The sequence below is a fragment of the Strongylocentrotus purpuratus genome, unplaced genomic scaffold (genome assembly GCF_000002235.5).
Source record: "Strongylocentrotus purpuratus isolate Spur 01 unplaced genomic scaffold, Spur_5.0 spur5_scaffold_19, whole genome shotgun sequence".
In the NCBI taxonomy this organism is placed as follows: Eukaryota; Metazoa; Echinodermata; class Echinoidea; order Camarodonta; family Strongylocentrotidae; genus Strongylocentrotus; species Strongylocentrotus purpuratus.
This window is the reverse complement of record NW_022145604.1, coordinates 29,481,929-29,549,356: the sequence shown is the minus strand read 5'-3', so window position 1 is coordinate 29,549,356 and position 67,428 is coordinate 29,481,929. Positions and strand designations below refer to the sequence as shown.

Below are 67,428 nucleotides of genomic sequence, written 5' to 3'. Positions count from 1 at the left end.
GAATGAACTTGAGGAAGAAATGAGGAGGAAGCAAGTAGTTTTCAAAATGTCCGAGCTGAAAAGACAACTAGAAGAGGAAAGACTACAAGGCAAGCTCAAGGCACAAGAAGCAATTATGAGAGTCTACGATGAAGAAGATGGAACCAGCACAGTCTCTTCTTCATCCTCGCGTGGAGGTAAAACTGTTGTCAAAAAGATCGAAGATCAGCCAAATCCAACTGATGTGATCCCAAGGGCATCTCCCAAGTTAGAAAGCAAATTGATTGATGAACCAGCCTCCATCGTGTCACAGCAAGCGCAAGTAGTGCTTGATCCCCAAGCTCCGATGTTCCAGCCAAGATCACCATTTTAGATCTCGCTGATGCCTTGGCTCAGAGTCGTCTACCCGTTCCGGAGCCGCCAATATTCACTGGAGACCCACTCCAATATCCAGATTGGGTGTCGGCTTTCACTACTCTGGTAGAGCGAAGAGGCATCCCTCCTGGTGAAAAATTCACTACTACTTCGAAGGTATCTTGGTGGTCCAGCAAAGGAGGCAGTCAGTGGCTACTTTCTCCTGAGGTCAGAAAATGCATTTGAGCAAGCAAAGAGCACCCTTCAAAAGAGGTTTGGCATCCATTTGCTATTGCTGAAGCCTTTCGGACAAAGTTGGATGTGTGGCCCAAGATAACCAGCAAGGATCACAATGGGCTGCAGCGGTTTGCAGACTTCCTTCAACAGTGTCTGGTAGCCAAGGCTGAGATTGTCGATCTCAACATTCTGGATGATATACGAGAGATCAACCGAATGGTTGCTCGACTACAGATCATATCGTCCATAGATGGAATCGCTCGGTGGCACAGACAAAAAGGGAGCGACTTTGTTATCCTAGGTTTGCTGACTTCGTTTCTTTCATTGGGAACGAAGCAGACATTGCTAATGATCCTCTGCTCACTGTGGATGTTGGCAAGACTAGAGAGAGAAAACAGGAAACCGCAGTCTCAAAACGGGTAACCCTCTCTACGTCTGGCTCAACTTCACAGAAGCAATGTCTGTTGTGCAAGAGACAAAATCATTCCCTGAATGACTGTCGGGAATTCCTTCGGAAAGACATGTCCCAGAGAAAGGATTTCATCAAAAATGAAAGACTTTGCTATGGCTGTCTTGAAAAAGGCCATATGTCTAAATATTGCCAAAGCAGACTGGTCTGCAAGAAGTGCAGTAAAAGGCATCCAAGCTGCCTTCATGAGGACCAAAGAGATTCGAACAAGGCCAACTTGGCATCAAGCCAACCGAAGGAAGCTCAAACCGCATCGACCTCAAATCCTCAAGCTGTAACGCACAAAGTACAAGGCGATGAACGTAGTGACCTTACATCAATGATTGTGCCTGTGTACCTTTCTAGTACAGATAGGCCTGACAAGGAGGTTCTAGTGTATGCACTACTAGACTCCATGTCAAACACCACCTTCCTTTCCGAAGATGTCGGCCAAGACCTGGATGTACAATCCCAGCCTGCCACATTGTCGTTGACAACTTTGACAGATGAGATATCGATCTCAACCTTCAAGTATGACAATCTTCGTGTCAGAGGTTTTTATTCCTCGGAGAAAATTCGTCCCTCCACATTTACTAGGCAGTCTATCCCTCTGGACGACAGTCATATCCCGACTCCAGAAACTGCCTCCAAGTGGCCTCATCTCGTGTGTGTGCAGGATATGATAGCGCCAAAACAAGACTGTCCTGTCGGTCTTCTGATTGGCTACAATTGTGCACAGGCCCTTGCTCCTCTGACGTCAGTCCGAGGCCAAAATGGTGAGCCGTATGCTGTCCAAACAGACCTTGGTTGGAGTATTGTTGGAGGTCAGTCTGACTTGTCCAACAGCTTCGATTCGTTTGGCCACACATACAGGACAGTCAGCATGAAGGTAGAGGCCCCGATCGATATCAAGAAGGTGACATTCGCTTACCAGTCTCCCTTAAAGGAAGCGACTGCATCGGATTTCCTTCAGCTCATGGAAAGGGACTTCCAAGAAGCTGAACAAGCTGATGCAATGTCACAAAATGACAAAAAATTCATTCAAGTTGTCACCGAAGGTTTACGCCAGAGAGAGGATGGGTTCTATGAGATGCCTCTTCCATTCAAGAAAGGACCGCCATCTCTTCCGAACAATCGACAGGCTGCTTTGGGTCGATTAGCAGGTCTCAAGAAACAGTTCCTGAAGAAACCTGAATATCACAGTCACTACAAGGTATTCATGAAGGAGATCTTGGCACGCGGTGATGCAGAGATGGTCGGTGATAGTAGTGACAAAGGCTTGTGGTATATTCCTCACCATGGGGTATATCACGCTAAGAAGCCTGGCAAGGTCAGGGTTGTATTCGATTGTAGCGCCAGGTATCTTGGGACAAGCCTCAATGACCATCTCCTGCAAGGCCCTGACTTGATTAATCCTCTCATCGGTGTCCTGTTGAGATTTCGCCAAGGTCCTGTGGCATTCATGTGCGATGTGGAGAAGATGTACCACCAGTTTAAGGTTGCAGATCCACATCAAAACTATCTGCGTTTCTTGTGGTGGGAGGATGGGGATCTCTCCAAGACCCCAGTAGATCATAGGATGAAGGTCCACCTCTTTGGGGCAACCTCATCTCCGGGCTGTGCCAACTTTGGCTTAAAACAGATTGCGAGGACCACAAGAAACTCGGTGACCGTGCAGCCAACTTCCTCAAGAGGAACTTTTATGTCGATGATGGCCTAAAAAGCATGTCTTCTGAACAGGAAGCAGCTGTGCTAATCAAGGACGCAACTCAAATGTGTGCTAAAGGCAATCTACGTCTGCACAAATTTGTGTGCAATAGCAAGGACGTAACCAGCACCATTCCAAAATCGGAACGTGCCACTGTCACGAATGCAAGTGTTCAGCTAGGTGAACAAACCTCACCAATCGAAAGAGCTCTTGGGCTTCAGTGGTGCGTCAGTTTCTGATGAGTTCTGCTTCCGACTTACTCTGAAGGATCAACCCCTCACTCGACGAGGTATTCTAGCTACAGTTGCGTCTGTATATGATCCCCTTGGTCTCATTGCACCAGTTGTCCTTGCTGGCAGAATGATTCTGCAGGAAATGTGCAAACAAAAGATGGATTGGGATCATCCCGTTCCTGACTATCTTCGGACAAGATGGGAAATATGGAGACAGGAGATCCTGAAGCTAGAAACTGCAAAGATTCCTCGCTGCTTCCAGCCCAAAGATTTCGGAGAGGCTGAGGAAGTGGAATTGCACCACTTCTCAGATGCCTCATTATCTGGATATGGACAATGTTCATATGTCAGATTACGAAATCAAAGGGGACAAGTCCACTGCTCTCTTGCCATGGCAAAGGCGAGAGTAGCACCGCTCAGCAGTCTACTACCGTCCCCAGACTGGAGCTTCAGGCAGCAACCTTATCTGCCAAGGTTGCAAAAATACTGAATAAGGAGCTAGACTACAGCTCAGTCAAGAATATCTTCTGGACCGACTCCAAGGTTGTTCTGGGTTACCTGTACAACCAGTCTAAGCGCTTCCACATGTTCGTTGCGAACAGAGTGGATTGTATTCTGAGAACCACAAGTTGTAGTCAGTGGAATTATGTTACTAGCGGTGATAATCCAGCTGACTACGCATCACGTGGACTGACAACAGAGGAACTTCTTTCGTCAAACTGGTTAGGAGGACCAGACTTCCTTTGGGAAAGTGAAGTTGCTAAGCAAGATGTCACACTAGAGGTTTCTCCTGACGACGTTGAAGTGAAGTCTTCGACAGTACATACAGTAATGTCAAAGACCAAGATTTCAACCTTTACGTCATTTGAAGATAGGTTGAACCGCTTCGCCATGTTGGACAGCGCTATTAGAGCGGTAGCTGTACTAGTGAGGTGTTGTTACAGGCGCAAGGGACATGACATAGATGATGTTGAGATCAAAAGAGTCGCTGAGAGAAATCTCCTGCATGCTGTCCAGAAAGAAGCCTTCTGTGATGAAAGACAGCAAATCAAATCTGACAAACATGCTGTGTCAAAATCTAGCCGCCTGAGTCAATTAGATCCATTTCTTGACAAACAAGACCTCCTACGGGTGGGAGGACGCATGAAGAGGTCTGAAATGGTGTATGGAGTTAAGCACCCTATTATCCTTCCGAAGGGTAGTAGACTTTCCATGCTTGTCGCACTTCACTATCATGCGAAGATTTCTCACCAAGGTAGAAATATGACCATCAACGCAATCAGATCAAGTGGATACTGGATCATCGGTTGCAGAAGCATTGTCTCATCTCTGATCGGCACATGCACCCATTGCATTAGACTAAGAGGCAAGTTGGGTGGACAGAAGATGGCTGACCTTCCATGTGAACGACTTGAGCCATCGCCCCCTTTCACTTATTGCGGTCTGGACTGTTTTGGTCCATTTGTAATCAAAGAAGGGCGCAAAGAGCTCAAGCGCTATGGCCTCATCCTGACATGCATGGCAATGAGAGCCATTCATGTGGAAGTATTGGATGACATGTCATCCGATGCATTCATCAACGGACTGAGATGTTTCATTGCTATTCGAGGAAACGTAAGGCGGATTCAGTGTGACCAGGGCTCCAATTTTGTTGGAGCCAAGCATGAACTGAAACAAGCTCTCCGTGAGATGGATGCGGACCATGTCGCCCGCAATCTTCTGGAGCAGAACTGTGAGTTCAAAATGAATCCTCCTTCCTCTAGCCATATGGGAGGTGTATGGGAGAGACAAATCAGAAATGTGCGCAATGTTCTCAATGGATTATTGGAACAGTGCGGAACGCAGTTGAATGTCTCCTCTCTACGGACATTTCTCTATGAGGCCATGGCTATCGTAAACAGCCGTCCATTGAGTGTGGATGACCTGGAAAGTCCTGATGGTCCTCTTCCGTTGACTCCCAATCATGTTCTGACCATGAAATCCGGTCTTATACTGCCTCCACCTGGAAGCTTTGAAAGGGAGGACATCTATCTCCGCAAAAGATGGCGTCGAGTCCAATACTTGACACAGTTGTTCTGGACACGATGGCAGAAGGAGTACCTGCACACGCTTCAACCAAGAAAACTTGGACTGAAAAGAAGACCAATGTGCACGTAGACGACATAGTACTCTTGAAAGATGAAGCCATTTGTCGGACAGATTGGAGAGTTGCGAGAGTCATGGAAACAATGTCCAGTGATGATGGTCTAGTCCGGAAGGTGCGACTTCTCATGGCGACCCCAGACTTGGACAAAAAAGGTAAGCCAGTAAATAAGAGGACAACTCTTGAAAGGCCAGTACACAAACTGGTAGTTTTGATCCGCAGCACCGACAAGGCGATTGAAGACTAAGCTTGACTTTAATAGCTGACATTCACTTTTACCCAGACAAATGGCTTTGACTAACCTGGACTTTCATCCTGCCCTGACATTCTAAGAAATATTTTCTCAATTGGGGAAGACCATTTGTATTTATAAATTTTGCAAGTCGGTCAATTCCTTGTTTTGTTTCAAATAGATAGTTTTGTTGTTTGAAAAATCAGTTAGATGATTTGGGTGGGAGTGTGGCTGCCGCCAGAATTTGTCATTAGTATTTTTAATTTTTGTTCATAGCACCACCTATTTTACATGTGCATCGCCCTTTAAGTAATTTCTCTTTGTTATTTAAGAAAGATTTACAGCGCATGCCTAGCGCGGGTCAATGTCAATAAAAGGCCTACAAACACATTTTTAGTACGCACGAGAAAATAGTTCCATACATTCAAGCATAAGAAATAAGTTATTATCATTAATTATGTACTGAAATGTAAAGTAATGTTCATTGAAATGCGAATAACATTAGTAAATTCTGTCAAAACTAAATCGTTGGTCGTTTTAAGTAAATTCCAGTTGGACAAATTATTTGATATCCGTGTGCCGATAAGTTCGGTGAACGCGTTGACCCTTGGCTTTTCTGAATTACGACCTGGCCCAAGCAATACGTGTTTTGTGGGGTCTTCAAAAAACGCCAAGTTTCAAGGTATATTTTGCTGCCCAAGGATGGAAAAGTCCTGCCAACGAGGTATGTTATGGCAGAAATGTATTTAGAACAATTTCATATTACTTACATGATCTATCAGTTTGTAATTTTGATACATTATAAGTGTTTTTTCATGTTGTGATTAGTAGCGTTCAGTGAGCTAGTTTTCCACACACGTGAGATTGTTTACATCTAACGCTAAATTATGGAAAGCCATTTGAATATTTCATGTTTGAGTAATTATTCATGAATAAGAATTCTCTGTAAATCAGTAGCATATAAAACTTGCTTTTATATTCATAGTCTTAACTAGTATGCTCTTAATGCATGTTTATCAAATTTCTCGTAAGAGACTTGTAGCTCATATCATAAATGTTTTATCATGAACCCTTTTTATACTCATTCTGACAAATCATATCTGTATGAACAACTCTCGTTAAGAACATCTATATGGTTTATCAACTCTTTAAATTGACAAGTAATCTGTATATTTACTTGTGTACATATATTTGTATCTTTCGCACGGTATTTATTATTCTGTGCTATTTTATACTTTTTATGTTCACAGTTTTCACGGCACTGTTCATCACTGTTACTTTGTTTTGACAATCGTTAAGTCAAATAAAGACATTCGTCACCAGAAAATGAACATCCGTTTCAACGTTGAGTTATTTTGATCCTGCGGCAGCAACAACTGATTCATTAACCAACTGGGCTATGATGTATAACAGTTAACTACCCGTTTAATGATAAAACTGTGACCAAGACGTGTCAAACCAGTTGACAGGTATCATCCAACAACTAAATAGTTCGTCTGTAATTCGGCTTCGAGTTCAAATGATTATTACAGCGTTGTGAGACTAAAAGGTTGTGAAAATGGCGGACATACTGAGCGCTGATCCTTTCGTGGAGAATCATACAAGTGTTTCTATTGATGGAGGATTCGAGCATGCATGGAGGTACATGACAGACAACTACACAAGATTCCAGATCGCAGCTTACGGATCCGCACTCCTTCATTGTGTAAGTTTGAAGATTGGACCAATTGAAACATGTAATTGTGCAAGATAAATTTGATATTTGCAGTGGACAATGAATGGTAGGCAAAAAAAGGACAAAATAATCACTGAGTATAGTCGCAATTTAAAAATCTATACATGAATACTGTCTTCATTAATTAGAATCAGGAAATTTTAATTTTGAAGAAAAAACGAATATAGTTAAAGAGTAAGCCAAGTTCAAATGAAATCTCTATATCAATAAAGCATTTCTTTTTTTATCTTCTTCTTTTGGTGATAAAGCAAATAACAAAATACAAACTAAAACAGTATACTAAGCAAGAGAAGGAGAACACATTTATAATATAATATGTATTTATTTCATGGTAATATTGAATTGATTTCAGAAGATTTTCATTTTTTGTTTTAAAATCTGGTTATTTAGATGGAATTATCATGTGTTAATCTGTACATATCATTCTGCAGGTATCGTACATTTTGATTTCTTCTCCATCGATCCTGTTCCGATACATTCCTTTCATGGATCGCTTCAAGATTCAACAAGTAAGTCAAAACTAATCCAAACTTTTGACTTGTGTACCTCATCATGAATGAATTGGCACCAATTTATCTGCAAGAACTAATCCAGGAATACAAACCCTCGCGCAATTTACGGTCATCTTCACAATTAAACCTCATGTCTACTTCTGTGTCAACTCTTTCTTATGGTAATCGCTCTTTTTGCAAAGCTTCTGCTGAACTTTGGAACAGACTACCTTTAAATGTCAAAAACTGTCAAACTGTTAACCTATTCAAAACTAGTCTTAAGACACATTTATTCGAAATTGCTTTCGCTGACTAATTAACTCTGTTCACTTGATGTGTATGTATTGTAATTTGTAATTGTTTATAAGTCTATTTTTGTTTGTTATAGCGCTTAGAGACTTCGGTGGTAAGTGCTTTATAAGTAACGTTTTTATTATTATTATTATTATTATCATATCTAGATTCCAATGTCAGACAAGAGTTTGTGTATTTACTGGACATTACATTGATGTCGAGGCTTTAAAAAAAGCCAAATGACGAATGTGAATGTAAACATGACGATAAACGCCGTACCCTAAGCGTTGAGCAAATACGGGTTACGAATAGTCAAGAAAACTTTATCATAATGTAAATATTGCTGAAAATACTGGGGGGGGGGGGATCCGATATCAGCACATATTTAACGAAACAAAACAGAACAAAACTAAATAAACAAAACAAATCATTAAAGGTGGTTGAAATTTGAGATCGAGAGTACATGTTACGTATATATAAAATAAAATGAAGAACATTATAATTGTATATACTGCAATGGGCCACCTTGAAAAGTAAAGAGAAAAATAATCTGATCCTTATCACCATCATATTGGTTCTAGAACACCATCTTACTTATACAGTAGGCTTGCGGGTGCACCATCTTGTAAGGCTAGCAATGATATTAAACACTGTAATTAATAGAAAATGATTATTAAATTGAAGTAGACTGAATTGGATTTGACCGAGTTGAATTGAATTGAATTGAATGGAATTGAATTGAAATGAAATTGAATTTGAGTTGAATTGGACGGAATTGACTTTAATCGAACCGAATAAAATGGAATTTAATTAATCAGGAATGGAATTAGAAATTGAATTTGAATTGAATTGAACTAAAATTGAGTCGAATTGAACTGAAAGATTTGAACGAAATTAAAATGAACTGAATTGAATTGAATTAAATCAAATTGAATGAATTGAATAGAATGAATCTAACTGATTTTTAATTGAAAACTGAAAATGAAGGGATTTTGTTTTGTTTTGTAGAAGCCACTGTCAGGAGCTAATGAGATGAAATGTATCCGTCTTCTTCTGGTGAATCAGTTCATAATCCATGTCCCCTTCTACCTTGGAGCGTATTACTACTGTGAAATCATCAATCTTCCGTTCAGCTACGAGACTATGTCATCATGGTAATAAGCTATAGTTGTCGGGTCCCATTGAAGACGTATACCGCGGGCGCAGGGGCACTTCCCCTAATCGAATTAATGGAGAGGGGAAAAAGAGCAGAAAAAGGGGGGAAAAGATAGAGCGAGAGAGAGAGAGAGAGAGAGAGAGAGCGAGGGAGAAAGAGAGATAGACAGACTTACAGAGAGGGAAGAAGAAGGAAGAGAAAGAAGTACAGAGGTGGGAGGATGCGTAAGGCAACATGAACAAAAAAGTGATTATTGGATCGATATTTATGAAAGAAAAAAGATTAAAAATGACCAACTTTTCTTTTCAATGAACTAAAGAAGAAGAAGAGGAAAAAAAGATAGAAGAAGAAAATAAAAATAAATAGACGTTTACTTTTTTGTTGGCTTACACAGCGCCGGAAAAGGTAGTGTGTTTATGTGTGTGTAGGGGTGGGGATAAGAAGAGGGATTTGACAATCTGAAGGGGGAGGGGGGGGGGGGGGTGGTGCCGTGTAGACCCCTGTCTGCAATTGTTCTTCCTTTTTTAACGATGCGAAAACTTTCTTTCCACTTAAAGGTACATTACTCTTGCCAAGTGTTTTGCTTGTCTAGTTGTCGAGGATACATGGCATTATTTCAGCCACCGTCTACTTCACCATAAGAGCATCTACAAATACGTCCACAAAGTACATCACACTTGGCAGGTAAGAGGGGTATTTAAAACATGGGCTAATACTATATGGTTTCCATGCAACGGCAACATTATTGGTCCGTCGAAGGACCGACAGCCTACGAGACCGACAGCATAATGAGACCGACAGCCACTGAGATTTACATAGACGGACTGCATTGCGGGCCTTCTGAAACCTCGTTTAGATAACTACATGTATGACGCGGTAAAACCATTGCGTTTTTTGACACGTTAAAACAATATTTTAACGCAATGCGCTTATCATTTCTGTATCTTATACCAAACAGATCAGTGAATACGCCAATGACCTTTGTAGCGCCCGGCTGCCGTTATTATTTTATTTTTTTGTGTTCATATCTGAACGAGCCTTAAAACATTTTCATAACACCCAAGAGACCGAATGCCCAAGAAACCGACAAGTTGGTCCTACAGACCTCTGACAACTTCTGTGACAGTTCACTATCTGTCATCACCGGTCTCGTATATAGGCCGTGAGTTTCATGACCTGTTGTATGTTGGTCGACTGGGATCCTGGGACGTCCCATATTTTTAAAACAATGAATCTCGAAAGAATACCGTATGTCTCCTACTTTTAGGCAGATGAACACATTAATATCAGTGTCATGGAATGACTCTTTTCTTGTTCTGAAAATACTAGAAGAAATAGTTAGGAGAAGAAGGGGAAGACGATAGTTGTTATCTACGTAATGGCAGTTCGCCAACAGCGACGACAGTCGCTAACAGTTAAGCAGTTTGCTTGCAGTTCCAGCATTTTTATGTTGAGATGGGAACTCTTTAGATAATCCTTAAGGTATGTTTATTCATTGAGTTATATTTCTTAAAATACAGTGCTTTAAAATGCCACTGAAAGTAGTTGCAAGTTATATAGATTACAGTCACACTATGAAAGCAATAGCCAATATATGAATGTGTGTAGTGCCGTGAAACGAATCGCGAACATGGATTAGTTGAAAGTTTGATCGATAGTTAAGACGGTCTTTTGAAGACCTTTTTCTTTGTGAATAGATAGTAGTTTAAAATTGATGGTTGTCAGGAAGATGATATGTGAATTTAACTTAGTTATGAGCATGGGTAGACTTCGAATAAGTTAAGACCAAACTATGTTTACTTGCGTATGTACGTGTGATGGTATCTTAGTTACGAAAACCTCTTCACGCACGATTTAATGTGCGGATGAATATCATTTTAGAGATAACGTGATGTTGTTGTTGTTGTTGTTTTAGTTTTAAGGGCGTGTGTCATTAAATTATGAATATTTACGCCGAATTCAAGTTTTTAAATAATTTTAAATAATTTTAAATGGAAGCAAAACAAAAAGGAGGGAGAAAAAAAAATCGACGCTGTTGAATTTTTCGCATTTTGCGGTGATAAGTTCATGATTGTTAGTCTCATTTAGGGCTTGAGAAAGTTTCTTGTTTGTGTTCTTGATTATTCTTTTGTCTATGGTTTTGCATTTATGCTTCTTTAAAGATTTGTGGTTTATCGAAAGTTGGCATATTATTATAACTATAAAGTTTAAAATTACTGCCACACGAATGAAACTTGAGTATATGTGGAAATTGGATTTCTAAGTGTTAAACGTATATCAAGAACATGTATTTAGTGTTTTCATTTGTTGTATTTTGCGGGAATTATCCCAGTCACACAGTTGTTGAATTTTTCTCTTCACTTTCCAATGATGGTCCACGACAGTGTCAGAATACAGGAACCAACATGAGTTGAACGGATGTCTCCTTTGTTTCATCATTGAATTGCAACAACGTGTTTAAACTAGAAGTCACATAAATCTTTGAGTCCGTATTCCATCACAATCAGTATGAATAAAATATTTTGTATTTGTATTTATTAACATTTATTTCCTTCTCAAAGGTACAATATGAAACACAATGTACATATAAATTATATAATTTATGTAATAATGATTTCAACATAAAGTATAATACAGTAAATAATTCAGATAACAGAAGGAGGCGAAAGACACAAACTATGGCATGAGTTGGGAACGCCCATAATAAGTCAACGTAGTTACTGAGAGAACATTATAGATATCATTATGAAAATTCCATATTGTATAAATATGATATGAAGTACATCATTAATTTCTGTTTTGATTCAGGCTCCCCACGGAATGGTAGCCGAGTGTGTTCATCCTGTAGAAACAATCCGTAAGTATATTGTTTCTTTACTATGATGAAAATACATAGCATCTAAATTTCATAATCAACTTATAATAAATTTATTAACAATAAAAAGGAGGTAGAGAATATCATGCTGTGGTCGAAAATATGTCCCACTGGAATTTAAGATAATATTATGTAAGACTATTTGTACACTGGTTTTGATTGTGGTCTAATGATTTGAGCAACATCATCATTTTTGGAGAGTGCCCTTTCTACTAAGTATCATTGGGTTTTTCATGTATGTCAATCATGTCATACCTTATATCAAACAAGGTTTTGAAACCAGAACTTTACACTCTAGCCAACTAATAAGGAAACGTTTCCTTAAGTTGTTTTGATATGAACTTCGATGATGCCTATTCAAGTAGACACAAACAGTGGGACATTTGTTTGGTAGGAAGCATAGGTACTAGCCCCTATTTCGATATTTGCCACTTTCCACCTGCACCTAGGTGGTAAATGGATACCTGGCAGCAATGAATTCCTTGTATCTGTCGTCACCGATAGCTCAGCTATAGGGCCTAAGAAATAATGGAACATCTGAGAGCCTACGTGGTGAACACGCACGGGCATCTTGTACGAGTATTCAATATGATGATTTTTACCGACTAGAATTTCGCATTTGCCTACAAAGTATTATCATATAGCTTTAGCCGGGTCGTTTAAAAGATATTTACAGAATTTGTAAATATCTTTTAAACGACCCGGCTAAAGCCATAGGCGCCTTTAGTATCCCCTGTGATGGGTATGTGCGCAATATAATGTAGCTCTTATCGTTTTGCTTCTTTATTTCCATTAAGTCCTTGGTGTGGGCAACATGTGGGGCGTCCTCATCTTTGGAAATCATTTCATCCTCCTGTGGGCCTGGATGTTTGTACGTCTCCTAGAAGTGATTGACGTCCACTCTGGATACAACGTCCCGCTTAACCCCCTGCATCTATTCCCATTCTATGGAGGTAGGGTCACATTTTGAAAAAAAATATTACTTTCTTTATGATAATTGCCTTGTAAAGCGCTTAATGTGTTAAAATACAAATGTGACATTTATTATTATTATTATTATTATTATTATTATTATTATTATTATCATCATCATTTTTTGGGATAATATTAACACTTTTATAAATTGACTAGTCAGATTTTAAATAAACAGGTATTCTTTTTCCCAAACAGGTCCACCAAAATAATGTGCCAATGACCTGTAATTAGCCAATCGTCAATGATTTTGTCAGTCGACTCTAGATCTAAGGAAATGATGTCAGCAATTAATCACCATTATACTTTTGAAAATCTTGGATAGAATATTTTCTATCCAATATTTTCTATTAATTAAAAGTGAACGGAACATCCAGTAATCCACGTCATTGATTTCCATCAGTAAATATCTGTCCAAGATATGCATATATTAACAAGAGGTTTCCCTGGAAACGTTTGCACTTAGGTGGTGTCAAATGTAAGTTTTCAAATATTATCTAATAATGTTTCAAACTTAAGGATGAAACTGCCATGAAGAAAACTGCTCTATATTAGATCAGAAAATTACGACGCTTATGGATTTGCCGATTTATATGTTTATTTCTAGTAGAGTCTGACCCATCAGCCCCTAGTGCATCCTTCTCAATGCCCCTGATTTCATTGATCAAATCACTATCAAGTCCGTCATTGATTTCATTTAATCCTTTTTCTGTTTATTGCAGGTGCTAAGTTCCACGACTTTCATCACATGAACTTAAAAGGAAACTACGCCCCTACGTTTACGTGGTGGGATAAGATTTTTGGTACTGATATTCAGTATAATGAATACTATAAGATGAAGAGGGAGGAGGACCTTAAGAAGCAAAAGTGATCAAGAAAACTTCATGATGAGAAATGTATTCCGAAAGAAGCAACGAGACCACAAAGAGAACTTGTTCGTGCAGCCAAGAAGATGATGCAATAATTGAGAGAATCTTTATAATGAAATAAAATGACTAAACATTTTCCATTAATAATAATGAACAGAACGTCATGAAAGATTGACTGAATCATCGTGTAATGCCAAGTAGAGCTGCAAAAAGGTTATTGTAAGAAATCACATAAATTGAATGAAAATTATGAACAGTGATACATCAGGCAAAATGATAAGTTTTATTATGTTTTGATATTACAGAATACCTTGCCCCAATGCACGTGGCACCTACGTGTACCTATAAGAAACTGGTTATCCTGAACTCTTAACAATGATAATGCATTCATGTTCATTATATTTTACCAAACTATTAAACGGGTAAAGAAAATGCAATTGTAATTAGCCAAGATAAAATTGAGAACTTTATTTTGTTTCACATGCAGTCCCTAATACATAAAGTCTGTCATAAATTAACCAACTACTTTTATGCAGAGTGCTCAACCATCTGTGCTAATTATGACTTGTTTTGTTATGAGTATTGAGTGTAGACAATAAAAACTACTATTTGACAAATACTTAGTCAAATTGCATTGATTGTCGTAGGCATGTATACTCTCATTGATCTCTAGAACTTGGATAGTTGCCCGCCCCCCCCCCCCCCCACTCAGTGTTATTTAGGGTACGCATGTGCTTGTTCCCTCTTTTTGAAAGCACCCCCCTATATCTGAGGACTGCCAACATTTCCGAACCCCCCTTTCGCGGGTTTTTCGCGGGTTTTTCGCGGGATTTTCGCGGGATTTTCGCGGGCTTTTCCTTCCTTGGAGACCCCCCTAAATCATGAAAAATGCTAAATGTACCCCCCTAAATTAAGAATAATTTCTCAAAAAAAAAAAAAAAACCTTTTTAAAGAAAACTCCGGGTGAAAAGTTAATACACCCCTTTTTTTTTTTTACAATTCTCGGGCCGGACTTTGTCGCACGAAAAGTACCGGACATTTTGGTAACACGCATGGGGTCCGTCCGTTCTCGGAGTGGGGGGGGGGGGGGGGGGGATATTCGACGTGATTTTCTGCTAGTTTACTATAAGGGTTAGATTACTCTTTTATTCGCTCATGCATGCATGTGAGCAGCATTGGAGATAGCATGGAATGACTTGGACTGATATTCAGATGAATTGAATTGAATTAAGAGGGTATTTATTATTAAAAAAAACATATAGTACCTCATCAGGATCGAGCTTAATCACTTACAAACAATATACATAAAAATACGGAATAGAAATATAATGGGATCAACAATTTGATTTACATTAGAAAAACGGCAATTATTATAACATAATAAGTAAAGAGATGCATACAAATAAATAAAGATAATGGGAAGGTTGTATACGACCCATGCTCCAGCAACAATGAAACCGAACACCAATTAACCCCAGCCGTAGATACCCATCCCTAGCCAGAAACCCAGCCCCAAACCCTTACATAAACCGACACCGCTACTGCTACTGCGACATCGGGAAAAAAGGGAAATGGGAGAAAGAGAGAGAAACTGAGAGCCAGGCAGAGAGAGAGAGAGAGAGGGAGAGTTTGAGGGAGAGAGAGAGAGAGAGAGAGAGAGGGGGGGGGGGGGGGGGGGGGGGGAGGAGAGAAATTGAGAGTTTGTGAACTTTTTTTTTCCGAAGTAAAGCCCATTTTTCAAAATTTTCGGGTGTTTGCATGGCAAAAGAATCCTGAACATTTTGACATTTTTGAAAAAGCGGACCCATATTTAGGGGTATTTTTGTTAAAAATGGGACCCATGTTTAGGGATTTTCTTGTGAAAAAGTTACTATTAGAGCGGCACACCCACTCTTTAATGTGAGTACCCCCCCCCCCCCCCGGATGTGTTCACTAATCTTGTATGTATCACTTTTTCTGTTCTTTCATAGCCTAATTGGACCGCCTTATGTAATTTACCCGCCCCCTTCCCATAGTTTTTTTTTTGGCTCGAAGGGGGGGGGGGGCGTGGACATGGTCACAGATTTGAGAGAAATTGGACCTTTTTTAATTTCATAAAATCCTTGATCCGCCCTTGGTATGCAGATTCGTACAATTCTTTTTGGAATTGTTATAAAATATTATTTTTTATTATCATTAACAAAAAAGATTTATGCTTGATTTTCTATTACATAATTATATTTAAGATGATGAAGCGGATCCTAATCAAATGATTGGTCCGGTTTGTTTAAGCGTAGGCCAACACGTGACCAGGCATTTAACTTGCGCCTAAATTAAAATGACACGTAATTTTTCTTAGATTTTATGAGTTGACTAGCTACACGTGCCGTGCGCATTATGATGGATGATCCTGTTGATAAAGGTAAGACTAAGTAAGATCTAACAATTTACTAACTAGACAGTCTTGTAACACTTACAGGTTAAGTAGTAGATCTACTGAGAGTAAGTATCTACTAATTAAAGTACTATGCTACTAATTGGTAGACCTACTAAAAGTAAACGTTACTAGGTCATAGATCCTAGACCTAAAAACTAAAGTAGGCCTAGATTCTAGAGTCTAAAAGTAAAACTAAAGTCAAAGATATACCTAGGCCTAGATCTATTAAGGCCGGTGACCAAAGATAGACTAAGTTCGCGGAGATTTTGAAAATCATGTGATATTCGATCTATGATTTCTTATATTCTACACAAATTTATTTGTTTCAAGTATTACCACATGGATGGCACGCTAAATTCTTTAACTACAAATCGGTTCAACTAGAATTTTAGAAAATTTATCATCAAAGCCAGGATTCCGGATTTATCGCGATCTAAAAATGCGATGTCGGATCGGCGTACACGTGTGCGCGCTGCATGCAACTAAAGAAGTCATAAAACAACGAGACCTTACTTACTTCGCGCACGGTAGCGGAGCTAAGAAAATGCTATTCATCAAGACTAAGGTAAGCCTAATTTCACGATTTGCAAGGCAAGATATCATACAATCAGTTGGTACCACTTCTCAATTACAATTTTGAGGATATCTGCTCTCAAAATGAATAGGCCCTACTTCCACTTTAATGTGTTAGGCCCAAAGGGGGCCCAATGTCTTTAAAGAATTAGAAATCACAATCTGGCCTTTCACTTCCGAATGGACTGCAAAATTTGCCAATCTTTTGTCAATATTTTCATAATTTCACATCCCAATTCAGAGAAAATTCCGTCCATAGATAATTTTAAGTTCCTCTTTCCATTAATTGGTGATAGGTCTAGGCCTACGCCTATCAGATTTTCGAAACCTGGTCCGATTTTGTTGAGAAAGCGAACCTAGACTAGACTTTTTCTCAGTAAATTTGTCTAGTCCAAGCTACCATTGTAAAAGCGTGCGAAACACAAAATTATAAACATGGATAGAAAGTCTAAAAAGTCTAGTGTGAAGGGAGTATCTGTCACTTTTGTGGGTAATGATGACGTTATGAATCATATAATGGAAGAAGTGGCAGGTAATTTCTCATTAAATTTGATTATTTACGTTTAGGTAATTTGAAATTGAGACTCGCATTAAAAATGGCAATCTGGTGAGACCAGTCCCACATGTGTAAATTTGTGTTATTTTCGGTTCGGGCAAACTCGGATTATATCTAGCTGGTATTATTCATTGAAATAAAAGTATTAATAATATCGGAAAAAATAAAGACGAACAAATAAGTGCAATTTTGAGCAATATCTGATTAAAACTAGTCTAGAGTCTAGTCTAGATCTAGATCTAGTCTAGAGTATTTTTAAGTTGTCATCAGTTAGATCTAAAGTAAGTAAGACTGAGAAAGTTTGAAACACAAATTGGCAGCATGCAGCACTGCACTGAAACTGTGAATGTGATGTACAAATCCGACAAATATCTTATTAATGAGAAAGTTCTGAATTTTAAAAACTTCTAGGCCTAGAGTCTAATCAATACATTCTACACTACACCCCAGGTAGGGAGGCAAGTACCAAATCCTAAAATCTTAATTGCACATTTATCAATCATTTAACATTGATTCAATGTTAAAAGTTAACTAGTTTTAAAAGAAAGCAATTATCTTTACAAACTCTTGTAGCTTTCACAGTGACATTTTCAGTAGAGATTCATGGTCAATTCATTCAGAGAGAATATTTCATATGATTTTAGGAGGAAGAAGGAAAGTAGGCTTTACAAATATCATGATTTTTTTGTATAACCGTGCAATTTGTATTTCACAGATACCAAGGTAAGGAAGAGTAAGGTTCATACCTTAGCTCCCTCAGAATCAGAGGTTCCAACTCCAAGCCGACCTGTGAGAACATCACGGAAACGGGTCAACTATACTGAGTTGAAATCAACTCGGCCGGAGCGTGATGATAAGGAGGAAGAGGAAGAGGAGGAGATGGAAGAAGATGAAAGCGATGATGAGAATGAGGATGACGTATTAGAAGCCGTTTCAGAAGGTATGATGGTCAATTAAGATGAGAATTTAGTCGTTAACCCTAAGCAGTTCAGTATCGCCTTAAAGGCTGTCTGTACTAGGTTGGCCCTGCATGGTCACTGACAGGTGGTCAAATCAGCTCAGCTCTCAATTAACATGAGAAAAAAGGGAATCATGGGGGACCAACGGGTACCGCTTTAATAGGCATTGTTTGTTATATACAGGGCACTAGTAGATACAAGTAGTGCAGACAGGCTTTAAACGATTTTTTTATTTTCATCTTTTGATCCAGAATGCTCTTAAGTTCAAGTACAAGTTTAAGAAGAAGAGAAAATGTAAAAATTGCTCGAAAATTTGAGTCCATTTCTGTTGCAGTACATTTTGCCTTTCATAAATAATAGCGATATTAATAATTGATGATTGAAAATAATCATTGAAGTTTCTAAGTTTGCAATGCTGAGCAAAATTTCTTATCTCTACTTTTGTGCTTAAATTGGTAATTTCTGAATGATTTATTTGTAATTTTCATTCACATTGGTTCATTGATTGTACATTTTATTCCCTAAGAAAAAGTGGAAAATTGAAAGAGTGATGTCAATGTGAGGAGGAATAACTGATTAATTTAGACCTTTGGAAAACTCTGAACTGCTACAATATATGGGTTAAACCTCTGCAGCTCAGTAATGTATGGACAAAGAAAACATTGAAGCTATAAATCAACACAACTCTTTCCTTATTGGTTCTTAATTCCATCTGAAATATCACCAATTTCAAATTAAGACTAATCAAGCATCAATCAAACATTCTGTCTTTATTTCTGCAGTCCTTTTGGATCGAGATGGGCCATTGGGAACGGCGGTGTACTCCTTTAAGGCCAATAAGAGATCTGGTAAGATGGCTCAGGTAGCAGCACAGAGCGCCGACAGACAACAGGCAAAGAGTACAGCCATCAAAAGAAAACACAAAAGTGAGATATGATTGTCTTTTTTCAATTAAGGGCTAATTCAGGAAGGGGAGCACTGGAGAGGGGGGGGGGGGGGGATGTGGCCCACCCCTTGCCAAGATGAAAGGCTGAAGAAAAAAAGAAGAATCATGGGATGATTTTTGTTGTTGTTGCTTTTCATAGAATATTTTTGGACTCCCTCTTCCCTCCCCCACCCAATTTTTTTTTCACTTCAGGTCTTCTTTATTTTTTGTTGTGTAATTCTTAATGAGAACCATACAACTTTCCTTTTTGACCCTTTAATTTTGTTAATCCATCCACATCATAATTATGTATGTGGAAGCAGGACCTTATTGAGATTATGCACATGCTAGAATGAAGTAGAATGAATGTCCAATGAATTTGTTTTTGTTTCTTGTGTTTAAGTTTTATAGTAATAACCTTATTTCCCAACAACCAATTGTGCAGTAACTATTTCATCCATAAAATGTCAATGATAGGCATACCCGGTACAAGTAAAGATGTACATTTCTTTAAAAATGTTATGGATATAGACCTGGTAAGGATGATAATGGAATATGGAAATGTATTCTCTATAGGACGGATAGGACAGGACAAAGATGACAGTGATTTCTCCTCTGATCAGAGCAGCGATGACGACGACGATTTTGGTGACAAGGATGACATGAACAGCGACACAAGCAGTGAGAGAAGCATTACAATAAAACGACCAAAGAGGGCGTCCCATGCTGCCACCACGACTAAGAAGGAACAACAGACAAAAAGGGCCACTGCCAAGGGGTCATCAGCCTCCCAAGCTAAGAAAGGAGACGGTGCTTCAAAGGGAGCAACCCCGGGTGGTGGTGTGAGAAAATCAAAGAGAACAGCCGCTAAGGATGACGTTTCATCTATGGTGAGTCACTCCCTCTGGAACTTTGTATTAGGCTTCAGTGCAGAGAAGTGAAACATATTATGTTTAGCTAAACTATAAGACTTTGATGTGGTGAAAATAATTTCCTACACATTAAAGATTTAGGTATGTTTATATACCAAACTGGTCTGGATCTAGAAAAAAAGTGTACAACATTTTCACTAAGTATTGAATAACTGTCACCCAGGGAGTGGAGATTGTGCACACAGTGTGTGCGGGCAAGCACTGAATCCAATGATCGGGGTAATAGTATATTTGTAAAGCGCTTAGAGACATTGGGTGGTATTCTCATAAGTTAAGCCCGGACTAAGTCCAGACTAAACAAGAATTTTAGTTCACACTTCTATGGAATGCTAGGTGTCATCTTCCTCCTTCAATATTCATGACAAGATAATCTACCAAAGACTTTGTTGAAATTCAGTTCACATTCATAATATCTTTTTCTTCCCATTTCATTGCAAAATTATTTTTTTTGGACACTTTTAATTGCAGGATTAAAATAATCTGTACAGGGTAAATGGGTTGGCAACTGGCACTCCATAAAGGTGTGGACTAACTTAGTACGCACTACTGGAATACCACTCATTTGTATTAAGTGCTATATAAAAATTAAATATTATTATTATTACTATGGCAGCAATCAAACATGGCGCAGGAATACTTTGTGGCCCACGCAGGACAAGCGTTAACATCAGACCACACCCTATCGCGGCTAGACACTCCCCAGATGGGTAGCGGACAGCTGGCCGAGGCATTGGAGAGCGCCCCCAATAGCTACACCAAGGAGATGAGAGAGCTGTTTGAAGAACACTGCGCACTGTTCAACAAATGGATGTACCACTTGAGGTAAGTTAGAGAGAGAATCGCGTTGAAAAGAGCCATACCTAAGCTTTTCGCCTTGCACTCATCAGAGTAAAACGCAAGAATGTAACAGAAAGCTGAAATCAAACAATACAAACGGAAACTAAAAGGAACAAGGCGCGAATATAACGAGCTCTGATTTTCTGTCTACGGTAACGGTAAATTAGAATTATTGCCAGCCAACCAGGTAAGTTAAGAAATAGAGAAATTAGATTTGCTTTAGTGACCACCTGTATAGAAAGACCAAGATAAAGACCACATTTGTGTGGTTTTCCTTGAAACCCCATTTCTCATTGAAACATGTGCTAAAGTAAACCTGTCTATAGAGACCACCTGCCAATGAAGACTCGCTCTTTGTGTTACCCTGCAGTTTTTCTATATATCTTTTGACTTTAAAGTTTACTAGCCTGGATGTTTCATTGAATGAGAAAAACTGTAGAATGTGAATCTTTCAAATGCTATTGTTCTTTGCCAAGACATTTAAACTTTATTTGCTGCCCTCCACCCAGGTGAAGTAAACGCATACTTGGTAAGAAAGAAAAAAAATGTTGAATGATTGAGCACCTTATGGCAGCTCGTCTAAATGTGTTGCTTCCTTGTAGTGTATATATGCATATTAGTAGAACTATATCAATTTGTTTTATATTATTTTTATTGTTTCGTGTACAGTAATGACTTCAACATTCTGCTGTATGGCTTAGGATCAAAACGTAGACTTTTAGAAGAGTTCAGAAGACGGCAGCTGAAGGACTACACCAGTATTGTCGTCAATGGCTACTTCCCTAGTCTTACAATGAAGAGTGTGAGTCATTTAACCTTTAACCTTTAACCTTGTACACCAGTTGAAGTAAGATGCCCTACTCAGTGTAATGTTGATGGTTGGTGCCTTAAAAATCTAATATCATCACCATCATCATCACCTTGTCATTATCATCACCACCATCACTGTCACCATCATCATTAATATTATCATCATCACCATCGTCATCATTATCATCATCATCATCATTATCATCATCATCATCATTATCATCATCATCACCACCAACACTATCATCATCGTCACCATCACCATCATCATCATCATCATCATTAATATTATATAAGCATTCTTGAATGTCACACTCTCCCCTCCCATACATTCTCAATGTCATTTCTGATTCGTCTAATTGATGGTGGCTGTAATTATGGAAGCATGGCTTTTCATCTAATTGGTTGTAAACTTCTCTCTCTCTCTATCAGATTCTCAATGTCATTTCTGATTCATCTAATAGCCAGTTCACGGTTGCAGTCTGAGCATGAGCAGATAAAGGTCATAGCAGAACAAATTTTGAAATACATGGAGACGAAATACTGGATACGTGCTCATGAAAGTTATGTAATCATTATTCATTCATGCACATTCAGTGCACTCCACGATACACAGGTGGAAGTATTCTTTGAAAAGGGGAAACAAAGACTATTTATATAGCACCTCCATCGCTGTAGAGGTGATTATTTCAAAATGTACAAAGTGGGACCTTTTCATGTTTTGAAGATCTGTGGATATTCAGGATCATTCGGGACATTTGCCAACCGTGAACTGGTCTATTGATGGTGAATGTCATTATGGAAGCATGGCTTATCATCTAATCAGTTCCAAACTTCTCTCTCCCTCCCTCTCCTAGATTCTGAATGCCATCTCTGATGATGTGATTGATGATGTGTGTAACCATAGAAACATGGCTGATCAGCTGGAGTTCATTGAGGAGAAACTGGACGAGATGGACGGTGAGATGTAATTTTCTATAATTTTCCATTTTCTTTGGGGTTTTCATCATGCCTGTAATATAATTTTTAGAGCTGCCAACTATGGATTTCCCGTAATTGTTAACAATCATAAGAGTACAGTTTCCCTCACTACTGATTTTGAGTCTTGTGATTACTGATTTTCTGTTGTGGAGGTTGGCAGCTCTGAATTTCGATGCTCTTTACCAGTTTTGCCAGTACAAACCCTTGTCCTTCGTAGTGCATAAGATAGAGTGCATCTCTCTCTTCTCCTCCTCATTCTCTCTCTATATCTCTCTCTCTCTTCTCATTTTTCCTCTTTCTCTCTCTTTCTCTCTCTTCTCTCTATCTCTCTCTCTCTCTCTCTCTTACTCTCTGTACCATATGTAGACTCATACATGTCTTTCAATTACAGAATAACGTTCTGATTCTACTCCTTATGCAGATAAACACTTAAACTTCTGCATTCCTCACAAAATGTGTGTTAACACAGGAACTTAACACTTCATCTTTTCCTATTTTTCAGAGCCTCTTTTTATCCTCATCCATAACCTGGATGGCAGCATGCTGCGGGGATCTAAGGTACAGTCGATCCTGAGTAAACTTGCACAGGTCAACAACGTACACATACTTGCTTCAATCGATCATATCAACGCTCCTCTTGGTTAGTATATTAATAATGATAGTAATAATAATAATTTGTCTTTTTGTATTACTCTTCTCCCAGAGAATCCTGCAATCATAGTGCTCCTTTTTATTTGTATACTAATTGTTAATTGAGGATAATGCATTATTGAAAGTGCTTTTTTTAAGGGCAAAAGGAAATTTATTTTTAGTTACCGATTAGTATTACCTTATAAGGTCTTGCCCTTGTATCTGAGTGTTTTCTTCTTTTTCTCTCCTTCAGTTTGGGATCAGGAGAGGTCGAGTACATTCCGCTGGATGTGGTACGATGTCACGACCTTTGACCCGTACACTGATGAGACATCGTACGAGAATTCACTCCTCGTCCAACAATCCGGTATGCTGGCCCTCAGCTCCCTAACCCACGTGCTCCGCAGTCTGACCCCAAATGCCAGGTAGGTATCTCCCTTCTTCCTTTCAACTGTTCAGGGCCCTGTTATGAATCGTGTTTAAAGGCCGTCCGTACTAGTTTGGCCAGAAGGGATTATACCACACAGCAAGGTCACTGACAGGTGGCTATCTCATCAACTCAGCTCTCAATTAACATAAGAAAAAGAGGATCATGGGGGACCAACAGGCACCAATTAGGCATTGTTTTCTATATAGAGGGAGCAAGTAGCTACAAGTAGTACAGTGGGGCTTCAATGCCAAGAAAAACTGCCAAGATTTCTATAAACATTTGCTCACTGCCATTTAACACTTTGGTTGCTGCATTTGCCTCTCTGCATGGTTGTTTGTTTACCACACATGTGATTTTGCACAAAATACTAGGTACCACTCACTATGAATATGGCGGACAAAGAAAGCGGACAAAATATACAGTTCCACAGGTAGACAAAGGAACATCCCTTCACTGCTATTATGTAACAATGTGTAGAACAGGTGTCACATGCATATCCACCTGTTCCACACATTTTAACATAAAAGCAGTGAAGGGATGTACCTTTGTCTACCTGAGGAACTGTATATTTTGTCCGCTTTTATTGTCTGTTATGTTCATAGTGACTTCACGGAAGGATTGTTTTGTGCAACACAATGGCCCGAATTCACAAAGGAGGTTTGAGCTCAGACCAAGGTTTTCGTACGTCATATGACGCGTTTTACGCATTTTTTACAAACCTGGTTTGTAAAGAACAAAAGGAGGTTTGGCGAAACAAAAGGAGGTTTGAGCTCAAACCTTGCTTTGTGAATTCGGGCCAATGGCTTTGGAAAATATGGCAACCCTTTTAAAACCAGTACAGATCAATCTTACACTAGAAACCATTAAATTATTTGAAGCCTGTTGTATACCGGTACCTATCCCATGATTAATACAATGTGGCACAGGGAGATTATTTGTGTGGCATGTAAAGAGTTAAAGATGAAGTTGAGTTCTGGTCATGCGATTGCATTGTGAAAGCATCGGTGTGGAATCGACCAGAAAAGGTAATCATCTAGCATATAAGAATTTGTGTGCATTGCAAGGTTCTGGAATCATCAAAATGATAAGAAATTTGGCCAAGTCTTGGTAAGTTTCAAACACTGTGCACACAAAGATGTATATGGGACTACACGAACACGTGGCGTAAAAATCCTACCCCCGAGTTTTACGATGTTACATGACATATTTCGAATATGAAGGCATTTGAAGAGCCATGCTTTTCAGGGAACATGTCTTATATGATGTTCTTCCACACTTGCATAATAAGAATGATAATGCTCACAAATTATTTTTCACCTCTTCCCAGAACTCAACCTTCTCTTTAAGTGCAATAATTTTGGGAGCTTACAAACAGTTCTTGTAACTTGTCCTTGATAAGAAGTTTTGTGAAACAGGGCCTTGTTCCCATAACCTTATTGAGCAGATGAAGAATGTTGTTATCTGTGGATGATTCCACTGGAGCTTAAAAGTTCGAGAGATTTTTTACAAAATAGAGAAATGGGAATCTACACTCCATACCTTGTTTGTTACTGCACAAAATATCTGATACACTTCCATTTTATTTTGATGGAGATTCCCTGTAGCAACTTCTCTAAGTGTAATTTCTGAATTTCATCAAAAGATAGTATATGGTGATGGTGGTTATTTTACCTGACTGCTAAGAAAGCATTTAGTAAGCAACCAGACGGCCGACAGCTTTAGGTTCTCTCCGAGGGACCTGGTAATGAGGAATAATACCTTTAAATACCAAAGGGCACTAGCGCATCGCCTTGGTTTTGAGCCCGGGTCACCGGAATACGAGACCACTGCTCTTCTGACTGAGCTATCGCGCCTCCTATAGTGATCAGCTGTACCTGATATTTTTTGAGTACTTGTAGGGCATTCTTATTTTTAGCACAATGATGTCATAGATTTGCTTTATTTTATATTTCACAGGGGTATTTTCAACATCTTGGTGGAGTTTCAGATGGAGCATAAAGATGATGGCACTTACAATGGTAAGCTTACATGTACTTTGTTTTAACACCTTCAGCTGTCAATGGTGCTGTATATAAGACAATAATTTTATTATGCCTCGGTTACGAAGTAGCCGGAGGCATTATGTTTTCGGGTTGTCCATCCGTCCGTCCGTACGTCCCGTTCTCGTGATTGCGTTATCTGAAGAACCGATCGATGGATTCCTGCCAAACTTTGGTCATGTATGTATCTTGCAGAGCCGATGAACTGATTAGATTTTGGGGTCATGAGGTCAAAGATCAAAGGGTCATATATGTATATGAGAAATTGCTTGTAATCACGATATTCTGAGAACCTGTTAATGGATTACAATTGAACTTGAATTTGAAAAATTTCTTCTGTTTTGGTTTGTAAAATTGCTCTATGACGGAGGCATCATTTCGACTGCGCGCAGTCAAAGTTCCATCTAGTTTTGCATTAGTTGTGCAGCTGCTCTAGTGTACAAGATCATATCCAGCTGTCAATGTGCATACAACGAAGCTGTTATGTTTATTTTACATTGTATGCAGTTAACAAGTGAATTATTCATACCCCTTGTAAATTTGATGATTTTTGTGTAGTTTGCGACTCCAGAATGAAAGGCTGACTGTTTGAATGAGGGCCTTTGTTGAATACTTTTAGGGCGCGTTCATGCTTGATTTTGACGGCCAGAATCAGGCATCTGTTACGCGTTTAGTTTAAAACACGATTGCGTTCATGCTCACTTTTGTAGAATCACCGAAAAACGGCGATCACGATCGCCGATCGTAAACTCACAAAAAGATGCGTTTACAATTTGTAAACGCGTTTAAATGGGGTCAACGCACTGACCTCTAGTGGGTCTACGTAGCATGCGCACACAGGTTTGCGAATCCAGCTGAAGGCCACCCAAGGAGAATTGCCTGGAGAAGTGAGCATGAACAGTGCACCGTGGAACTGCGATTATGATGAGCGTTTACGATGAGCGTTACAAATCGCTCATTCTGCCTTCAAAATCAAGCATGAACGCGCCCTTAGATTCATAAGCTTTGATATGTCACATTCTCAAGAAACATAAATCGGGACAAATCAATTTTTCACACACTTAACAAATTACAAAACTTGGTGAGGGATATCAGTATTGTAGAGACAGGTATACCGGTATGTACATTAAACTACATTTACAATGTTACACAATTTTGTTAACAGCATGGCTGTATGCACATTTACAACAGTAATAATTGTGAACATAAAGCTGCAGAATAAAGCTGCAAAATGCAAAACAAAAATCATACCAGGTCACATATTAAATACACCGCCTTTCCAATCATGTGTAATTGATGTTTTTAAACTTTACTTGATTGAGTTTTAATACTGAACTTACTGTGTGCACTCCCCACTTCTCTGTGGAGCATTTCAGCCACTCTCCATTTCACAGGTGACCTGTCCTTCAAAAGAATGGAGACGAGACTTTGTATGTTACTAGTAGGGCAAGTCAACGGATGGTGTTGACTTACTGTGCGTATGCGACCACTTGATGCATTACAATCCTATGGAGAAATATTTTTTTTAGATCATAACCCCCTCCGCCAGCACGTACATGTAGACATATGCAAAATCCTATGTCACCACAAAAAGAGGGAGTCATGATCAGTGGGTAAAGATAATTATTTATATATTTGACCCTTTCCCAGCCTGAACAGTTTTACATACAATGATTTCCATGGGTCTGACAATGGAGCAGGTTATGATACAATAGTTAGGCCTCAGATTGTAATTTGGTTTTTGGCAGGTTAGAGTGAGCATTGGGTGTAGGGTAGGATTAGCTTTAGGTATACATGTAGTTTTACGTCCAGAGTTGAAGTCATGAATAAAATTGCGGAGCAATCACTGCTGGATATTTGCGATAAAATCTATTTTCTGTATGATTGTTTTTATCTTCCCCAGGTATGTCATTTCAAGAGCTGTATCAGAAGTGCAGAGAGGCATTCCTCGTCAACAGTGACCTGACATTGAGGGCGCAACTTACAGAGTTCAGAGATCATAAACTTATCAAGTCAAAGAAGGTAAATTTATGTCACTTGAATCACATGTTGCAAAGTTGGCAGAAATTTTCAAAAATACAATACAATAAAGAAGTTTATTTGTTGAGTAAGGAATAAAGAACACTTTCACTACCCTGTTCCTTTTGATATGACTTGCTCTTGATTATTTATTTATTTTTTATTGGAAATTGGTGATACATTGTGCAATGACTAAGGTTTCCAAATTTTTCAGTTCCCAAAACATTGTCTGCTGTGAGCTTAGCTAGAGGAGTTTGTTTTAATAAAAGCAGAAAAAGGAGAAAACAATATTATAAACTTTCTTAGTTATTGATGACAGAATAAATTAGTTTCATATAGGGTTGTCTAAACCATATTGTCAATAATTCTATTTAGGGTAAATGTAGGATTGAAAAAGGAAAATATTTACCTTTGGAAGTTTTTAGTAGAGGGCACATGGGAGGGGATCTCATGAGATATGTCACAGAGTTGGCTATTTATGTTGGATTGATTGCACCTTCAACAAATTCAAAAAATGTCATATTTTTAATCGGTTTTTGCTCGATCAAGCTTTCATCGACCCGTTTCTCTCATTTTTCTGCTTCAATTAAAACCAACTTAATATTAGGGTGGACTTCCCCTTTAAGTTTTAAGCTTGAACACCCTATTGGTTCTCAAGAGACTATGTGTGCTTGCTTTCTAAACCACTTGAAGTCAACTGGGATGAATGCATGTATATTTCATTGTTATACCAATAGAATTGTCAAAACATTATGTTTTAATCAGAATAAATATCAAGCATTAAGTAGTCAAATCTACCCTGATTATTTTCATTATTAATTTTGATTTGATCAATCCCAATACAGAGTCTGGATGGAATGGAACTCCTTTCTATTCCGCTGGATAATTCAACATTAATAGAGTTCCAACAGCAGGAAGAATTATGAAAGCTGTAGCTACAAAGACATGATGGTTTTAGTTATACTGAAATGATCCAACATTAAGAGTGCCAAGAAGAAGAAGAATTGTAGCTACACAGATTTATGGTGGTCAGTGGTGCTGAAATAATTGAACATTACTAGAGTCGGAAGAACAAGAACAATCATGAAAGCTACAAGGAATTGTTTGGTTATTTGGGCTGAAATGTCTCAATATTACTCATGTTCCAACAGGTAGAAGAATTATGATACATGTAGCTAACTTGCTAAAACTAAAGATGATAGAAGTGGTGAAAAAAACCTCAGCAGTTCCAACAACTAGAAGATTTATGATAGCTCCAACAATTGACAATGGTTGTTTATGAAATGGCTCTACATTACTAGAGTTCAGGAATAAGAATTATGAAAGCTTCAAGGAGTCGTAATGTTCAGTTGTTCTGAGAAGCTCAATATAAGGAGACTTCCAGCAAGAAGAATTAGGTCTTAAAAAAAAAAATGTTGTATTGTCCTTTAGGTGCCAAAACATGGTTCGATCGGTCAAAAATCTTTTTGTTTATTTTTTTTAATTTTTTTACTCCCTCTTTGGGCTGATATTTCTCAGTTTTGAATGCTTTAATACATTTTTTTTCTAAAAAACTGGTTAAAAAAAAATATTTACAAAAATTAAAAGCCGACTGTAGATTTTAAGATTTGTGGGTCGGTCGCAAAGGGCAAAACACATCTTTCTTTCATAGACCTTATGATAGCTACAATGACTGATGATGTTTAGTTGCGCTGAAATGACTCAACGTTGGTAGAGTTCTATGCACAAGAAGTATTATGAGAGCTACAAAGATCAACAGTGGCTAGTTTGTTCTCTATTAACTCAACCTTTAATACTAGTGTTCATCAAACAAGAAGTATGAGAGCTACAAGAAATTGAAAACTGATAATGGCTGAGTACTTGCTGAAATAACCAAACATTGCTGAAGATTCAGCAGAAAATAGGATCCTGAAAGCTTCGACTAAAGATGGTTTAAATAGTCCTAGAAGAAAAAAAGATTTTGGAAGATTTAGCAGGTAGAAGAGTTTTGAATGCTCCAAGATTCCAAGCTCTTTACAGAAATGCACATTAAACAAAAGCAAACAGGAAGGAGAATTATCAGTTGTTCTTATCTTCATATTGAAAACAAGAAATGCTCCCTAGGAAGCGGAAAATGTGCATACATTGTGTGCGGGGAAAGCCTGAATCCGATGACCTGGGTTATAATATATCTGTAAAGTGCATAGACGCATCGTTGTATTGATGTATTAGGAGCTATATAAAAGCAGAATATTATTATTATTACAAGACATTCCTTCCTTGTTTCTGTCACCAAATGTGAATTGTGCCAAGGAATTCAGTATTACTCACCCAGCAGTACTACATCTCTTGTCAATTGTTTGTTCAAAATGTTAGTCTTCCTTTAAAGAACAAGGGCTTCTCATTATATCAGGTATATTAATATTTTGTTTACCTTTCTTCCGACCCCAATGTTTTGTTTTCTTCAAGTGAGAATGAGAAGAGAAGAATGTATATCTATTCCAAAAGTTTATGAATTTTTTGAAACAGTTTGTATTGAGCCTGCGTGTATTATGATTTAATCAATGTTGTAAAATCAATGTGTTTTGTATGTATATTGTATTCATCTTTGTGCCTTGCAGATAAAATCTCATTTGTACTGTTTACAAGAAAAAGAAAGAAAGACATGAAAATAAATAAATAGAAACAAATTTCATTTTTAGCATCTCTCTTTATTGGATCCTGAGGTAAATGTGTACATTCTTATCATTGAGACAAACCATCATACTTTAAAATGCAGCTGAAGTATTCTTACCATCTCACTTTTAACATACTATTTTTAATGTACTCATCATAAACAACTCTATATAAGGGCTCTTCATAAGGGCACTTCTGTTAAAAGGGCTCCTCACGAAAAAATCCTCTTTATGAGGGTGTTTTTCTGGATAGATGATGCCATGGTAACTACATGCATGCAACTGAACACAAATACCTTATTGGGACATGTTGTTCATAACTCTAGATACCGTCTAATTCTACTGGGCAATTTAAAGGTAGGCGTTACTACTGCAGCTAGAAGGGATTAGACCACACAGCGAGCCAACGAGGTCACTGTGACAGGTGGCTATCTCATTAACTCAGCTCTCATTTGACATAAGAAAAAGAGGATCATGGGGGACCAACAGGCACCGATTAGGGAAGTTTTCTATATAGAGGGAGCAAGTAGCTACAAGTAGGACAGTGTGCCTTTAAAATAGAGAGAAAAGAAAGAAAGAGTAAAGCAACTGAAGGTATGCACGACTGTACAATGGATGTCAAAGATTTTTATAATTGCACACACACTTATGACAAAGAGTTTCTTTTCAATCATATTCTTTTCTGAGAGAAATATTCTGAATACTTTACATCCACACAACAGTGTAATAATAATATACATGCAATAATGGTAAGCACACTCCTTTTGTACATTGTATGAAAAGTGTAAAGATCATGGTAACTTGAACCATTTTGTTCTTAATAAGCAACATGAATACATTACTTCATGACATCATTAGTATCTTGGCGAGTAGTACTATGTAGTTTCAATATTCTTATCAACCTATCACAGTTACTATATGAAAGAAAATGAAGCAAAATGATTAAATGACTTTCAGAATTTAAAACAGAAATCCATATATAAAAAAAAAAATGTGTGTCTTAATACAATTAATGCTCTTTATAGATGAATTCATAGGGTTTGATCCATCCGTGATGTCTCAAAATGCCTTACAGATATTCATATACAATAACCTATCTGAATAAAGTTTGCCTGCACTCATTATTGTGTGCACTTTCTCCAAGTCCCTTTCAACACTCCAGCCAGTCACCAGACATGCACAATGCTGACTGAATACCATGAACATATTTTCACCTCTCTGGCAAAACAAGGTTAAACAAATTTCAGGGCCCACTTTTCAAGCTTGCTTGCATGAAAATAACACGCTTTAATTTGTTTTGCATTGAACTCTATGCACATTTTTAAGGGCTCTTTTATGACTTTCAGGGGCTACTTTGCCCCAAGCCCCCATGTATCCCCCCCCCCCCCCTGTCACCTCTCATTTACACATAGTCCATTTTAGGAAAACAAAACTTTGCAGAATCTTAGAATTTCGACTTCATCTATCAATAAAAAAAAAAGTTATATATTTTGTTTAAGCTAACCAAAGCTGTATATAGATTTGAAATAATATCATTGGGTAAGCATCTGTAGCATACACAGACTTTTGGCTGCTTCACTAATGAGATTATTACTTTATATACGGCAACAGAAGAAATTGCTTTAGCAGTTCAGCGATAGAGAGCTAAGTAGTTCGGCAGCTGGCCGTTGAACCGCTATGGAGGTTTAATGAATTTAATCTCAATCAAGTTAGATGGAGTTAAATTATCAGTTAATGACTTGAACAGGTAGATATGCGCTTGTAAGCTACATGTATATCTTTAACAATTATAGAGCAAATATTCCACACACTACACAATTTATTGTTGATAATCATGTAGAACTGCTGCAATTTCATTTCTTGCTTGTTGAGCGGTTCAGATAACGCAATAAAAAAGTAAAAGCTTTGTATCCTTTTGTTAAAGCTGCTAAAATGTACCCAAATATAGTCACAAGAGTACACTCATTGTTTACCAATTCTTATCTTTAAATTTAAAAAAAAACTTTTTGTCATGTGATATTCTTTACATAGCCAAGTGAATGGCAGAATGATGATGATAATAATAATAATAATTATAACAATATGTGTTGTTTACCCAGGGTAGACTCATCAGTATCAATACAGTTCTCCCTGAGGGCATATATATATATATATATATATATATGAAGAGTTTCATTCCAAAAGGAGCTAAATCCATGTTTGTAACTTCGGAGAAAAAAGCCATTGTTTACCAGATTTTGTACAGGCGTCTATGGAAAAGTGACATTAGAAGTTGAATTTTTTTCATTATTGCTCCAAAAATTAAAGTAAATAATTTTGTTCAAAGACGGGTACTAAAGTGAACAATGTTCTGATATTAATAACTCTATTTTCATCAAAAGTGGATTTAGCTCCTTTTGGAATTAAACTCTTCATATGTGTAAAAGGTGTTAAGAGCCAAAAGGGTGTTAATCTATTCATACGATAATCAACTGAACGGCCTTCTGGCTCAGAGTGGACAGCATGGCAGAACAATATACATGTACTATATATATTTTGTAAAGCCACAGATTAGTTTCATCAATTTATGTCTGTAATTTCATTTATACACAAAATTCCATCCTCAATCTTAAAACAGAGACAAAACTCTGGTGAATGAAACAAAATAAAAATGTTTATAATTTGTGCTTTATGTACATGTAGAAGAACCCTGCACAAACAACACCTTCAAACCTTCCAATCCTCCAATCCTGTCAAAACTGCTCATTTCCGCATGCCCCTAAATCTTATTTCCATTTCTTTATTTTTTTTTATTATTTTTTTTTTTAATTTAAGAATCATATTTCTGGTTGATAAAACTAAAAAGGATAAAACAAGATTGTCCATGTTTGCTCTCATACAAATCAGGACCCTTTCTCCATCTGAAAGGCTATATCTTCTTTTTTACGTGCCACATCCTGAGATGTTGGCGACCATTGAATGCCACAACTCTCTGTCCCATATTCTATGAAGTAATTCATTCTCCCCGAGAATCCGAGATCAATTCCACATTCAGAAATCCCACTCCTTAAGCTACTCATCCACAGAATCCTCCATCTACCCCTACTCCTCCTCCCCTCGATTCTTCCAGTCAGTGCAAGATTTTCCAAACCATTATTTCGTATAACATGACCCAAGAATTGTTTATACATGTATGATAATTCAGGACCTCAATCAGACAGAATTCACATTTACAAAAAATCCATTAACTAATCCCACTTTAATTTCCTTTAAAATCTGTTTGTAGTCTTAAACTAATCTCACTTTAATCTCTGTTAAAAATCTGTATCTAGTCAAACTGTGATGTGTGCAATGGCCTTAAACATACTAGAGTAAAAATACTACTTTAGCTAACTAGTCTTTGGTGTAGACTCGGGACTGGATCCCTGTTTCAGGATAGATTTGACAACATCACAGTTGTTGGGTGCGTCAGTGAATATCGCCCCCACAAAGATGTTCGTCCCCCACACGGCGTGTCGTATACACTTGCAGCATCCAAGGTCCTCGATCTCAAAGCCGAGCGGTTTGAATCTCTCGTCCGTCTCAAAGAGGGAGGTGTTTGGATTGGGATCACCGAGGAACTGCAGAGAGAAAAAGAGAGAGAGGAGAGAGAGGAAAAATGGAAAGATGAAATGTTAATGATTGTGTTATTTTCATGATAAATATTACCCTATTTTCAACAAAAAAAAACACAATAATAGGTTTATGAGTATATATCACGACAACTGATATTCAATGTAAACCAAATACCATAGGTGGTCTTATGCATTGGATGTATTCCCATTTTCAGAAATATATCAATTGAAGGACTGAGATGAAATATATACAAAGACAGAGAGAGGGAGGGGGAGGGAGAGAGAGAGGGAGAAAAAGGAGGAGGGAGGGAGAAAGGGAAATGGAGAAGGGGAGAGAAATGGAGGAGAGAGGGAGAAAAAGAAAGAGGAGAGATGAGGCCTGGAGGGAGGGGAAAGAGTCGAGAGATAAAAAGAGATGAGACGTGTAAAGAGAAGTGCGAGATGGATAGAAATGGGAGAGATACATGTAGCAATGGAAATTAAGGGTAGAAAAAAGGAAGAAAAGAGATAGCTATGAGACAGGAGGGATAGAAAGAAGGAGAGACAGAAATAGAGGAGAGATGATACATGTTTAGAGATGGGGCCGAGAGGGTGGGAAAGAGTAAAGAAATAAACAAAAAGGAAAAGAGAAATGTGAGAGAGAAAGATATGGGAGGGATAAAACGAGAGGTGAACAATGGACATAAAGGGGAGAGAATAGGAAGGAGAGATGAAACAGGAGAGATAGAAAGAGAAATAGAAAGAGGTGAGAGACATAAATATATGAGAGGAATAGAAATAGAGGTGGGTGAAAGAAAGAATGGAGAGAGGAAAGGAAGGAGAGAGATAGCTATGAGACAGGAGGGATAAAAAAGAGGGATAGAAAGAAGGAGAGACAGAGGGTAGTAATAGTAGTAAAAGGGAGAGGGAGAGAGAGGGAGAGTAGGGGGGGGGGGGGGTAATCATACTGCACTTTTTAAATGAGAGCATTAAACTACATTCTTCTACCCCATATACAAGTTCACTGTCCATTTAGAGATAGATATGGGAGAGATAGAAAGAGAGATTCATGAGCATTGGAAGGAAAGGGGAGAGAATAGAAAGGAGAGACTGATGGTAGTACTTGTACCGGTAGTCAAATGAAGAGAGAGAGAGAGAGAGAGAGAGAGAGAGAGAGTAAAAAAAGGGGGGGGGGGTCATTGTACTGCACTTTTGAAATGAGATCATCAAACTACATTCTTCCCTATACAAGTTCACTGTCCATTTACATGGGTGAAAATATGCCTTAGGCATCAGGTGCATCATGATGGTAATAATCATCAGCCTAATTTCATCACGTACATAATTTAGAATATTACACATTCGAATGTCACTCGTCTCTTTAATGGCCTCGTTGAGAAGGTTACTCAATTCATTCATTCCACTTTAATCACATAGTTAATCACATTCACATACATGTAAATGTTTCATGACCATTATACTTGCACAATTCAAGTACATCTAGCTGTGATTTGGTGTAGAAGAACTGTACAATGTATTTTTAGAAATGACATTAAGGTCCTCCGACATATGCCCCAACAATTGCTCCACGCTTTTTAACTTACCAAAATGGATAGGGCTGTAATTTTTGTATTTACATTAAGGATAGGGTTAATGTTTGGTCCAGGGATGGAGTTTACAATTCTGTTAGTCCAGGAAATTTAAAGCAGAGCAATTTCTAGTCAGTTCATGAATTGTCAAACTTTGATTATATAACTTTGCCTTATATCATTCTAGATGCCACACTTTGCAGTTTGGAAAGACTACCACCTCCCCCTGATAACAGGAAAATGATTATCCCCATCTACAGCTAGGGTGACTAGGCAGGACCCCAATTCTTTTCTTGAGATCCATACTAAATGCTCACTTATGATGATCATTCATGCTAAAAAGAGTTAAGTTGCTTATTGCATAGTGATACAGGTTGTTTAAATTCACTTATTCATTTATTTCTGCATGGTTCATCACATTACTAATGAGGTTTATCAGCTGATAAACATCATTAGTAATAAATAGTAATTAATACTAGTATAGAGTTTTTGTATAGCTATATATTTACAGAGCTATGAAATGAATTTGAAAGTAGTATCTTCACCTTTGTATGAAATACAGTGCATAGAAAAATAAAAAAGGAAACAACACAACAGAACATTGGCAGAGTTCCATAGTAACAAAATTGGATCCCCAATTTGTTGAATTATATTTTTAACCTGAAACCCTTTATTACACGGCCTAGATAAGTTATGGTTCATATACTTTAATGAAGCTGTAATTGAGTTAATAAATTGCTCATTACTCATGCATTGTTTGATAATTACAACTAGTCTTTAGAAAAAGGGCCTTGTGCTGTTGTGTGACTATATCCCCATCATAAGCAGGTGTGATATATAACAATATTTCTGTGAAATGCTTAAAGGCCTATTAAAGGTACTACATGTATGTCCCATTTGCAGCCGACATCAAATTCTGTAGAACTTTGCAGGAATTATGAATACCGGTTTGTCACATACATGTACAGTGTGTCCTATCTGTGAAATTTAAATGTTAGCAGTGTCCTAGTATTCAAATTTTGCAAGGAAACCTGTTTAATATTTAGACTTTACTGTCAGACACTGAGTGACTGACTGACTTTCATTTTTTCTTTAGTAATAACATTTATTTATTTATGTATTCATTTATTTCTATATTACTTAGATTTGGGGCACCTATGAGCCCAGGGAGTTTAGTGTAGAACAGTAGCATCCTGCCTATAGCACACACTGAATTATAATTCCAGATTTTTTTATTTATTTATTCATTTCCTCTCATAGGGTGGATGGCCCTTTCAGCACAGCTGATTTTCAAAGGGGTCCACAAACATAAAAATAACAATAAATATACAGTGAATTATACAAATATGTAAAACGTTGCAAATGCAAGAAGTAAGGCAATGAATATGTACATGTATAGTCAAACAAATAAATATCTAACAGATTAAAGTACAAAACAAACAAGCAATAAGACAGTTGATTGCAGATATTCAACTAGGACGACAACAAGCATACTAGTAAAACTGTAAAACCGATAACATAACACAAAAAACATCAAGGTAAACATAAGAATAAAAAAAAAAAACACAAGACAGGAATAAGAGAATGGGTATAATATTTATCGTGTTTAAAAAACTATTTAAAAAAAACAACAATAAAAAAAACTATAAAAAAAATATTTAATCAAAAAAGAAAGAAAAAAAAAAATATATATATATATCTATTTAAAACATAACCAATAGAATATCAAATTGAAGGTAAAAATTGTAAAAGATCAATATCATGCACCAGATTCTACAGAAAATCAATACTATAATCACACACTGACACAATATGGTGTAAATCTAGCAACCAACACAAAATATAGGCCTGTCTTCATCAGCTCGAGTTTGCCAAATAACCCGCTATTTTCAGACTCGGGATATTATTCTCAAGCTCGAAATTGCGTCTTCACCAGACCGATACGCTATTTTACAAACTAACTCGGACGGGCGCAAATTAGCCCGCCATTTCCCAAATAGTGGGATATTTTGGAAACAAGACCAAGATTTCTCAGGATATTTTCTCGACCAAATATCCCGCTAATTGCATCTGAAGGCTGATGAAGACGCAAATTAACTGGCTAATTTGCGATCGGGGTAGTTAAAATGGCGGGTAATTTGGTAAACTGGAGCTGATGAAGACAGGCCTATTCATCTTCCTATCCCCTGGTCATGAACAAGTTCACATCAATCAGAGGGAAGAATTGTGTAACAAAACACCTCTGAGCTGGTATAAACGACGGCAAGATACATGTATGCTGGTATAAACATGGGGCTAAATATCATCCTTCGTCCTGCATGGCATTAAAAAAATATGAACATAATATGAAAGAAGAGATTTTTGCGAGTCCACCTCTCATATATTGATCATAAATTGTTGCGGGAGAGGTATGCTCACTGTACTTCCTCATTTGGTATAAGTGGAACAATTTTGACAAAACTAGGGAAACATTTTGATTACACATCTCAGAATCTTTGATAAGTGATTCATAAATGTTTGAGCAAAGGCTGAGATCTTCCGGGTGTAAAACAGTTTATAGACCGAATTTCCAATCTGCATAATTTTCTTGAAAAATTGAATCGAGCTTTGTGAAGCTTGTCTGATAAAAGAGACTTTGACAACTGCTTTAATTCAGGTAAGGAATTACTCATTTTTAAAATTTCTTATATATTCAATAAATTTGCTTTCTTGTAATTTGACTCTATTTGAGTGAACTGTTTGTAGGTTTGCAGTGACACATCTTCAAATGATGTAATTACCAAGATTTAAAAAAAATATTTGAGTATGAATTTATAATGTACCACAAAAAAAAGTGGAATTATGTTTTCAGAGAGAAAGAAAATATAGGATATATAAAGAGATGGGAGGAATAAGGATTTAAAAAGTAACAGAAAAATTTAACTTAAAGCCAGTCAAATCAAAACAAGAGAGACAGAGAATAAAAGACCAGAAGAGGTTAGAAAAAAAGACAGAGATTGAGAGAGACAAACAGAGAGGAAGAACGAGATTGAGAGAGAGAAAGAGAGATGGGTGATGGGTGCCTGACACAGAAAGAAAATAAAGTATGCACATATGTTTAAGTCAATGAATCATATGTAGAGCCATGTCGTGACTTGTGTACAATCACTGAGCATAGGTAAATAAGAAGTGTTTACACAAAATATTAACTCACTTAATACATGCAAATTCACAAAATGGCATGAGCTTTGAAATGAGCTTTAAAATGAAACAATATATTGAGAAAACAAATTATTCATACAAGCTGAGGGGCAAGGGTAAAGTCAACATGCTTGATTTTTTTAATTTTTTTTAAGGCTTTTGGATTAATAATACACTGTACCTTAAAGGTAATACAAAGTTTTGGTATGGGGTCATGAATTTGGTTCAAATGAACATATTGGAACGTGTACATGTACGATCCTACAATATTCAGTGATCGTTGACGCGGTCGAAATCGACTCTAAAGTAATGAAATTGTAAATAATAAACATTTTATGTTGAATAGCTCCCCCTCAAGGTCAAGATATTAATTAAGCTATAAAACAATGTTTATTGACTAAAATCGACCAATTAGCTATTCTCGTTCGGAAATTATATACCATAACTACATACTCTGAGATTTTCATGGTCGCAGCTACCATTATACGGACGTAGGAGCTATGTGAAATTTATCAAAATTTACCGGGAGCACCGTAAATCTTTATATTCAATTTTTCTCGAAAGCAGAAGTGTTTTAGGGGCTAAAATTTCTGGTGTTTTTAATACATCCACAGGAGCATCCAAATATATCAAAATTGTAAAGAATCACTATCCACCCATTTTTCAAAATTTCCCAAAACTTTGTAATACCTTTAAATTACCCCTTCAGATTCATATTAGTAATTTGTGGTATACAGTATATCATGCTTTGGCATCTTATAGATATATAATATAACTAATGGTAGGTTTTGCTTTGTATTGCAAATACCGGTACTACATATAATGGTAACAATTCTAAAAACATACTGAACAGGTTATACAAAAGGGAAAGTTGCCAGTTTTCGTTTGAAGTGCAATTTGATCTAAATGTCTATACTCTCATCAATTTTCATAAAACAGCAAGATCAAGATTGAATACAACACTCCGACAGGAACAGGAAATGAATAAACACCATATCGTTGACAAGGACAAATTGTTAGAATAGACGAACAATCATGAACTCTACATACACCTATTGATTTATCTAGGTTCTCATTCACAACAAAAAGAAAGGGAAAATCCACACCTTTCCATATTCACAACATAATAGGTTTCTCACATCTTTCTGTCTAACAGCATTGAGGGTAATCTAGCTAGTCTTTCATTCAAACTTTTTGTCTGAGCAGATTGATATATATTAGGTATTTCGAATCGTAACAAAAGTGTTTTTTATTAACAACGATACATACAGCTGAAGCAGCCCGAAAGCTGAATTGCATATATATCGATTCACAATAAAATCGAAGTAAAATCGCATTTGAAACTTACAAAAATAATCATCAATCTTTAACAATTTGAAAGTATTTAACATAGTTCACAAGTCAGTATATAAGATAATTATTCTAGGGATGTTGTTATGCAACACTGAATGAGGGAGAAGAGAAGAGAAGAGAGAGAAATAGAGGTAGAGAGAAAGAGGGAGAACGATGAGCGAATGTGAGAAAGAGAAAAAGAGGGAAAGAGAGAGAGAGAGAGAGAGAGAGAGAAATAGAGGTAGAGAGAACCATGAACGAATGAGAGAAAGATGGAAACAGAGAGAGAGAGAGAGAGAGAAATAGAGGTAGAGAGAGAGAAAGAAATAAAGGTAGAGAGAAGGAGAGAGAGAACGATGAGCGAATGAGAGAAAGGGAGAGAGAGAGAGAGGGGTAGAGAGAAAGAGAGAGAACGATGAGCGAATGAGAGAAAGAGAGATATAGAACGAGAAAGGAGAGCGATGAGTGAGTGAGAGAGATAGAGATAGTATAATAATATTTAAGGATAATCTACTGGAAGGTATCTGTTGTTATTGAACAGGTTGCTAGGTAAGACTAATTCTGTGTGTACATGTACAGTGTATTGGAAAAGTGAATAGAGAAAAATATCTTTTGGAATAATTATTGTACCTTGACCTCGATCACAATGCAATGTAAACATAACCTTTTGATTTCATGCTGAGTTCAGACTTTGGAATCATTATGAATGGATCAATAGAAATGTTCAACAGGTATATGTAATACATAGCAATTGGCGAATTGTCGTCATGTTCTAAATTGTAAATAAAGCAAATAATGGGATGGTAGCTCCATATATAGAAGATAGAGCATTTGTTGAAGTCTTTATGAAGGCTGATGCAAGAGACTAAGGATTGGTAAGGCTTGGGAACAAATTCCACGTTGCTTTCATGCAGCCAAGCAAGCAAGCAAACCGATTCACACTCAGACGAAGGGCCGGCGCATTCACAGGGAGTGAGCGTTACAAGTCAATGCCTCAGCATACAACTCTACTGAAAGATAAACTGTGTGTGTATGTCTTTAAGAGCGAGAGGAGAGCTAGGGAGGCATGGGAACACTGCACGCTAGACGATCAACATGTCTTCCACCCCTCACCATCCAGACATATGGAATTGAAATACCACAGGTGACGGCGGCAGCATAGAGGGCAAATTGTCAAATTGAGTATGAAAGAGGATTTTTCTATTTTTTGTAACGCCAGGAAACTTGAGGGACACATTGGGGCTCCTGCAGGGTGAGAGCATTACCTCTGCTGATTGGATTATATGGATGTGGCACCGTGGTAACGGGGTGATGCGGTTCAACTCTTGCCAGCTAGCATCTCCTTTCATCGCATAGAAAGAGGATCATAGTCGTCGGCACACCATGTGGATGATGAGGATGCTGATGAGACCAGCTCAGTTGGATATCGTGGGCGTAGCAGAATAGTTTGGATTCTACAAGCTCCATACTGATGGAGAGCGGAAGGAAAGATGTTGATGGAAGCTAACTGATCTCACTCAACTGGTGACAGCTGTGTTGAGCGAGCTCGTTCTCGATCCAAAAAGGAGATTTGGAAGATGTAGCGACAGCGCTGTTAAAGCAATTCACATTCCTCTTGGCGCAACTGTTTACTATCGAACTAATTAAGCCTTACATTCACCAACAAAGATAGTGTTTAACACTGGTGCACCTCTCCTCAATTCAACTTCATCTGGTGATGCATGTTAGTGTCTTTTAGACGAGATCTCCCGATGCTTTCATAATGTAGCTAAGGACATATACTGTGGAATTACCACCAGCCGGGAACTGACCGCCACTTTTTGACCGCAGATCAGAGGTCATCGACCTTTTGTATGTACACGGTATGAGCACCAAGCATTGGTTCCTAAATCAGACAAATGTTTCTTCAAATGGAATAAGCAGTGTATAATGTCACTACAAGGACACTGTACCCAAACTGTTGAGGTGGAACAAGTACAGTTATACTGCATTTCCTCATGCTGGGATAAATGTACATATACCTCGCCAAGTTAACGGCTGCAGATCAAAAAGAAATGCTCCCATCATTGATTAGGACTGAGCTGGGCAGATGTGCATGTTTATACCATGAGCAATGCCACACTGTATGATATCCGGTAAGATTGTATGAAATATTCAAGAAAGAATTATGGAAAAAATGATTATGTATGTGTCTGGTTTTCTTGCAATGATGGCATGTTGTCATATAGTAGTTTTGTGAGCTGCAAATAAGTACATTCTGTAATTTACTCATACTAGTCATAGCTAATTAAGGAATTAACATAAACATACAAATGTGCACACATCTCCATGTAATGTACTATCTATTAATTAACTATGGTTTAGATTGGAGTGAATATGAGAGTAAACCATAGGATGTACATTATGCGAGCCTACTACAAATGTATACACTTATGACAAAACCCACCCACTCAAAAAGATTGAATATACTCCAGGGTGAACTATAATGCAATTTAATATTTATTTATTCGCTCTTTCAGAAGCATTCATCCAGCTAATGACATCTGAGTACATGTGTATTGTTCACATCAGACAGCCATGGTCATATTTCATTTGGTTCAGGCATCTATATTTCATTTGGTTCAGGCATCTATATTTTGTTTGGTTCAGGCATCTACATTTTGTTTGGTTCAGGCATCTACATGTTGTGTAGGGCTAGGCCTATAATGTTACAGACTCTGCCATAAAATCAATTAGGTAAAACAACAACAAAAACAAACAAAAAACAAACAAACGATGTAATGTGTGGCAAGGAATGTTTACACTGTTAAAAGTGACTTCAAAGAATGACACAAAAAACAAACTAAAGAGATAAAGAGATAAACAAACTAAAGAAATAGAGATAACTCAAAAATGTTCGGACTGCACTATAAGCTCTAGCACCATGACAATACGGACCTACAAATGTGAATGTATACACATCTATATGCGAGGAAACATCACCCTTTCCTGTTTGTTTTCCTAGAACGCAGAGCTGCCAACCTTGTGCAACTAAAAAATGAAACCATGATGGCCCCCAAAAAAGGCATTTCCAGCAAAAACATTAAATTCATTAAAACAAAACTTACAACCACACGCGACACACTTCCAATGCAGAAATGTCCATTCCTCATGCTGTTATTTTAGGACCTATAGTTTATCTACAAGTAGATTTTTTTTTTGGTATTATAGGCGTTTAATTCTTTTTGAGAATATTCACGCCTTTCTCTTTTTTGTTTGTTTACTATTTGTAAATTCGTACTCTTCAAAACTCTCAACTGAAGTTTTTTATTGAAGTAGTGATCAGCATTTTAGGACATTTGGTTGAGGTGCGGTATGTGCAAACAAATTAATTAAAAACTAATTACCAAAGCTATACAATAAAGGGATGCAGAAAAGAGAAACTAGAACATGACTCATAGGTCTATATATGAGGAAAACAAGTTTCAGAACCATCTATTTTTTGAATAAAAAGCTTTTTGTAAAAGACAATTTTTGTCACTCTTTGGAGGAACTACACAATAGTAATAGAAAAGGAAAGAAACAGGACAGATATGTTGTAAATATTTATATTATCCCCATACATACATGTATATATATGGCATATCATAATCATATAAACACAACCGAAATCATAAATCTTTGTAGAGCAGTGTATACATGTAAGGCCCTACATCCTAAGGATTGCTTTGTTTATAACCGCCCGCAAGGTATGTTTAGCTATTGATTATGTATATGGAAAGTCAAAGAGAACGTAATTACTCTGAAAGGCAACTCAAAGGGTATTGTCCTCTGATACCTTTACATGATGGGCCTCGTTAATGAGCTAATGGATTTACAATTGATTGACAGCAATTGCAAGCATGCAGACATTAAGCATGTATTTGTTAGGATAATTGCCATTTCAGGGCATATTTTTTTCTATTTTTTCTCTCCTGTCCATAGTAATACTGCCCTTCCCCACTAAATAAAGCCAAGGGAAATTGTTTGGTTGTTTTTTAGTTTTAGTTTTGGTTTTACTAGTTTTGCCACCTCACTATACATAGCTAGCTACATCACAAATTAAAAGAAAATACCCACGCCCTACCATTGAACATACACAATTTGTTTTTACATTGCATAATCACTAGATAATATCAATTTTTATAGAAATCCTAAGCAAAAAATACTATTGTGAGTGGCCACTCGATCAAGGGGTATTGTCCTGGAATTCACTTTACATGAGGGACCTCATACAAAGCTAATGAATAAATGGAATTACAATTGATTGACAGCAATCGCAAGCATATAGACATCAATCATGAATTCATCAAGATAATTACCATTTCAGGGCTTCTTCTCTCCCACCCTTCCTGCCCTTCCTAACCCAATAATGGAAAATTGTGATTATCATTTTTATAAATGTATTAAATTATATTTATGTGTGTGAGTCATCTAAATGACATGCATAGCCTACAGCTTTACTCAAAAGTCCATACGGTACTCATCTCCTAGCATGGAATCATATACAATTTGTTTGACCCAGGGGAGCTTTGTTTATAAAAGGCACCATTGTATAATTCTATTTTCGTGGTAATAAATTCTACCGAATCATTTTTACACTAACAAATGAATTCAGAACCGTTTATGATAGCACATGATGCAGTGTATACAAATGGTTTATGATTTGTTGAATTTCATGGTGACCAAAAGATCATAATAATTGTTTGTATACAGTCATCGTAGTGTCCGACTGCATACACATTGCAATAACTCGTCAATGCCTAATGACAAACTAGAAATGTCAATGAACAAGTACTCCTATTTTTAATACTTCATTTTTTTCTTTGCAACCTGCTCCTCTTTCAGAATCTTGTGTACATTAACAGTGGGGTCCATTTACACTGCACTCCAAACATTGCGATGTTTCTACACTATGCTCCAAACATTGTGATTTTAGAAACAGCACAATGTTATGGTGCAAGTTCTCTACGCAGCATGCCTTGAAACTGTGGGGTTCACTTTCACTATGCTCCAAACATTGCAATTTTAGAAACATTGCAATTATCGCAAGTCCACCAACATCCCACTAAGATGCTGCACAGCACATGTACAATTCAAGGGAATACCAACAAATTTGAACTTACATGTAACATTTGTATGACTGTTTCATTAGATGCTGCACAGGCAACATGAACACTTCTAGATCGCGATGTTTAATAATAAAATTGCAAAGCTCAAAACTATAGTGTGAATGACCTTGTAATGAAAACATTACAACCTGTTCATAGCTTTACTGATATCAGTGGATGTTGTAAAAGTAACTACACCATTAATTTGTTTATTACTTCAATCATAAAACTATGCCACTATTAAAGATAAAGACCAGTTTTGGAAACGCCCCCCCCCCCCCTCTTAAAAATGAAATGGAAGCTCTTATTACCAATCATGTGAAAGAATATGTTTTGACTAATACGTGATGATACAAATTTTTCCGGGAAACTGCCTACTAATTGATATATTTGGTAAATTATTATATCTATCCAGACTGGATAGATATCCTGTCGTTCCATATACATCTTTCTGTGTACAGTGCTTGTAACTTTACCAAGACTGGGCCAAATTTCTTATCATTTTGATGACTCCAGAACCTTGCAATACACACCAATACTTACATGCAACATGATCGACTGTGTCTGATCCATTCAACACCTTTTCTTTCACAATTTAATCTCATGACCAGAGCTCAACTTTATCTTTAAGCCACTATTAAAATCACAATTTTTGGATGGTAGTGTGAATGTCCCTTGTAATGACAAACCAAGTTACCAGCTTGGGTTGGATAAACAACCTGTAAATAACGTGGGCTTTTCACCTAAACATCTTTCTGAGTATGTATAAAGCTGCGACTTGATGGCACGTACAACTCATGCATCAAAAGATCAGCTTGTCGCTATTCATTACCCGGTGTGCGCATCCTCTGCCCGCTACTCCAATAAGGGATTTCACCTTTTTTTTTCCCCCTCAGTTTTAGACCAGGCTACTTTCCTGTAGCTTCTAAAGGATACTGGTACACACTGTATTATGAATCCATGAAGGAAATATTTTAAGAATACATACAGAAAGACAGAAAATGAAAGTAAACCGTCTATTCTTCTTTATATAGGCCCAACTGCTCAATCTCGAATATAAGACGTGGAGAATTTTGCTGCTTATTTCTATTTTCTAAAGATGAATAGTAGAATACAACTTTTAAAATTTAAAAGATGATTGACCGGGAATTAAGAGAGACTAACGTAGAAAGACAGAGACTCAAAGTAAACTGTCAAAGATATTCTTCAAATTACATACATGTAGGCCCTATCACTATGAACATGACAGACAATGAAAGCGGACAAAATATACAGTTTCTCAGGTAGACAAATGGACATCCCTTCACTGCTATTATGTAAAAATGTGTAGAACAGGTGTCACATGCATATTCACCTGTTCTACACATTTTTACATAATAGCAGTGAAGGGACGTTCCTTTGTCTACCTGAGGAACTGTATATTTTGTCCGCTTTCATTGTCTGTCATGTTCATAGTGTATACTGCTCAATCTCAAATAAAAGATGTGGAGAATTTTTGTTGCCTATTTCTAGAGATGAATAGTAGAAGTGTGGGACTGTGGGATTGTCGTGGCCCAGTGGTTTAAGACGCTTAATTGACTGGAAATGTGAAGGTCAGGGGTTCGAATCCCGACACAACACTAATATCCTTTGGCAAGGTATTAACCTGCACTTGCTACTCTCCACCCAGGTGTTAAATGGCCGGGTACGATGTGACCATCATTGTTGGTCAAACAGTTTTTGAGCGTCAAGTAACGCCTGGCTGGAATGCTCCCCAGGGACTGGAGATTGTGCACACAGTGTGTGCGAACAAGCACTGAATCCAATAACTGGGATAATTGTACATGTATATCTGTGAAGTGCATAGAGACATTGTATTACGCGCTAAATAAAAGCAGAATATTATTATTATTATTGATACAACTACACCTGATTGACTGGGAAGAGAGACTAGTGGTTTCCTGGTAATCCAATGTTTCAGTGATAGAACAGGATGAGATATGTTGAGAGGTATGCTGGACATCCTGTCTACATGTAGGTAAAAGACAAACTACCTCCCATTAATTATCATTAATTATAAAATTGTATCTATTAAAGCCTGTCACATTGTATTAAAGTGTAGTTCATTTCTGGAAACAGTTATGTAATCCAGATTCTGTCTGATTTGACATACTTTTATTCTTCAATCATCTATGTCCTACTCCCGTACTCGCATCCTACACAGAGCGCGGTGTCTCCATTCATAGCGTGATCCCCCACAAAAACAATCGTCAGTATCGCGGGTAGAGAATGAGAGGCAAGGACTGTCTCCAGTTTAGCGTTGAGTGCGTGTTATTTTCACAGCTGATTGGGGGCGCCACACTGAACCAGTCGAGGCTGTGGACTACCGTAATATTTTTGCTTGCTCCTGTATATAACTGTTATAGTAATACTGAAATGTTACCTTCTGTTTGTTTCAGTATTTCTGTCTCTCCATCTTATCGACCTGTTATTCCGACTCTCCTTCTTTAATTTTTTTCTCTTTCTGTCTACTGGTATGACTGCCTTTCTCTCTCCCTCTCTCTTGCTCTCTCTATTTCTCTCAATTGAATTTATCTGTTACTTTATCTCTATACCTGTGCTACTCTCTCTCTCTCACTCTCAATTGAATTTATGTTACTCCATCTCTCTCTATCTCTCTCTCTCTCTCTCTCTCTCTCTCAATTGTATTGATCTGTTACTCTATCTCTGTATCTGCTCTCCCCATTGCCTTCTTCCTCTTTCTCTCTTTCTCTCTCTCTCTCTCTTGATCACTTCCAATTGAATTGATCTGTTACTCTATCTCTGTGTATCGTCTCTCCCTATCGCCTTCTTCCTTTCTCCGCCGGCCACGGGGTGCTTTCAGGTCTGATTGGTTTGAGATTGCATCAAGTTCACACGATTGGGGACACCTCTCTAGAGACGGACAATCAGATCTCAAGAAACTCCATTTCTGGGACCTAGGGGTGCATTCAAGCGACACTTTTTCACCCTAGAAACACGGTTTTTAAAGACGTTTAGTTTAAAACATGGTTACATAAAAATAAACATGTTTCCAAACGCAAACATGAAACACTGAAATCATGGTCGCTACACATCGCTTGAACGCAACAGAGATCTCAATCATGATTCTATAACGTCATTATCATGGCCTGCTTCCGGTTTGGCCGACAGTTGATCGTAAACCAATTCAGAAAGCATGCGGCGAAGTTGACCTATACTTCCTGGGTCAAACTATGCAGTGTGATGCGCAGTGGCTGGGCTTGAAATGAGCGAGAATCGTGATGAAAAATCGCTTGAATGCTCTCCTATAAAGTAACCGTGTTTTTTAATGGCGTTCTGATTTGTGATCCATGTTTGTGATTCTAGCTATAAAAAATAGCTTGAACACACCATTTGCTCTTCCTGAATTCTGATAAAACCGGACTAAAAACAGTCTAGATGTTGACAAGAAATACTGATAGATTAATCTGCATCTCTAAAAGCTTAATTAGTTGCCACTAAATGTATGTAATGTTGTAGCCAAAACAAGGTCAAAAAACCTATGAAGAAAGAACCTTTTTATAGAAGATAGGGGTATTAATTTCAACCGAGAAGATTAATTTGCCTGCGTAATTATGAACAATGAATCTGTCATATATATTGTACTGTATGGATTCTTCGGTTCAAAATAACACTGACAGGCTATCCATGCTCTACTTATAAATGCCAAGAATATCCAGAGTAAAAGTAAAAAAAGATTTCCAATAATCCAGGACCCATCAGTTAAGTCATACGTCTTCACCTTATCCGCCATGTAATCCATTACTCCAAGAGATTCACAACAACTTTGTAATTACATATTGTCTGTATTTCAACCTCAAATTTTATTTCACTATCCTCATGTGGCAAAAACAGTAGAACTTGGTGGATAGGAACTATCATAAATGCTGTACATGACTAATATTCAAATCGAACTGTATTCATCTCTTAGGAGCCAGAGGAGCCTCAACTCTGTCTTTAAATATATAAGTTAATGCCCTTCTGGATCCAAACACAAGTAAAATGCCTCTTAGTCAAACAAAGACACTGTATATCTTCATTTTTCCCAATATCTTAACTCTAAACATTCTCCGCATATAACACTACATGGACAAAATATACATGGGGGCTCGGGGCAAATTAGCCCCCAAAATGCCCAAAAGAGCCCCCGAAAGTCATAAAAAAGCCCCCCCAAATTTGCATAGAGTTCAATGCAAAACAAATTAAAGAGTGTTACTCTCATGCAAGCAAGCTTGAAAAGTAGCCCCCATAATTTTGTTGATATTTTTTTTCCCTGTAACACTACCATAATTCTCATTCAAGAAGAGAAATCCGAGAGCAATTTTTGGCAAACTTATGAAAGAAGAAGAACCATATTCTGTTAATCATACAAGCAATCATATATGCATCTTACAAGCATCTTGGATAAACAACAACCATCCACAGATGCGTTTCTATGGCGCATCATCCATTACTCCAAGAGATTCACAATAACTATCTCCTTACCAGCATCGTTACAAAGATACGCACCAAAGACATTTACTCTTTTCCTTCATCGAAACGTTGGAACTGGGGCAGTGATATCTATAGATCATGCTAAGAGGCATATTAATATATTCAAATCAATCCGTCTCTGAAGAACGTCTGTTTGCTACCCATCAGTAGTCATTAGGGATCGTCTCCTGCTGACGTCATATTTTTCTTGATAAATAGGGCTTGTTTGCACTGTAATTTTTGTAACGATGTAGCTTGAAGTAGGATTCTAACTCTGTGTTTAGATTGAATTGTAACACACCTTAAAGCTCCACTGCACTACTTATAGCTACTTGCGCCCTCTATATAGCAAATAATGCCTAATCGGTGACCGCTGATCTCCCATTATCCCCTTTTTCTTATGTTTATTGAGAGCTGATTTGATGAAATAACCTCCTGTCAGTGACCATGCAGGGAGGTCTAATCCCTCCTGGCCAAACTCGTGCAGACAGGCTTAAATTATTGGTGATTGAACAAAGTAGCTTTATAAGCAAGTGCACTCATGTGTGGTCAGGAAGAGAGGTGTTGATCAAATATATACTTCTACAAAGAGATTACAGCCTTCCCGCTCTCGTGATACTTACTATTTGACGGATGCCTAATATCCTCTCTCTATCTTCTTCAGGTCTATGATCTGTTTTTTGTTGAACTAGAAATTTCTCTCAAGTCATGATACTGGTATTATAAGCAGACATAAACTGTGTTGAAATTCATGAAAGTTTACACTTTATAACCAACATCTACAAGTATGGAGCCTTGACTGTTGACATACATTTGTACAAACAAGAAGGAAGAAAAGGAAATCGTTTTGCAATTCATTGTGATTCTGCCTTCTAGGCCGGGTAGGCAATTACCGAATATATCATAAGAGTGTTACCGGTAATATCAAATTCTATAATGGTGACTTTTGATCATCACATATTCTGCAATATTTCTGGAATACACACGATGACTGTGTGTAATATTTCTTACTCATTGTATATCATGTGCAATTGTGCATCAGACTGAATTTATGTTACTTCGTTCGTATTGGTCCTTCTTTTTTTACTTTCACCTTAATGTTCCTCATGTAATTATTCACAGCGAACTTTACTAACAACGGGCTATACATTATTGAAGTTACGATGCGATTCCCAAGGGTATATAGGCAATGACTACTACTGTATCACTCTCAACCTGAATCATCATCTAGCAAGGCGGCGGAGTCGTCTCGATTATTTCCACTCCAGTCACCAAATTTTTGCTCCCGCTCCGACCCCCGCGTCTTTGGAGCTACTTCGGCCCGAGGCTACGCGTGGATTGTTTGCTCTCTCACGCGGACGAGAAACGATTTAGCCCTCTGGGTCGGGATGAAGAAGTCAGCTCGAGCAAACAGAATGTGTCACGCCCCCCTTGTCTTCCACTTTTCAGTGATGTCTCATTCTGAATCACAATGGCTTCTTTCTTAGAATCATCACGTTGTATCTTATAAATAGTTTATTATATAACCCCTTCAGATATGAAAATCTAATGGTAGCTTTTCTGTCACCTTTGTAGTGTGTAATCCGATCGGGTTTTATTTCATTTCATTTTTAATTTACCCAGGTGATAACTAGAGTTGTACATACAGTAGATGGCCTTTTTCTATCTATCTACCCTCCTGTTTTATTCCTGCCTTCTAGTCAGGTCGGAGCACTCTTGTAAACATCCCCCCCCCTCTCTCTCTCTCTCTCTCTCTTTCTCTCTCTCTCTCTCTCTCTCCCTCTTTCTCTCTACATTTTTCTCTTCAACCCTACCGCCGCCTCCTCCTCCTCTCCACTTTTTTGTCTTCATCTTTGGAGACCGCAGCACTCTCTGCGAGTTCACATCCTCCTTTCTCTCTCTCTCTCCCTAGATCGATGTATATCCACATCCCTGCCTACTTATCTCTCCTGCTTATTTTGAATTGCTCTGGAGATCACAGCATTCCCTTTCAATATTACCCCCATCTTCTCTTTCTCTCTCTCCCAACCCCCCCCCCCCCTCCCTCCCAATCCTGCTTACGCATATATCTTCTACATCTCTAGAGATCGCGGCACTCCTCTGCAATATCCCTAAATCCAATATGTTCAATCTCACCTTCCCAACATACATACTCCCCATCCCCCATCCCTCAGGGTTAAATGAAATGAAATAATCCAAAATCCCAGCGCATCCTTGACAACAGGCGCTTCCTATTCAAAGACTGGTAAAACCCCCATCTCAACCCCTCAGATTTCCATACTAGACATGCATCCTTGAGAGAGAATTTACATAATGATGTACTTCTCCTGTCTCATTTAGACTAGATGTCTATGGGTGCGACTTGCTAGACTGTCTTTTTTAAAAACCCATGAAATTTATGGCAAAACAAAATCTTTTTTAATACCTTTTACATTTGTGGACAGCAAAAATATAACATAAATTATTGTATTACAATAGCCTTTTACATTAAGGTTACAATTAATGGCAATTTGGCATTTAACAGACAGTTTACCTACTAAGATATTAATGTTTGCACCCCTGGCTGGATATTTGAATACGTAAATGTAGGCCTTATCTCGACAACTTAAATGTGCATGTGTGTTTTCAAGAAAAGGTACATGACTGTACTTAATTTTTTAAGAATATATATTTGATATATACTCTACATATTGTGTGTGTGTGTGTATTCTCTAATAATGAAGAGCATGAATAGATTAACACATGAAAACAGACTACTGGGACCCATTTCACAAAGCCTTTTTTTCAATGACAAATATGACAAATGACTGTTGTTTGTCACTGATGTAAAGTTTTGTGAAATGGGGCCCTATTATGAAGATTAATTATATGAAGAAAAGGAATCAATGAAAATTGACCGTGATATAAAAAAGCAGTAAGCTAAAGAGGGGTCATTAAAATGAAAAATGAGTGTATTAATGATGTATGAGTAATAACCAATCTCTAAAGAGGCCACAGTTGCAACCACATCAAGTTTTTTTAATCAACAGGAAAAATATTCATTACAATTTTGTAATAAACTTTGGCTTAGCATGGCTTACTGCCTTACTCATCACTGCTGTCCAAGTGTAGCAATCGTTGTTTCAAATCTGAATCAAATATCACGTTTCCAAAATGTATGCAAGCATGTCTATATGAAGACTGAGAGACAGCATTAACTGAAAAAATATGTACAGGAGCATGAGATTTCGGTAAACACGAAGAACAAATATTACAGGGCATGTAGTATGAACTACACACTGTAATAAAAAAGGTGAAAAGTCACTTGGTTTTCAAAGAGGAAGTTGAAACAGTTTAAACTGAGCAAGATATGATATATGATATATATTTTTGTGTGAAATTGCCTTATCATAGTAGTGATCACAGAATATTCACAAGTCACAACCACAGTTACAAATCAAATTCATGCACAATCATATGTGAATATTATTGGTTCAATAGAATCTCCAATTGGCTTTAGGACATTCATCACATAGGAAAAGAACTCCAAGTACTAGTACTTAATACAATGCATTTCACTATGCCTAAAGTAACGGTTCCTGTGTGCTCACTGGCACCCCAATTAGCGACTTCAGAGATAGCACTTGAGTACAAATTACCCCTAATTAACTATCCACAGATCTTTCACACATGGAGACGTCCCACTTTGTGCATTTAAGAATGATCATTGCCAAAGTGATATGGAGGTGCTTCATGAATACCATTTGTTAGCACTCTTGAGAAGAAAATGTCCACCTTTGTATCATAGATAGATAGATTTTGATTACATAAGCTTTGTGAACATGTATCCAGCAGTCATGGCCTGTCCTCATCAGCTCGAGTTTGCCAAATAACCCACTATTTTAACTATCCCTATCACAAATCAGCCCGCAGTTTCAATTAGCGGGATATTTGGTCGAGAAAATATCCTAAGAAATCTTGGTCTTGTTTCCAAGATATTCTGCTATTTGGGAAATATTGGGCTAATTTGCGCCCGTCCGAGCTAGTTTGTGATGAGCGAATCTGTCTGGTGAGGACGCAATTCGAGCTTCGAGATAATATCCAGTCTCAAAATAGCAGGTTATTTGGCAACTTGAGCTGATGAAGACAGGCCACAGATATCGGCTCTGAGGGGGCTTAATTATTTCAAGTTTGTCAACAAGGATCTTGTACATGGCAAGGGGATTTCCCCCTTATTCCACTCCAGACCATACCTAGTCTAAAGTGCAGACCCGCCCAATTAAGCCACTGCGTATCAAGAATGTTGGCTTAAACGCTGACTACACTTGCCCAAACAAATAAAGAATGTACACCCTGTACATGTACATGTAAATGTAAAGCTTGACAAATCGGTTGCCTCAAAACTTAAAATGAAATTGGAAACAAAATAAATTAAATCAGCAAGGCATAAGGTAATTTTGGTTATTGTTCGGTATCCTTTCTCTACGATTTAAATTATTTCAGCAATTCAAACAAACTTTTAAAGGAATGCATCATAGTATTCAGATCACAAATAGTTGATGATTAATTTATGATGAATTGATGATGAGACATATTCCAGTTAAATTACCAAATAATATGTGGGGAAAAAGTGTTGATGTCCTTTTACAAAGTCAAACAAATCTGTAACACTCACACCGGAAACCAGTCATGATCAGAGTATCCTAAATCATGAATTAAATTTGTCAGATTGTATCAGGATTGCAAGGGTGGAGGTGCTGGTAATAGCAATAAACTATTTCCTGGAACTGTTATGACACCAGGTAATTAGACTAACAGAGAAAGACCATGGGGTTAAACGGAGCAACAGCAGAAATATTGGGGGAAGCCTTTAATTTTGCAATTTCATTGTTGTGAATTTAGGGGAAATCAATTAGTCTAAAACATCAGACTAGACTATAAAAAAAAAGAGACTATTTTGGTCAAGCAACTTTGTTTATACATGTATGTATTTTTCATTCAAAATACAAAAATGGGGAGGGAGCAATGTAAAATGATTTGGGTTGGGGTTCAATGAAGCTTCTTTTTTTTTAAATATATAGTTTTCCTAATAAAGGTATTAAACAAAGAAAGCAGTCAAGCATTTAGCTTGCAAAGAACAGAGTTCATGTGAAATGGGTACATCAGCTAGCAATAAAATAATACAGACTGGAATGTTTCTCTAATAATTACAAAAGAATTTTATAACAAAAGCACAGTGAGACTCTGTCTACTATTAAACAGCCTCCTCCTGACATCAGGTCAAAACAATAGGCTATTTTCATAATGTAACCAAATTTAATGCAAACGTCTTTGTGAAGTGCCTCAATACAAATTATTTCATTCACCTGATAAGAATAATAGTATTTCAATAGACAGAATCCAAACTGCATACATTGCTTGTTGCCAGGTAGGACAAACACTCACTATGAACATGACAGACAATGAAAGCGGACAAAATATACAGTTCCTCAGGTATTATGTAAAAATGTGTAGAACAGGTATCACATGCATATTCACCTGTTCTACACATTTTTACATATTATAGCAGTGAAGGGATGTTCCTTTGTCTACCTGAGGAACTGTATATTTTGTCCGCTTTCATTGTCTGTCATGTTCTGTCATACAGTTGCATTCTGACTATTGAGATAATATTATTCTTATCAGGTGAATGAAATAATTGGTATTGAGGCACTTCACAAAGACTTATGTATTACACATTTGCTTACATTACTAAAATGGCCTATTGGAGATAGAGGAAGTAACCTCACAGAAATTTTACCCATCGATTTCACGCTCTGAAACAACAATTTCACTATTTTCACATGTAACTTACAGGTATGTTTCTTTTCACTGATTGTCTTGATGATATTTATGAGGTGAATAATTTCTTACAGCACGTACTGTAATAGTGAGAGGGTAACTTTATAAAGCCAATGTTACAAATATTTTGTCTACAACAATACGGTAATCACAAAAGGTTTGAGCCACAAGACTAGCGGACAGTTGAGGACTACATGGGGTGTAGCAATCATTGGGGTTCAATTATAAAACAGGACATACTCCGTCCTCCAATGAACATCCACCCTGTGCCAGCAATCCAACTATAAAAGCCGGTGAAAGTTCTGTTTTCAGCTCAGTTCAACCATTTGGATCTATACCAGGGAGATAGTAATTAGTTAGTAACCGTTGCTTTTAAAATCAACCTTTTATTTGCCCTGACCTGTTGATTTTCCTGCTTGGTGGACATAATGATGAAGTTTGTTAGAGCAAAGCCGGGTTACCATGACGAAATCTTCAACTTGTGGCAAGTGTATCTATTGTAAATTAATTAATCTTATTGCATTGCTAAATATTAAAGTGACTCTCTAACATCGCTGAAGGTTGATGAAAAAACTGCGTAAATTTTGTATGAAATGTTACTTATCATATTCCTTCTACTGTACTAACCCTCTAAACATGCAAACAATCCTGAAAAAAATTTCAAACCACAAAGATATTAATGGTTTTCTTTGAAGGCATCACTGTGTGACACCCTCTCACAGTAAATTCTCCCAACTATTTTAGAAAATGTCTAACCGTTTTTTCCATGAAAATAAGACATAAGACGGGCTTTTTAGAATCTGTCAACACTAAAAACATCTAGTTTCTATCACAACTGAACTAGCATTGGTACCAACACATAATACAACAAAGAGCGATAGAGTAAACAAAAATCTAAATAACCAACTCTAGATTAGGATTAATTAGGTTGGGAATAGACATAGATTCATTTCAAAAGAAAGAAGAGATACCAAAAGCTTGTTCAAGGACATGTACAAGTCGTACATATACAGGTCTAGTTGTCTTTTCAATGAGACACTATACATGTTTGTTTAAATAAAATGAAAAATGACTTTTGATTGATTAGCAATCGACCTTTGAATCTCCTTCACAGCCAATTGAAACGAAAGTGAAAGACCAGAGGTACATCGCTACGGTTCCCACTTCAGATTCCTTAATGATTTTCTGCATGCATGTGCATCTCTTGTATTTGCATTGCCAAATTGTAAATATAATAAAGACATTAAGTGCTATGGACAGTGATTGAATTATGAGCAAAAGATCATATTAAGGGCATTTAACTACATGCATACACAAGTATGCTGTACTTTAACAACAAAAAACAAGAAAAAAACAAAATTTTCTTGGTGTATGAAAAAGAAATTCAAAAAGAAAAAGAAATGTACATGTACTTGTACGTGTGTACTATGATCACAATGGAAATTGCACTGCTTGTGTTGCTTCTTTTATATGCTACGTGTATTTGTAAGTTTCTATGTGTTCCAAGAGGAATACAACAAAATATAAGCAAACTAATTTTCTACATATCCCATTTTTGAACTGCACAAAAAGTACCATTTTCATTTTAAATCAAATGTCCCTTTTTTTCATTTTGTGGGAATGCTCCTACTAAAATTTTAAGAGCATACGGGGTTCAATGTTCAGTCATATGACTTCATTAAATTGCAAAGGCATGTATCACATGAAATCGATAAACAGGACTCCACACTTTTTTTTTGAGGGGGGGGGGGGGGGTCCGGATTGAAATAATGAGTCTGTATGCATATAATCCCTATATGCAAAACAAAAACAAAAACAAAAACAAAAACAAAAACAACAAAAAAACAGTGCTGAGATTTTGAGCACCAATGTGTGATTTCAAGCATCCTGTGTAAAAATATTAGCACAAAAAGTAGCATTTGAATTGTAAATCGAATCTCAACGACAGATAAAGGCCACATCAGTTCAATGTTCAGTCGTGATTTCATTTACATATTGCAAAGTCATGCGTCACATGAAACTGATAGGTAATCCAAAAGACAAATAGTTGCAAATTCTAGATCGTGTGTATAGGGCCTACGGTATGTTTAATGATATCGATGAGAAGCTAGCGAACAGGATGTTAGTATCGTTGGCGGATCTCTGGTAGTTTCCGACATGATTTTTACTCCTACAACTATTAAAGCAGTCTGACTAATTAGTGCTTGCACATTTTACACATGAAGAGACACTTACATATTGTTATATGTATGTACACATGAGTAAAGCATTTTAACTATAATTGTGTGAGGCTGTGATGAGCACTTTAAAAATGTAGACACTTTTATTGTTACTCCTTCAAGTAAAGCATTCTAATCGATGTGTGAAGCATTTCACTAAAATGATACTTTAAATTAGCATTTAAAGCCCCACTGTACATGTACTACTCATAGCTACTTGCTCCCTCTATATAGAAAACAATGCCTAATCGGTGACCATTGGTCCCCCATGATCGTCTTTTTCTTATGTTAATTGAGAGCCGAGTTGATGAGATAGCCACCTGTCAGTGACCACCCTGGGTGGTCTAATCCCTCCTAGCCAAACTAGTACAGATGGCCTTTAAAAGCAGTACCTGAACCTGAACAATCACATCAGGATAAATGGATGAGAAAGTGCATCCAGTAGTCATGTATTTCATGAGGTACACTTGGTAATATATTTCTATTCCTCACATAACAAATTATCTGACAGACTAGTTTTCATTATCCATACTCAATTACTTTGAAAGTATTTAGTAACCAGTGCATTTTGAGGAAAAAACCTAAAAGGGCATCTAGGTAAATAGTTTGTGAGTCATACAGTACACGTAATCACATACATGTAGGTTGATTGTGTTGGCTCTATCTAATGAAAGTTGTGTTTGACATGATAATGAACCTCAATTCAAGTTTTAAGATATCAATTGCTACTATAGTTTATAAATGAAGTGGAAGCAATCATGAATACTTTGGAACTGATTGGATGTCTGTTATATATAAATCAATCACAACACTTTCAAACACCAGACATCAACCTTCCTTGTAGTTCACCTAAAAATAGACCATTCCAGCATGACACAAGGAAGTTCTGACCTACACGTATGGTTATTCAAACAACGTATTCTTTAAATCATGACATATTACTTCCACTCTTCCTGAAATGTTTACTGAATGTCATTTTGTTATTATTACAGGAATAAGGAAATCCTCAATAGCGAATTGCATCTAGAATGTAATATCAAGTAGTTCATGACAATCAAATTAAATCCCATAGGAGGAATAGGGGTTAAGGACCTCACATCAGCTTCAAAATCATAACTGACTTTTATTACCCTTTGAATACTCTAAACTTATAAGAATAGAGAACTATAGCGGGCCGACAACGTCGAAGGAGGAGGCAAGCATCACATCAGCACGGCTCACATCGCAAATCAAATCACATCTATTATGTTAAAACCAAGTTGATTTTCACCCTAACAAACCTTATACTCGTAGTCTCAACTCACAGGAATAGAGAACTACAGCGAGCCGATAACATGGAAGGAGGAGGCAAGCATTACATCAGCACGGCTCAAATTGATATTCCTCCACCCGGGTGTGATGATGCCCCACCCTTTCCAACAAATATCAAAATTACCCTGCACTGAATAACCAGAATTGACTTTAAACTCATCAATAATTCTCTCATTTTACAGGAGCCGAGAACTACAGCTAGCTGATAACATGGAAGGCGGGAGCGAGCGTCACATCAGCACGGCTCTCATCGACATCACCCCACCCACATCCCCTAAACATACGATTGAAGAAGATGCCCCGCCTTTATCTACTACCACTGCAGACATCTCTGAGAAACCATTTGACAGCATGGAAGCAGTCAGGAATGAGGTTTGTATTAAAACTGTTTCCATTAAAATAATTAATGATAATAATGATTCAAATAATAATATAACAGAAATAGAAAAATGAAAAAAGAAAAATACTTTGACCTCAAATATTGTTTGTTAAGTGTACCTACATGTACTTGTACAAGAAAATGTCATTGACACTGAGCTATGAACATTAAGTTATCTATTCTATATGTCCAGTATAACATAACAAATATTTTAGAACACCAACATCCACAACAAAAAAACAAAAACACAGTCAAGAAAGTTTATCTAATGTATGTTTGAAAGTTAAAAATTTGGATCTCAATACAAAATCTATACACCAACACATGAACTGCTTTATAACCCCCCCCCCCCCCCCATGACAAAATATGGTAATAAATCGCATTCCATGAACTACTGCCAAATGGGTTAATCCAAGTTGATTTCATCGGCTACATGTGCATGATCCAGGTTAATGCGATATAGGTCTACTTGAATCCATAGCAGGAAATGACTGCTAATTTTAGACAATTGTTTTCTCTGTTTTTTTATAAATCTTTCTAGTATTGAGATGACCCTGTTTATTCTCCCTGTTTGGCATTCTTCCCGTTCGTTCGTTTGTCAGATTTAATTGAATTAAGCTACAGGTGCAAGTCCCATTGCACGGGCTGTACAAGCTTTTATTCACTGAATGAAATAAGAAAAGGAGATATTCAAAGGGATTGGATATCTTTGTCTCAGATTTTAAACCAAATCCTGGATTTAGCTCATGCTGCAATCATAATTATAAACCCTTAGATCAGTCAGGAATCCCATGACGTTTACAAGCTGATCGCACGTCTGATTATCAAGATATTTATGATTGGAATTCAAAAACGGTTTAAATAACACTACAGTGACCAAAATGACCATATCATTGTTGATGGGGGGCAATTCAACCCCTTTTTCTAGCATCAGAGCATACATTTACATACATGTATGTAGAATAGGCCCATCAAAATCTCCTTTGCTGATACTGGTGATGATTGGAAAAATTACCCCTGACCAAAAGGTGACCATATGGTCAGTTTTTTGTTGTGATTGATTGATAGATGATTGATGTTCATAGTTGTCAATAGTTAGTTGTCAATAACACAAAATGTTACCCCAGGTATTCAAAGCTATTCAAACCTTCCCCACCAAAAATTAAAGATTAAATCTCCCTTTCTTCTAGTGTACAATATGCCACAACTGATATTTTTTGTTGACTTTTTCCGATGATGCATCACATAAAATCAAGTAAACACTGGTGTCACTAGATAGATAGCGTTGTGGATTGTGAATCCATCTTATTGTAGCAATTAACATAACCCTAAAGCAAATGTTTGGGCCAAAGAATGTGAATGCTGGACTTCACATTCATAAATAAAAAACAATCATGTTTGTTGCCATGGAATATATACAGGTATGCATTGCTAAATTTTACAATGACTGATCTAAAAATTAGACTATCACAAGTTTGCACAGAAAGGGTAATACAGTGTACTAGCATTTCATTTCCTTTGTGATGTCAGAGACAAGAAAAACCTTTCCTACCTCTCTATTAAAGAAGGGAGAACAAATAATCAGTGGGTGAGTTCTTGCTCACAAGGTCAAAAGGTCAAGAACTCAGTATGTCGACAATGTCATGTTGCTATGTTACCAAGCACGGAATAATACTACTTTCATTTTACTGCCCTGCAGGATGTCTGAGGGGTTGGGGAGGAGAGGTCCGTGTCAAACAGAAAACAAAAAATGAAGCTGTCAAAAACTGTTTTAAAACACTGTGAGAAACACTCCAGGAGACATTTTCATAATGTATCCAATCATTTTGGTTTCATTCTTCATAAAGATGTATGCAGTTTTACATATATAACTAATCCATTTCTGCTAATGGGAAAAGACACTCAGGCTAACAGGTTAGGAGATATCACTGTCAAATGTGTCTAAGAGTTAATTCGTTATTCTACTCCTCAAAAGTCAAATAACATTTTTGAGCAAATCAAACTGGGAAAATATCCATTTCATACTTTTGATTCTAATCCTCAGTTATAATCCTCACCTTTCCCCCTCTGTTTCTCTTGTGTTTTCAGGTCAGGGAGTTCTTTAGCAAGTGCAGAGAAACACTTGACATCAGAGAGCAGGCCCTTCTACAGCAGGTCTCTGAAGAGAGAAAGGTCATAAAGCCCCCTCTGTTGACCAAGAAGAGAAAGGCAGCAAAGAACCACACACATCAGCTCAAGGTGAATCCGTTGGGGTCGATCCAAGAAGGGAGCGGAAGCGACGACAGAGACAGCAAACCCTACAACAACAAGGAAGAGGAGAAACAAAATGGCTGCAACGACTGCAACGAATCGGGGGTGCAGATGAATGCCAAAGACACTCTGAAGATAAAACGGGGACGGAAGCTGAAGACTGCCAGGCATGTTGACATGAAGGATGAGAATGGATATCATCCTACCATAACCAAAAATCTGACTCAGTTTCATTTGAGTAAAGCAGACAAGAAGGAGATGAAACAATTTGAGAATGCTGTCCAGAATTTGGGACTGATCTACTTAGGCAACGCAGATCCTTCAAAGACAATCGCAGTAGCAAGGCCTGCACTCGTGTGTGCAAAGTGCACTGCTAAAGTGAAAGCTATTGACAAAAGGGGGAAAGAATGCAAACAGGGAGGAGACAGCTTCGCGGCTAACATGCAAACACCCGACGGAGGATCTATCCCTTGTGAGATCTTGGATAATGACAATGGGACCTACACCATCACCTTCAGACCAAAGGTCGCAGGGACACACCAGCTCAACATCTCCGTCTCCGGTCAGCCAATCAAAAGCAGCCCTCTCCAGGTCAAAGTTCAACCGGTCAGGTTACAAGCCAAGAGCTCCTTTGTTGGCGGCCCATGTATGTTTGGGCTGGACATTCCCAACAGGTATCGGGTTCCTTTTGGAGACAAACGCGATGAGAGTGAGATGGAGAGGGCACGTCTCACTCCTGATATGATGAACATTGTAGTAAGGGACCAAGATGGAAAACTTGTGGATTCTTCAGTGGTAGGCTGTGTGTGTAATGACAGAGAAGTCTCAACCTACAATGTTCGCTTCTTGCCAGTGTCTCCAGGGGATTACGACATCAATGTGACTCTAAAGACAACGGGCGATGTTATCGCTCAGCAAGTCATACCGGTTCATACGAGGGAACAGATAGGCCGCAGCGGAAGTGGTATAGGAGAACTGCTCAACCCGACAGACCTCACCGTAACCCCGCATGGAGACATCTTCGTCGCAGACACCGTTGAGAATTCTCGCATCCAGCGTTTCTCCTCAGATGGCAGGCACTTAGGTCAGTTTCCTGTGGACTTCCAAGAGCCTGCCTTGATAGGTTCAGACTCTTCTCACATTGCAGCAGTGTTCCTCGGCTCCAAGCAAGTAGTCGTCTACACCTACGATGGCTTCCCCGTCCATCAGTTTGGACACGACCAGCTGACCCATCCTCACGGTATCGCTCTGAACTCCCAAGGAAACATCTACATCATCGACCTCGCCCTTCAATGCCTTCTCATCTTCACCAAGGTCGGAAAGCTCATCACCCGTCTTGGACAGGAAGGATCCAAACCGGGGGAATTCAACCACCCCCATTTCCTCGCCATCGGCTCCGACGATCACATCTTCGTGAGTGAAGCCCGCAACTTCCGCATCCAGGAACTCAGCAGCATCGGCTCTTACGTCAAAGAGCTCCGTTCAAAGGACAAAATGGCGGAACCGGGGTCCATCGCCATAACGACGGGAGGGCATCTCCTGGTGCATGATGAGAAGAGCCAGAAGATACAGATTGTTAATCTTGACGAGAATCGGTTCGCAGGAAATCTGCCTCTGGAGCTTATCCAGCCAAACACTGGACGTATCGATGTCACACAAGATGGTTATATCATTATTCTGGACATGTTTAATCACTGCCTCTGGCGATATCGTATACCTTACGAATCTTAGACAGAAGTTATTGTTTGTTTGGTTTGAAAAATATATCAATATTATACAAGAACTTGTGTGTAATATACACAGATTTACAAAGATATATTCACTTTTTTGTGCCTAACCAAATTTACTGCAGTATTGTAAGAATCGGGAAATAATGAATGTATCGAGTACTGTGTAAAAACATGTGCAGATGTACATGTGTGTGATGTGTTAGTACAACAGTTTATGGACAGTGCAAATGAACATACAATGCTTTATCTTTAAGTTCAAATGTGCCTCAGCTAATCAATTGAGAGTAAAAATCCAGTATTACTGGCAAAAAATGATTTGTTTTTCCATAAAAGTTTTATTCGGTTAAGGCCATCTTCTCAAAATTGCTTTGGGCTTTTTAGAGTTTCATTTAGAGGAAATATCAAATACATCAATATAATCTAAGGAATATTGATACCAACTTCAAATCAAAATAGCCGAGTAGTTGATACTGATGTAACAGAAATAACCCTCCTGGGGAGTGTTTCACAAAGACTAAAATCGACTTTAAGGTGAACTTGACTACAGCAGGCTTTCGTGCCACTATTTCTACTAACCATTCCTGGCATTGGTTTCTCAACGGACGTACACATCGTAGTCACAAATCTACACAATTTACCTTTTTTGATAGTTTATTATTGAAGGAAAAAATATTATCTAAAGATCATAATTGAGAGACCAATGATGAGAGCAACCAGTGGCATGAACGGCCTGCCATAGTTAAGTCCAACTTAAAGTCGATCTTAGTCTTTGTGAACCACCCCCCCCCCCCCCTGGACTGTATCTGTTTGTGTTCATGGTTTATCTTTCTTCCCCTGACACTCAAGACTCATTTTCAATTTTTTTATTTCCAATTCTCAACAAAAATCTACCAAAAACTTTTGCTCTTTACCAAAGTATTCATGTTATTTTAAAATAGTTTGCAAATTTCAATGTGCATCTTTTTAGTCCTTCTATTGAAAATTTGAAATGGGTTCATAACTATGTTTTGTCTATGCTTTTAATGTAATTCATTGTCATTGATATGCAGTGGTACATGTGACATGTTGCAAAGAAGTCGTAATTGTGCAAACATTTATTTGTTCCTTATAGACACATGATCAATTGCTTAAATGTGACCTACAAAATAAAAAAATTATGATCAATCTGGATACATGTACATGCAGAATACAACTCAGAAATAGCCTTTTTAATGCATAAATGTTCTGGTCTTAATGTGCTTATTATAGTTCAGTTACCTTAATATTTTGCAGGTGCATGAAAACATTTCTCTTTTAGAAATTGGTTGAGCTATATTTGAGATTCAAACACAATTCACACGTACTTGTAATGTTTGGAATTTAAAGAAATGGATTAAATTATCAGAATGTAAATACAAATCCTTCATTTTGCCTGTTGTTTCATTGTGAATGTTTGAAAGTATGTATGCAATGAAGCACAAAGCATGCCCCAGCACTAGCCTTAGGCAACTAAAATTATTCCCCCCAAAAAACTAGAACTAAAAGCATTTTGTAATATAAAGTTGCCTGACTCAGACAATCCACGATCTTGCAATAAAATAGTCAATTGGACTGCGAAATAAGCCAGGGCCCTGTTTCATAATACTTGATATCAATAACAAGTTACAAGCTACTGTTATAAGCTACTGAAATCATGGCATCTGATTGGCTGAGAGCAAACTTGATATCAATAACAAGTTACAAGCTACTGTTATAAGCTACTGAAATCAAGGCATCTGATTGGCTGAGAGCAAACTTGATATCAATAACAAGTTACAAGCTACTGTTATAAGCTACTGAAATCATGGCATCTGATTGGCTGAGAGCAAACTTGATATCAATAACAAGTTACAAGCTACTGTTATAAGCTAATGAAATCAAGGCATCTGATTGGCTGAGAGTAAATTTGTCATAGAAATTTAGCATTTGCTATACAGATTTACATCAATTCTAAAGACCTATCTGGGACCTGTTTCACAAAGCCTTTTTTCAATGACAAATGACAAAAATCAGTAACAAATCTGTTGATAACCAATCAGAAGCAAGGATTTCAGTAACATATAACAAAAGCTGTAATTTGTCACTGATGACAAGTTTTGTGAAATGCCCCCCCCCCCCCCCCTTAGTTCTCTAAATTGTGACTTACCAGTATCAAGGAAAAGATTGGAGGAGAACTTTCTTTGTCAAGCACTGACAATAACATTCAAATTCTGTGAGTAAAATTATGGACATCCAGCAGAAGCCAAATTCATTCGTTATAGGGAGTGGGTCATAAGTTTCCATGTGTAGAAGGCCATAATTAGCTGACACCAGACTACCGGTGGGTGGAAATACCATTAATGTGTGTACAAGACAAGTCTGCACAGCAAACCCTTAGGCCTATCAAGAAATGCCCTGTAGCCTCTCGGAGAGTCTTTGGGTGAGGGAAAAGTGAAATATATTAATGTTACCATACCGTGCGTCCCCAAAAAAACTATACGCTTTTGAAATGGCTGCCGAATAAAAAATGTATGGAAAGCTCATAAACTGAACTTTCATATGACACCAAAAAAGTCTGAAAATTATTCATGCTTGGATAAGCACTGCTCACTTTTGTAAAGGGTATGAAAATTAGGTTGCACGGGAATTAGCCTTAGGGGTATAGGGGTATAGGGGAATGCAAAACATTACATAAGGTTAAAAACTGAAAGCAAACCCTGGTGATTGACAACACCTGTTATTGGGTGTTGAATCCCCCATGAGAGCCCACTCCTCTGTGTCTTTAAGAACCAGATGGGCATTGTATCTAAATCAAAGTATATAAGTTAAGGGCCAACTGACTCTCAGATGAATGGCTCTTCAGTCAATATCCTACACAAACCATCAAATTTCTCACTTCAACCTTGGGCCATGCAAACATTACAACTAATGCTGACACTAAAACATATACTTTGGGAGAAGTAGAGCCTGGAGCAATCGCTGTCAGAGTATTTACATCACCAATACCATCGTCATGACCATCATCATCATCATCACCATCATCATCATCATCGTCACCACCATCATTATCATTTTCATCACCACCACGTACACCATCATCATCACCATCACCATCATCATCACCATCATCATCATCGTCACCACCATCATTATCATTTTCATCACCACCACGTACACCATCATCATCATCATCATCATCATACTTCATTTTAGATGCAATTTTGAGTTGTTACCTTTTTGTTAAAATGAAAGGATTGAAATAGGTTGTACTTACGGCTTGTCCAGAGGAAGGATCTATAAAGTCAGCCCAGTAACCAGCTTCTCTTAGTATCCTACAAATCTCCTTGGCACTCATCACAAACTACAATGAAAGAAAACAAGATACATACATGACCCAATTTTGGCGGGAATCCATCAATTGGTTCTTGAGATCACGAGAATGGGACGTACGGACGTACGTATAGACGGAAGGACGGACAGACAACCCGAAAACATAATGCCTCCGGCTACTTTGTAGCGGAGGCATACAAAAATAGATGAAAGGAAATGATGAAACCCAAGTTTGTTTGAATAGAGCACAGTGGTTGGATTGTTCTAGAGCTCTGAGAAAAGATCATTCAAAAGGAAAGTAGTACAAAAACAGAACCATCTAAACACAGAATTTTGGCCAACTTGCTTTCAGTTTGGTCACAACATGGTTTATATTCTTTCATTTTGTGTTTGTCCAACAAAGCAGTATTCGCCATATGGTGCCCAACTCCATGGAACCGGGTTGGCCAATCTTTCATAATCAATGGTACTGATTACAAGAAGGCAATGGCTCCCTCTGTTGTCATAAAATAGGATACATGTATGTGTGCTTGTGAATGGCAACCTGAGAGTGTGCAATACAAGTGCAGAATCATATAACTGAATCCAATG

At 37.7% G+C, this 67,428-nt stretch overlaps 6 protein-coding genes across 8 annotated transcripts in view; 5 read left to right on the top strand and 1 right to left on the bottom strand.

Moving 5' to 3' along the window:
- The first annotated feature begins 1,157 nt into the window (after positions 1–1,157).
- On the top strand, positions 1,158–2,738 carry LOC115925867. The gene has a single exon (XM_030989896.1). The coding sequence runs from the start codon at positions 1,158–1,160 to the stop codon at positions 2,736–2,738; it is 1,581 nt and encodes a 526-aa protein (XP_030845756.1).
- Positions 2,739–3,116: 378 nt separating this feature from the next.
- On the top strand, positions 3,117–6,665 carry LOC115925866. Its single transcript, XM_030989895.1, has 3 exons — positions 3,117–3,248; positions 3,311–6,058; positions 6,585–6,665. The coding sequence occupies exons 1-2, from the start codon at positions 3,117–3,119 to the stop codon at positions 5,114–5,116; spliced, it is 1,938 nt and encodes a 645-aa protein (XP_030845755.1). The 3' UTR covers positions 5,117–6,058; positions 6,585–6,665.
- A 43-nt stretch (positions 6,666–6,708) lies between these two features.
- On the top strand, positions 6,709–14,343 carry LOC587690 (methylsterol monooxygenase 1). The gene is made up of 7 exons (XM_003727370.3): positions 6,709–7,039; positions 7,501–7,578; positions 8,863–9,008; positions 9,568–9,694; positions 11,819–11,867; positions 12,683–12,838; positions 13,580–14,343. The coding sequence occupies exons 1-7, from the start codon at positions 6,893–6,895 to the stop codon at positions 13,726–13,728; spliced, it is 852 nt and encodes a 283-aa protein (XP_003727418.1). The 5' UTR covers positions 6,709–6,892; the 3' UTR covers positions 13,729–14,343.
- Positions 14,344–16,639: 2,296 nt separating this feature from the next.
- Positions 16,640–29,297, top strand: LOC585053 (origin recognition complex subunit 2). Of its 2 annotated transcripts, none has more exons than XM_030990828.1 (12): positions 16,640–16,707; positions 17,987–18,211; positions 19,013–19,156; positions 19,732–20,045; positions 20,701–20,909; positions 21,594–21,726; positions 22,592–22,694; positions 23,218–23,355; positions 23,599–23,770; positions 25,732–25,793; positions 27,718–27,836; positions 28,679–29,297. In XM_030990828.1, the coding sequence occupies exons 2-12, from the start codon at positions 18,151–18,153 to the stop codon at positions 28,757–28,759; spliced, it is 1,536 nt and encodes a 511-aa protein (XP_030846688.1). In that variant the 5' UTR covers positions 16,640–16,707; positions 17,987–18,150; the 3' UTR covers positions 28,760–29,297. The 2 variants fall into 2 exon arrangements, with proteins under 2 accessions (XP_030846688.1, XP_030846687.1); XM_030990827.1 differs by lacking the exon at positions 16,640–16,707 and adding an exon at positions 17,098–17,247.
- Positions 29,298–40,648: 11,351 nt separating this feature from the next.
- On the top strand, positions 40,649–64,908 carry LOC100891706 (tripartite motif-containing protein 2). Of its 2 annotated transcripts, none has more exons than XM_030990825.1 (3): positions 40,649–42,295; positions 59,334–59,523; positions 61,619–64,908. In XM_030990825.1, the coding sequence occupies exons 1-3, from the start codon at positions 42,267–42,269 to the stop codon at positions 63,509–63,511; spliced, it is 2,112 nt and encodes a 703-aa protein (XP_030846685.1). In that variant the 5' UTR covers positions 40,649–42,266; the 3' UTR covers positions 63,512–64,908. The 2 variants fall into 2 exon arrangements, with proteins under 2 accessions (XP_030846685.1, XP_030846684.1); XM_030990824.1 differs by lacking the exon at positions 40,649–42,295 and adding an exon at positions 55,867–56,105.
- Positions 64,909–66,721: 1,813 nt separating this feature from the next.
- Positions 66,722–67,428, bottom strand: part of LOC589009 (methylmalonic aciduria and homocystinuria type D homolog, mitochondrial) — an 11,243-nt gene continuing 10,536 nt past the window's right edge. Inside the window, exon 9 of the mRNA XM_030990823.1 lies at positions 66,722–66,868. Coding sequence (XP_030846683.1) covers positions 66,737–66,868 — 132 coding nt within the window. The 3' untranslated portion in view covers positions 66,722–66,736. The remainder of the gene's footprint in view (positions 66,869–67,428) is intronic.

What these genes read in the sequence shown, in the direction of transcription:
- LOC115925867 (XM_030989896.1), top strand. Translation starts at nt 1,158, where the DNA reads ATGTCTAAATATTGCCAAAGCAGACTGGTCTGCAAGAAGTGCAGTAAA.
- LOC115925866 (XM_030989895.1), top strand. Translation starts at nt 3,117, where the DNA reads ATGGATTGGGATCATCCCGTTCCTGACTATCTTCGGACAAGATGGGAA. An exon ending in ATTTCGGAGAGGCTGAGGAA is followed by an intron (nt 3,249 to 3,310) that starts GTGGAATTGCAC and finishes TTCATATGTCAG; the next exon opens with ATTACGAAATCAAAGGGGAC.
- LOC587690 (XM_003727370.3), top strand. Translation starts at nt 6,893, where the DNA reads ATGGCGGACATACTGAGCGCTGATCCTTTCGTGGAGAATCATACAAGT. An exon ending in GATCCGCACTCCTTCATTGT is followed by an intron (nt 7,040 to 7,500) that starts GTAAGTTTGAAG and finishes ATCATTCTGCAG; the next exon opens with GTATCGTACATTTTGATTTC. An exon ending in TCATCCTGTAGAAACAATCC is followed by an intron (nt 11,868 to 12,682) that starts GTAAGTATATTG and finishes ATTTCCATTAAG; the next exon opens with TCCTTGGTGTGGGCAACATG.
- LOC585053 (XM_030990827.1), top strand. Translation starts at nt 17,151, where the DNA reads ATGGATAGAAAGTCTAAAAAGTCTAGTGTGAAGGGAGTATCTGTCACT. An exon ending in AGTCTGACCCCAAATGCCAG is followed by an intron (nt 23,771 to 25,731) that starts GTAGGTATCTCC and finishes TATATTTCACAG; the next exon opens with GGGTATTTTCAACATCTTGG. An exon ending in AACTTATCAAGTCAAAGAAG is followed by an intron (nt 27,837 to 28,678) that starts GTAAATTTATGT and finishes ATCCCAATACAG; the next exon opens with AGTCTGGATGGAATGGAACT.
- LOC100891706 (XM_030990824.1), top strand. Translation starts at nt 56,050, where the DNA reads ATGATGAAGTTTGTTAGAGCAAAGCCGGGTTACCATGACGAAATCTTC. An exon ending in GACGAAATCTTCAACTTGTG is followed by an intron (nt 56,106 to 59,333) that starts GCAAGTGTATCT and finishes CTCATTTTACAG; the next exon opens with GAGCCGAGAACTACAGCTAG. An exon ending in TGGAAGCAGTCAGGAATGAG is followed by an intron (nt 59,524 to 61,618) that starts GTTTGTATTAAA and finishes TTGTGTTTTCAG; the next exon opens with GTCAGGGAGTTCTTTAGCAA.